This window comes from Helianthus annuus, chromosome 2, assembly GCF_002127325.2.
Source record: "Helianthus annuus cultivar XRQ/B chromosome 2, HanXRQr2.0-SUNRISE, whole genome shotgun sequence".
In the NCBI taxonomy this organism is placed as follows: domain Eukaryota; kingdom Viridiplantae; phylum Streptophyta; class Magnoliopsida; order Asterales; family Asteraceae; genus Helianthus; species Helianthus annuus.
In genome coordinates this window covers 53,816,710-53,888,798 of record NC_035434.2, presented here as the reverse complement: position 1 = coordinate 53,888,798, position 72,089 = coordinate 53,816,710, and the positions used below count along the sequence as shown (strand labels likewise).

The 72,089-nt window shown below is 38.3% G+C and overlaps 6 protein-coding genes across 6 annotated transcripts; 2 read left to right on the top strand and 4 right to left on the bottom strand.

Moving 5' to 3' along the window:
* The first annotated feature begins 24,038 nt into the window (after nucleotides 1-24,038).
* On the top strand, nucleotides 24,039-24,885 carry LOC110916980. Its single transcript, XM_022161617.2, has one exon. It carries the CDS (start codon nucleotides 24,212-24,214, stop codon nucleotides 24,710-24,712), a length of 501 nt encoding a protein of 166 aa, XP_022017309.1. The 5' UTR covers nucleotides 24,039-24,211; the 3' UTR covers nucleotides 24,713-24,885.
* A 1,332-nt stretch (nucleotides 24,886-26,217) lies between these two features.
* Nucleotides 26,218-29,061, bottom strand: LOC110891792. Its single transcript, XM_022139355.1, has 4 exons — nucleotides 28,992-29,061; nucleotides 27,436-27,700; nucleotides 26,581-27,328; nucleotides 26,218-26,223 (listed from the first exon to the last, which is right to left on the bottom strand). The coding sequence occupies exons 1-4, from the start codon at nucleotides 29,059-29,061 to the stop codon at nucleotides 26,218-26,220; spliced, it is 1,089 nt and encodes a 362-aa protein (XP_021995047.1).
* Nucleotides 29,062-29,523: 462 nt separating this feature from the next.
* Nucleotides 29,524-32,152, bottom strand: LOC110904066 (agglutinin). The gene is made up of 5 exons (XM_035981019.1): nucleotides 32,045-32,152; nucleotides 31,434-31,655; nucleotides 30,301-30,588; nucleotides 29,952-30,194; nucleotides 29,524-29,870 (listed from the first exon to the last, which is right to left on the bottom strand). Exons 1-5 carry the CDS (start codon nucleotides 32,150-32,152, stop codon nucleotides 29,613-29,615), a joined length of 1,119 nt encoding a protein of 372 aa, XP_035836912.1. The 3' UTR covers nucleotides 29,524-29,612.
* A 1,288-nt stretch (nucleotides 32,153-33,440) lies between these two features.
* LOC118484905 lies at nucleotides 33,441-42,005 on the top strand. The gene is made up of 4 exons (XM_035981015.1): nucleotides 33,441-34,033; nucleotides 35,662-36,292; nucleotides 36,379-36,967; nucleotides 41,925-42,005. Exons 1-4 carry the CDS (start codon nucleotides 33,460-33,462, stop codon nucleotides 42,003-42,005), a joined length of 1,875 nt encoding a protein of 624 aa, XP_035836908.1. The 5' UTR covers nucleotides 33,441-33,459.
* Nucleotides 42,006-43,703: 1,698 nt separating this feature from the next.
* LOC118489322 lies at nucleotides 43,704-44,815 on the bottom strand. Its single transcript, XM_035987150.1, has 2 exons — nucleotides 44,484-44,815; nucleotides 43,704-44,384 (listed from the first exon to the last, which is right to left on the bottom strand). The coding sequence occupies exons 1-2, from the start codon at nucleotides 44,526-44,528 to the stop codon at nucleotides 43,821-43,823; spliced, it is 609 nt and encodes a 202-aa protein (XP_035843043.1). The 5' UTR covers nucleotides 44,529-44,815; the 3' UTR covers nucleotides 43,704-43,820.
* A 943-nt stretch (nucleotides 44,816-45,758) lies between these two features.
* On the bottom strand, nucleotides 45,759-48,590 carry LOC110891817 (agglutinin). The gene is given in 6 exon segments (XM_035981012.1): nucleotides 45,759-46,016; nucleotides 46,107-46,323; nucleotides 46,422-46,702; nucleotides 46,792-47,016; nucleotides 47,117-47,165; nucleotides 48,499-48,590. Coding segments are annotated over 6 exon segments (1,122 nt in total).
* Nucleotides 48,591-72,089: the final 23,499 nt, after the last annotated feature.

The window sequence follows — 72,089 nt, the reverse complement described above, 5'->3', positions numbered from 1 at the left end:
GTCTAAACAGAAAATTGTCGAGTTGAACATGTTGGAACATGTTCTTACACTTATTACCAAGTTATATTAATGTTCAAACAGGTTACATGCAACCTACATTGCTAATTATGCATTAATTTGAAATTAGGCATCCTGTTGACTTTTTAAGGTTAGCTTTGACTCGACAATTGACATGCTTAGAGTGGGAATCTGGAAACACCCTTTTAAGGGTTTGTTACCCACTTAATTACCTTCCTAAAGGTACCTTTAATTCATGATTTGACAGAGCACATTATGATTAATCACGAAGTCAAACCTTAATTACGATGGTTTGACTTTTACTTAATTAACTAAGCTAGAATGGATTAAGGGAGGTTAAGGACACTTACAAGAGTCCTAAGAAGGATTAGGAACCTAATGAAAACTTGGTGATGTCCAGAGAAGCTCCAAGAGGTCTTGAACAAGGGTGCCAAGTGAGCAAGTGGAAATGGTTACAACACAAACTCCTTTTATAGTGAACCAAATGCCTTAGGATCTTGCCAAGCAACTCTAGGATAGTTACAAGATCATCCCAGATGTCCGTAAGGGTCTAAATACTGCATAGGAAGCCCATGGTTTCAAAATTTTACGTTTTAAGTCGGTTAAACGGGCTGGACAGGCAGCTGTCCATTTTCTGCTGCCAGCGACCTCCTTACGGACCGTAAGCACAAGGTCTTGCGGTCCGTATGCTCCTCTTACGGACCGTAAGCTTAAACCTTTACGGTCCGTAACCGACCTTGCTGAAACATATTCAGGTGCCGTCCTTACGGACCGTAAGCCTAAGGCTTTGCGGTCCGTAACCGATGGCCAGAGGACAAAAACTTGTGAACTTTTAAGTCTTTACCATGCAACTAACAATATCCGAAACATGCCATCACTTTTCAGTTTGTGGGACCATTTTGACCAGCCATTGCATGCCTAGCATGCTCTTACATGTCCCCTTTTTCATAGAGAATTCTTGTGGGAATTATTTGACGGAAAAACCAAAGAAGCTTTGTATTTGAACAAGATTAATCAATATCTCTCAAATGGATTAGGATTACAATTAGATTTTCTTGTAGTAACATTATCAATAGTCCACTTTCCATATAAAGATGGAAATTTTATTTATTCGGAAATCAACCGGTTAGAACATAAGATGTTTATCAAATGATTTATGGATCTTGGGATTTATAATTCGGGTCGTTCAGAGGTGTTTTAATAACATGTCGCCCTTGGGTCGTTCAGAGGTGTTTTAATAACATGTCGCCCTTTTTAAATTCCTACCATACATCTCTTTACTTGATCTGGGCTCCTGACACGCCTGTCTAACGTGACACGTGTCTTTATTTAAATGGACAGAAATTTTCAGGGTGTTACATCCTCACCCCCTTAAAAGAAATCTCGACCTCGAGATTTACTGAAATAATTGAGGGTACTTTTCTTTCATCATGGATTCTAATTCCCACGTATAATCAGGACCTCTACGGCCCTCCCATCTGACCTTGACAATGGGTACATGCTTCCTCCGAAGCTTCTTTACCTGTCGGTCCTCAATCGACATAGGTTTTTCTACAAACTTTAAGCTTTCGTCTATAAGCACATCTGTATGCGGTATGACTAGCGATTCATCACCTAGACATTTCTTCAGATTGCAGATGTGGAACACATTGTGAATACCACTAAGCTCCTCTGGTAAGTTCAACTTATAAGCCACTGGTCCTACACATTCGATGATCTCGAATGGTCCGATATATCTTGGACTTAACTTACCTTTCTTGCCAAATCTCATTACCCCTTTCCAAGGTGATACTTTGAGCAAAACTTTATCGCCAACCTCGAACTTGAGGGGCTTTCGCCTATCATTGGCATAGCTCTTCTGCCTATCACGGGCAGCTCTTAGGTGCTCAGTAATTTGGGTAATCTTGTCCGTTGTCTCTAGGACTAATTCTGGACCTGATACTTGAACTTCTCCTACCTCCGCCCAACAAATGGGTGTTCTGCACTTCCTACCGTATAGTGCCTCAAAAGGCGCAGCCTTAATGCTGGTGTGGTAGCTATTATTGTAGGAGAACTCAATCAGAGGTAGGTGTCTATCCCAACTTCTTCCTAGGTCAATCGCGCATGCGCGAAACATGTCCTCCAAGGTTTGGATAGTACGCTCACTTTGCCCATCCGTCTGAGGATGATAAGCTGTACTAAAATTCAGTTGCGTACCCAGAGACCTTTGGAAACTTCTCCAGAAATGAGACGTATATCTGGTATCCCTATCAGAGATGATAGATACTGGTACGCCATGCAGGGATACTATCTTATCCACGTACAGTTGGGCTAGCATGTCAGAACTGAAGGTCTCTCTAATGGGTAGGAAATGTGCTGACTTAGTCAGTCGGTCAACTATCACCCAAATAGTGTCATTTCCTTTCGGCGTCTTAGGCAACTTGGTGATAAAATCCATTGTTACCATTTCCCATTTCCCATTTCCAGGTGGGAATCTCAGGCTGCTGTAGCAAACCCGACGGTTTCTGATGCTCAGCTTTAACTTGAGCACACGTCAGACATTTAGCTACATGGGTGGCTATAGACTTTTTCAAGCCTATCCACCAGTAATTTGCCTTTACATCCTGGTACATCTTATCTGCTCCAGGATGGACGGAATATTTGGAACTGTGGGCTTCCTTAAGGATGACGTCACGAAGACCTCCAAAAATAGGAACCCATATTCTTCCATTTAATCTCAGGATTCCGTCTTTGCCATAGGATAACTGTTCTTCCGTTACTCCTAGCTTTTCATTAGGGTAGTTAGCTTCTAGCACTGCTTCCTTCTGTGCAGCTAACAACCTTTCATTTAGACTGTTCTTGACCTCAATGCTTTTGGCATTGATTCTGATTGGTTTTATCCTTTCTTTCTTGCTCAGGGCATCTGCGACTACATTGGCCTTGCCTGGATGGTATCTTATTTCACAATCATAATCATTTAGAGTTTCCATCCAACGTCGCTGCCTCATGTTTAACTCTTTCTGGTTGAACAGGTGTTGAAGGCTTTTATGGTCAGAATAGATCACACATTTAGTGCCATACAAATAGTGCCTCCACAACTTTAGTGCAAATACAACGGCACCCAATTCCAAATCATGAGTGGTGTAATTCTTCTCGTGCACCTTTAATTGTCGTGAAGCGTAGGCAATGACCATGCCTTTCTGCATTAACACACAACCCATCCCGGTGTGTGATGCATCACAATAGACTACAAATTCATCAATCCCATCAGGTAACGTCAACACGGGTGCGTTACTCAACTTCTGCTTCAAGATGTCGAATGAATCTTGTTGCTGAGGTCCCCAATTGAACTTGCTATTCTTGCGAGTCAACAAAGTCAGGGGTGCTGCAATTCTCGAGAAATTTTCGATGAATCTCCTGTAGTATCCTGCCAAACCTAGGAAACTGCGGATTTCCGTAGGTGTCTTTGGCTCCTGCCAATTCATGACAGCTTCAACTTTAGCGGGATCCACTTGAATACCACGCTCACTGACCACATGTCCAAGAAATTGGACTTCTCTCAACCAAAACTCACATTTGGAAAACTTTGCATATAGCTTTTCTTGATGAAGCAGTTTCAGAATACAACGGAGGTGTTTCTCGTGATCAGCTTGATTCTTGGAATAAATGAGAATGTCATCGATGAAGACGATGACAAATTTGTCCAAATAAGGCTTGCAAACGCGATTCATGAGATCCATGAATGCGGCAGATGCGTTTGTGAGCCCGAAAGGCATCACTAGGAACTCGTAGTGACCATAACGAGTCCTAAACGCAGTTTTGTGCACATCTTCATCCTTAACCTTCAACTTATGATATCCCGACCGCAGGTCGATCTTGGAGAAGTAGCTTGCCCCTTGAAGTTGATCGAAAAGATCGTCGATCCTGGGTAGAGGATACCTATTCTTAATGGTAACCTTGTTAAGCTCTCGGTAATCGATACACAAACGCATCGAACCATCTTTCTTCTTGACAAATAAAATCGGTGCTCCCCAAGGAGACGAACTAGGTCTAATGAAACCCTTGGCTAGCAAATCGTCAAGCTGCGTTCTCAATTCCTTCATTTCCGTTGGTGCTAGTCTATAAGGCGCTCTAGCAATAGGTGCAGCTCCAGGAACGATATCGATCCTGAATTCCACTTGCCTGTCTGGTGGTAAACCAGGCAGTTCTTCTGGAAAAACTTTAGGGTAATCCGATATAACGGGAATGTCCTCAATCTTGGGCTTCTGTTCATCAATGGTTACCTGTGCCATATAGATGACACAACCATTCTTCAAACATTGGGATGCCTTGAGCATAGACACCTGCTTAGGCAATCCATGACGCGTATCTCCCTAAATGGTGAGAGACTCACCAGATGGAGTCTTGATTACTACTTGCCTCCTATTGCATATAATCTGGGCTTGGTTATGCGATAACCAATCCATGCCCAATACTACATCGAAACCAGCTAACTTAAAGGGTAGCAGGGATAGAGGAAAAGAGTGGTTACTAATGGATATAGCACATCCATCTAACACAGTCAAGACGGTTTCTAAGGTACCATCTGCTAACTCTACCTCATACTTTGCACTTAGGGCTTTAACAGGCAATCCTAACAGTTCACAGAATTTACTATCCACAAAAGATTTATCTGCTCCATAATCGAACAATACTCTTGCGTAAACGTTATTGATGAGAAACGTACCAGTTATGACGTTATCGTTTTGGATGGCCTCTTGAACATTCATTTGAAAGACCCTGGCATTGGTCTTCTTCCCGTCCTCAGTCTTCTTGACATTCTTTGGGCAATTGGTCTTGATGTGCCCCTTTTCGTTGCAACTGTAGCAAGTTGCATCTTTCAACTTCTTGCACTCAAGAGTTCTGTGCTCAGATGACTTGCATATCCCACACATCTTGGGCTGAGATTTCTGTTCGAATCTGCACCTCCCAAAATGGTGCTTTCTACAAACCTTACACTTGGGCCTATCGCCCGACTGATGCTCGTTCCTCCTGGCTTCAAACCCTTTCTTACCATCACGGTTTCCCCTATGTTTCTTGCTCGATCGACGTGAATTATCATCTTCACGTTTCCTCTTGTCAGAATCCGCATTTCTTAAAGCTCTCTGTCTCGCTGCATCTTGAGTGAGAGACAAGGATAGATCGGTGACAGATCTGAATGTGATAGGTCGCGAGGCCTTCATGCTGGCCTTGATTTCTGGGGCCAAACCCCCAATAAAGCGCGCGATTCTCTTGGGTTCAGGGGTTACCAGGTAAGGAACCAATCTGGATAAAGTGTTGAAACTGGTGAGGTACGCCTGGCAGTCTAGGTTCTTCATAACCAGAGATAGGAAATCGGATTCTATTCGCTCAACCTCATGCTGAGGACAGTAGTTTTCTTTGACAAGAGCAACAAACTGCTCCCATGACATACTGTACAAGGCAACCTTCCTAGAAGCCTGGATCAACGCTCCCCACCAAGCTAGAGCCTCACCCTTAAAGGACTGGGATGCAAACTTAACCACATCCCTTTCGGCACAACCACTGATGTCTACAACCGTCTCAATCTCATCAAGCCATGTCATACAGTCTACCGCCCCTTTTTCCCCAGTAAACTCCCGAGGTTTACAAGACACGAAATATTTATACGTGCAACCCTTAGCACGTGGGGCTTCATCAAACACAACCTTCTTGGGGTGAATGCTGTTTTCATTTGAGGAATGTCGGTCATCATCTTTCTTAGGTTTGAGAGGAGTAGGTGGCGGTTTGTTGTGAGCCTCAGAATGATTCTTTGGTTTAGCATGCGGCGTAGATAGGGTTCTACTGCGGGTCTCACTGCACTCACTGTATTGCCGCTCTAAGGCTTTCGCAACCGCATCATTCACAATCGCTTTTAACTCGGCACTAGTTACAAGAAATTTAGCATCATCACGGTTCCCTACCGGATAGCTATTGGCTTCTTCTGATCCAGCCATGTAGCTTCAAACGCTACATATAAATGGTGGACAAAGTTTTCACTTAAAGGTTCTTATAGTATTTTATGTTTTATTAACCAAGGTTTTAAATTGCCATTTTAGGTTAATTTATTAGAACATTAGGATGTTATCATTATCCTATGATACTTTATTACTAGCACATAAGGCCTAGTCACAAGGACGGTTAAAATATTTAATAAACCAAGATTTTATAGTATCTAGGTGTTTTAGGTTGAATCATAGTTCTTTACCATTTATTAACAGGGAGTCATAAGCTACCACTGTCCTTAGTCACGGAGGACATCTAATTATTGCCCACAGGCACTTCACTTCAAAGAAGTGGTTAAATAATTTAAGGGAATTTAAAATTTACCCTTTATGAGTGATGACCCGTGTGACTTTACTGATTCACAGTTTGCCATGTTCGTTAACATATTAACAAATGTTAACAATAAGTGGAATCTATTACGTGGGTTATACCGTCTTGGCCAGGTTTGCGATGACACAAAGGCTAGGTTTTACCTCCAAGATTCTTTAATAATCAACGCAGAATAGTCCTAAATTGAGATGTTAATTATGGATCTTAACCTAATTATGGAACTACCATCTTGGCCTTGTTTTATAAATTATAAGGCTAGGTCTTGGTTCACTTTAGATTTTACCAATTAATTATAATGGCAGATCCTTTAAATTTTCATTTATTTTCATAATTTATGCATGCAATTAATAAAATGAAAACTTAACTAAAACATCCCATAAATTGTTTTAAACAAGTACAACAATTGCCCAAACGGGACTTCTACTAAAATAAATGCCCACGCAGGGGCGGGAAACAAGAACAAACCCACGCAGGGGTTAACTAACCAACATGCTCACGCAGGAGCAGAGTACAAAAGACAAGCTCACGCAGGAGCTGAATACTGAAACAGCAAGTCCACGCAGGGACTGAATTACAACATAAATAAAAATAAAATAACAAGGGTTTTCAATGACCCCTCCTTTTGGACTTCCCCTTTAGCAAATCTGACAGGCCTTTGAAGAAGCCTTGCCGCTCTCTGCGGTCTTCACGAACCTCCTGTTCAACTTGGTTCAGCCTTTCAAGAACCTCCTGCTGAAGCTGTGGCTGTGGCGGTTGATACACCGGTGGAGGAGGTGGCTGATGCTGGTACCCACAAGTCGGGTATCCAGTAGTCCATGGCCCTCCGTATGGTCCTTCAGGGTGAAGAGCATTATAATCCCGAGCTACTTGATACGGATCTACCTCCGCATAACCGTAGTTGTAGTTGTAGTGGGTATGCGTTGGCTGCTCGAAGGGGTTGTATGCCGCTGATCCAGCATACGCAGGAATCGGGTTATCGAAACCCAATGGTGGTATCACAGGTACTGAGTTGACGTCTGGAATTGGGCTTGATGGACCACCCATCTGTGGGTCCTCTTCTTCCTGAAGTGGCGGGTAATGGCTGCCACTTGAAGGCTGTGGAGTACTGATCCGAACTCCACCTCGCACGGACATTCGTGCATTTGACCTTCTCCGCCTTGGTGGCTCCGGAGGCGGTTGCTGCTCTACTGGCGGTGGTGGCGGCGTGACTGCCACAAATTGTTGACCCTCCGAAGGATCCTGTTGTTGCTGATGATGCGAGTGTTCAGACGGGGTGAAGTACCAGTCATACTGGTTGAACCTCTCCTGAAAACTGTCCGGTCCGCGATATGGCGATCCATGGAACGATGACCCATCTGAGATCTCAATGGGGTGGTTCGGCGTTCCTGGTGCAGGCTCCATGGGGTCAGTATCCTCGTCCATGTCATTTTCCCCAGAGAAGTGGTCTTCCGGTCCGAGTGGGTTAAAACCTCCAGGTTCTGGAAAAATGTTGGCCGGGTTGAATCGGCTTTGGAAAACTGGGGTTGGGTCACCAAAAGAGTGATGAGAGTTGGATCTCTGTAAAGGTATGAAAGAGGATGGTTGCTGGTTGGGCTCATTTTCTGAGTGGGGTCCAAAGGAGTGTTGGTAAGAAGGTGAAGAGCTAAGGGAAACAGATCGCCTTCCAGGTTCAATATAGAGCCTCCATGGCTCTTGCGGGCTCGTGCTCATAGTAATGGATGGAGTACGCCGATGTGAAGGCCCGACTTCGTGATCATGACCCGTCACGGGTCCCTTGCCTCGACCGCGAAGGAATCTGGGTGGCATGTCGACCTGCATACAATATTTAGATAACAACAACAATATAATAATGAAAGACTCAAAATAAAACAAAACAGAGTTTGTCCTATGTTCGATGTCTAGACATGGAACTCGAAGAATGTGCAATTTGTGCACTGAGATTAAACACAAAAGGCTAGTGTTTAATTCACTCAGTGTTGGCTCTGATACCAACCTGTCACACCCCTAATTTTCACGTGTCACCGGTGGGCCCGGTGGGGGAGTATCGTGACGTAGTTGATATCATCATTTGTCAAACAACACAAATTATAATGCACAGCGGAAGCAAAAGAAAATAGATTTATTTCAACCATTAAGTGTAATATCAAGTAACACAAATAGTCGAAATAGATCCACAGGCGGATCGAAAATGAAAGAAAGCAATTGTTCAACAGATAAATGCATCCCAAAGCTTGCGAGACTCTATGATGCTAAGGAGAGGCCAGCCTATTTCGTATAGCACCTGCACTTAATCTTTTTGGAGAAAATACGTCAGTTTGCACTGGTAAATACAATTTAACTGACTCATTTTGAAAACATTTGAAAATTTATTTTAAATGCACAAAGCACAAAACATTTTATAACTTGGGAATAATTAATCAAAGTTAAACTTGTAAAAGATTTACATGTTTGTTGTGCGTTCAGTCGCCCGAGTCGTGTCGGGTTTAAGGTTAATTGACACACCACTTAGTATAAGTCCGCGGCAGGAAGCCAACGTTTATACCTTAATAATGGACATAATACCGGGTGTACGCCTACACCCGGGTGTCAAGGTCGTGGCCAAAAATGATGCCAAGGATATCCGGGACATGGTCAATAAGCTCCCAAAGGCGTAAAAACAAACAAAACCAAGTTTTCAAACGGGTCACATTGATAGTACCCAACTACTAATGAGTTGGGGTCAATTGCCCGACCAAGCGGTATTTTATATACCGTACCCCCAAGCCCGTATAGGGAAAATAAGTTAAAAGTATTTACCTGAGCAAGTATAACCACAAAAGCAAAAATGCACGTGTCTTTTACTGGGCTCCTATTCTGGAACGAAGGTTATAATAACCTATTAGAAACCTAACGGGTCTTTAATATAGCCTAAGCCTAGACCGGTTAGTTTCAAAGAGTAAATATGGTTTAATCGCGAGGAATGCGAAAACCGGGAAGGAATGTGACTTAGACCCTACAAGCTTGGATACTTGTATAATATGGGTAAACTAAACACATTCTGAATTTAGAGACTAAGATGATATGGTTTGACCCGTTCCGGCTAATATGCGTGAACTAGTCACATAAGCTGATCCGAACACGAAAGTGCGTAACGAGTAACCATATAAGTCATATGCAAGTTTCCTGAGATTATATGCACCAATTATGTTGTAATATCAGTAAGGTATGTCCAATTATGCCCCAAATGATTTTAAACGCCAATTACGCCTCATAAGGGCATTTTGGTAATTTTACATAGGCTAAAAAGGTAAAAACGGAAAATCTGAGTTTCCAACTTTAGTTTACTATTATAACATAAATTTTTATTAAATATATCAGTAGGTATTAGACCTTTTATATAAAAACTAGTTTTGACATATACTATGTCGTAAAAATGCCTAAAAAGGCGATTTGGAGCCATTTCCGGGTTTTAAAGGAAAAGCTGATATTTTTATATTTCCAGAAGGCTCAAAATATTATATTTAACATAATAAATCAGTAGAAAAAGGTTTGGGGTCAAAAGGTTTTGTAAAACTCATTTTACGGCCGAAAAGGGCAAAACCGGCATAAGCCGAATTAAACTTAAAACCTCAAGTTATGCTCAACCTAAAAATAAATAAAAATCTTTAAAATTCCCAAAATATTATTATATAAAAGTGGGTATAAAGTTTTGATTAAAAATTTAGGTTTAGATAGGCTATGCGTTAAATACGCTAATTATTTACTAAGAAAGCTTCTAATTACGCTAATGAACATAACTTTTAATCTAGACCTCAAACTGATGTCAAATTTTGGGGACAAGTCTATATTTCAGTAACTAAGATGTCTACCTTTTTATATTTTCAAAAATTATGATTTTTAGACATTTGGGCATAATGGTCAACATATGGGCATTTAACGGAAACATGCATACGAACAAGATATCTAATGAACCACGTTGTATAATCACAGGAGGATATACTAACATGTTATTAAGTCCAAAAGAAGCTCTAAGGTAATCTTAACCTTGACTAAAACGGGTCAGAACTGAAAGTCAAAGCGAAAGTCAAACTATGCGACTTTCGGTTTCGAACCGGGTCTAAACAGAAAATTGTCGAGTTGAACATGTTGGAACATGTTCTTACACTTATTACCAAGTTATATTAATGTTCAAACAGGTTACATGCAACCTACATTGCTAATTATGCATTAATTTGAAATTAGGCATCCTGTTGACTTTTTAAGGTTAGCTTTGACTCGACAATTGACATGCTTAGAGTGGGAATCTGGAAACACCCTTTTAAGGGTTTATTACCCACTTAATTACCTTCCTAAAGGTACCTTTAATTCGTGATTTGACAGAGCACATTATGATTAATCACGAAGTCAAACCTTAATTACGATGGTTTGACTTTTACTTAATTAACTAAGCTAGAATGGATTAAGGGAGGTTAAGGACACTTACAAGAGTCCTAAGAAGGATTAGGAACCTAATGAAAACTTGGTGATGTCCAGAGAAGCTCCAAGAGGTCTTGAACAAGGGTGCCAAGTGAGCAAGTGGAAATGGTTACAACACAAGCTCCTTTTTATAGTGAACCAAATGCCTTAGGATCTTGCCAAGCAACTCTAGGATAGTTACAAGATCATCCCAGATGTCCCTAAGGGTCTAAATACTGCCTAGGAAGCCCATGGTTTCAAAATTTTACGTTTTAAGTCGGTTAAACGGGCTGGACAGGCAGCTGTCCATTTTCTGCTGCCAGCAACCTCCTTACGGACCGTAAGCACAAGGTCTTGCGGTCCGTATGCTCCTCTTACGGACCGTAAGCTTAAACCTTTACGGCCCGTAACCGACCTTGCTGAAACATATTCAGGTGCCGTCCTTACGGACCGTAAGCCTAAGGCTTTGCGGTCCGTAACCGATGGTCAGAGGACAAAAACTTGTGAACTTTTAAGTCTTTACCATGCAACCAACAATATCCGAAACATGCCATCACTTTTCAGTTTGTGGGACCATTTTGACCAGCCATTGCATGCCTAGCATGCTCTTACATGTCCCCTTTCTCATAGAGAATTCTTGTGGGAATTATTTGACGGAAAAACCAAAGAAGCTTTGTATTTGAACAAGATTAATCAATATCTCTCAAATGGATTAGGATTACAATCAGATTTTCTTGTAGTAACATTATCAATAGTCCACTTTCCATATAAAGATGGAAATTTTATTTATTCGGAAATCAACCGGTTAGAACATAAGATGTTTATCAAATGATTTATGGATCTTGGGATTTATAATTCGGGTCGTTCAGAGGTGTTTTAATAACATGTCGCCCTTGGGTCGTTCAGAGGTGTTTTAATAACATGTCGCCCTTTTTAAAATCCTACCATACATCTCTTTACTTGATCCAGGCTCCTGACACGTCTGTCTAACGTGACACGTGTCTTTATTTAAATGGACAGAAATTTTCGAGGTGTTACAGGCATTGACAACCACTGTCGAAATGTAACCCTTGGAGCTGGGTTGTTGTCATCGGAGAGCATTAAATCCTATAGATGGCTTCTGAATTCATTCGTAAAGTCATTTGGTCGGCAGCCAAAGGTTGTAGTGACGGACCAAGACCCTGCTATGAAACAGGTTATTGAGGAGGTTTTTTCTACCAGCAGACACAGATTGTGCATGTGGCACATAATGAAAAAAGTGGCAAATAAGGTATAACATGCACATAATGAAAAAAGTGGCACATAATGAAACATGTTATTGAGGAGGTTTTTTAAAATATTATCCTACCATTAAAATATTATCTCGTTTAAATATTATTTAACATTTTGAAAATTATATTGTTTTCGTATTATATTCTCAACATTTATTACTAAATATCAATTTAAGACAAACAATCATTAAGTAACCGAATGACTAACTGAAATCAACTTAAATATGACATATATAAGATAAGTTTGTACACCCATAACAAAAATAAAAACTACAACTGAACACTAAATACCAAAATATGTCTATGCAGCTGGTCTATGCCTCCGAGAACGAGTCCGAGTCCGAATCTAGATCTGGCTGCTGCGGTTACTGCTGCTGATGATGTGGTGCTCGAGGTGGTGGGAGCGGTATGGGGGTAACCCCTCGTCCAACCTTTGTGGTACTTGCTTTGTTGTTGGTCGGCCATGAGTATTTTGTTGGACAACCGGTGGTTTCTTGGTAGATTTTGTTGGAGTTTACACCGCTATAATCTTTGACAACAAGCTTTTTTTCTGAGCAGGGGGTGCGACTCTAATTGTTGTCTAAGAATATTGAGCTCTTCGACCACGTCAACGTCATCATCTATCAATTTATAGGGTTGGAAGTTAAGCTTCCGCCAGAACACGTCTATGTCTTCGAGTTGAATCAGATGCTCTGCACGGTTAAAAAATATTGTTTATGCCAACGAACATATATTACACAAGTGTTGTATGTTTAACAATTATTATTACCTGCACGTAGGTACTTTTCCAGCCTACAAGCACACGACAACCCACAACTGTACCACATTTGGCAACCACATGATGAATGATAGTGCTGCAAGACGTCTAGCTTTCTAAGTAGCTTTCCACTCAATAAGTTAAGGGCTGTATGGGAAACGTTTCCACGTAGGTGGTCAAACAACAGGTTTCTGTGGTGGTTCATTATTTTTTCGATGCTTTCTCGAAAACTCCTCATTTCACTGTATTGTGTTTCAACTATATCCTGGACACAACCAACTATACAGTCCAGCGAGCTCCTATCTAGGACGTATCTCTTTAAGTTGGTGTGTACACTCTAACTCTGTTTGTGGTACAATTACCAAAGTTGCGACTCTTATCAGTCCACGCAAAGACGGACATTTCCTTATAATCTTTCAGCCAGTTATTATACACGTACTTGAAGACCCCTAAAAAGTAAAAATAATTTATTAAATGTACATAGGTGAGTCATATGATGTTATTAAAAAACATACTTGAATGTTTGCACTCCACGAGTCTCTTTTGCAGGTTGCGTAAGTGGTACTCATATATGGGTAGAGACTCACAAAATGACCCCTATAATGACAGAAATTTTTGCCAATCTTCTTTTATGAAGGCACTTTTGCAGTGTTTCATAATATATAACTGATGAGTTTATATTATAATAAGTGGGCCCAAAATTTTTGTTTCGCCCGAGGCCTAATTTTTTTTATCGTTCTCGGAGACGACCCTTCCCACTACCAATAGATAATGTCTTCACTTAACCAACTGTGACATTTTAAATACGGAGTTGTTCCAAATAGACTAAATTCCACCAGACATCCTCCCTTTCGAATTCACTGCAACCCATTCAAAACAAAAATTACCCTAGAATCTTTGTACATTTATGGGCGTCAGGTCAGAAACTTGTGACTCTTGAATAGCCAAAAATGTAATGATGTGCTTTTTCTTTAAATCTTGAACCCACCTTGCTTTGTATTGTTTTTTAACCCCCGGTATGTTCAACAATAAACAATTCATTTATTTTTCGACACTACACCTAATTCTTCCACAACTAATCTTTTAACTTGTAAGCCGAAATTACCTGCTTGAATACCAACTTTATCACCCAGAATTGTTGTCGAGATGTTCTCTTTTTCATTATCTTTTGCCTCTAGGTTAGCTGACAGAGTTTCCATGAAGTAATTAATTAATGACTATACACATTTTCATGTACAGATGACAGAGTCTATCAAAGGTTACATGATAGAAGCAAAATGGGTAAAGGATGTTATCTTGGCATGGGTGACATAATCACAAATGAGGCGATCAAATGGGTTGTTACTGGACCTACTCTTTTCAAAGCTTCTTCTGCCATTGGTAGACTCCTAAATGATATTGCTGGCTACAAGGTATGTCATCTTCGAATATTATAGAACTAGCGGTAAAACCCGTGTGCAAACACAGGTGGTTTTTAGAAAACCATGCATAACACATTTTGATAGAAAGTATAGATAGGTATAAAGATATTGTATCAAAACGTGTTATCTATTATAGCTAAAAGACAACTATAAACATAGATCATCGGTTAATATATCAGTTACATATGATTATTTCCATTCTCCTATCCAAAAAAGGGAGTATCCATCCATTGACAATGTAAACTGTTTACCCAAAAAGACAATGTAAATTGTTTATAGACATAAGTACATATAAAAGATGTGAATACAATTTAAGTTTCAAAAAAACATTAACAACCAACACACAATCACCTGCCTCAACAACTTTAACCAAAACTAAATCAAGGTTGATCAGCCTTTAACTTCCAGGAGTTCTTTGACTTCAACAGATGATAGGTCCATCAAAAGACTTTAGACTTCAGCAGATTTTTGTGTATAACAACCTTTATAAATCAGCAGACTTTAGAAATTAGCATATCTTTATTCTCTCATCAACCTTTCCCGGATTTGCTCTTTGAATTGGAGCTCAAAATCCAAGGAATCAGTATCATCTTCATCCCTATCAAGCTGAAGGTTGAAAAGATATTGGAGGTCAACTGGATTCAGACCAAGTGCATTCTCCCTTGATATCTTTTCAACACTACCATCAGACTTGATCAAAGTCAATACATGGGTCTGTTTGTTAGACTTCCACTTTAATATTTTTGGGTCTGATGGGTTTCTTGGGAGGAGTTTTATTTGAGAGGAGTTTGGCGATTGAGGCCTGCTTGCCAACATTTGAAGTGTTTGAGCAACTTGAGCTTGTAGTTGCAACGAAGCATCATCCAATCCATATCGTAACTGATTTCTGATAGCCTCTTTTCTGATTTCAGCTTCTCTCTTTTCATCTTCCTCCTCAATCACCTGTTGTCTTTTTCTTTGCTTCAAGACAGCGATGGATACATCTGCTGATGAGAACAGCTTTTTAGAGTGAAGGGTCTGCCGAGGTCTAACAGTAGTTTCATCTTTGTATACCGGCTTTTTAGGAGGGGATGGATCTGTCTTTCTTCGCTCTTCTAGCTTATTGTAAGCTTGATCAATATACTGCCTAGACCATTTTCCAATAGCTCTAGCAGTCCCATACTTAGCTGCTACAAGTTCTGCCCTCATTCTCTTGTACTTCAATGCTTCATCCACTTCAACCTTCTTGTATTGTTTTCAGTTGGGAGCAGTTTTTTGCATTTGAGGATCTTTACTCATCATTTCAATTCTATTAATTTCCTCTTTAAGAACTTCAAGGGGTCAGTCATTGAAATCAGACTTGTAGGCTTCGTAGGGCTTGGTGTCCATGATAATGTTCAAGAAATCATCCCTTAATGTCTTTTGTAGCTCAGTATTTGGTGATAGATTTGACATTTATATCATTCATTTTTACATACTCAAACTTGTCAATCGTTTTATATGCTTAAATTCGTTGTATTCAACTCATACCATACACTCAATCGTCATCATTTATGCCTATACTTATATTCATACTTATGCACATATTCATATTCATATTCATACTCATACGTTTTATGTTTATACTTATGCTCATCTTTCATATTGATAATCATACATATCATGCTTATACTTATACTCATACGTATATTCATGCTCATACTATTACTTATACTTATATGCATACTTTCGATCATACCCATAATTCATACTCATATTCATACATTCATACCTATACGTGAGCGTAACCCGAGGGGTTCATTTACGTTGGTCTCATGCATACTTAAACATAAACATGCTTATATACTACATCTTTATACGCACACATTCATATTTTCAATATTTATGTGTACCCTGATTCATACACAACTAGTACAAGCTATGCGGATTATGCGACGATCAAAATAATCGCGGGTGCACATGGGATTATAGTGATAGGCGCATGAGAACCATAGAGTGTACTACTGTGTATGGTAAGACACGGAACGTAACATGACACCGAATGCGAAACAGACGTAGCATGGTTAAAACATGGTGGATATGTAACTGGTACTTTGATAGTACAGGAAACATCGAGTTTGACGGAGTTTTGGTCCTGATATGATTGGTTCGGTGATAAGAAATGAGCAGAAGATGGAAACGACACCGAACAATCACTTATATTCTGGTTTCTATTGATATTCCAACGTTACAACACCATGAAATCAGTTGGACATCATTTCCCCTTAGGGACCAAAGCTTATCCAACACAAGACCCAATCCCCATATATATAGGCCTCATGGATTCGTACGAATCTGCACAAGGTGCCTTCATACGAATCCACCTGGCCTTGCATCACAATTACGAACCCACTATGTCGCCCGTTCGTATGAAGGGAATCCCTTCGTACGAATGGGCTTATACATCACAAAACCTTGATTCGTAACGACTTTCACTCTAATCTATACAATATTCAACACACGCTCTATCTAGTTGTTCGCATAGTGGCAGACATACAAAATATGCACCAACAGATTCCCCTTAGCTGTCATTGTCGAATCGTCACGTTGAAAACCTTGAGTTGTGTTTGAATATTTTGCAATTTCTCATATTCTGCAACTTCAATCAGTCATCTTGAAATCTTCTTTAGATTCCCCCTTGATTGATGATCCGGGTTTGCTTTTGACAGTGTCTGAACAAATTCCCCCTGAAATGAATCTTCAGGTCTTTGTTGCACTATTCACGACTCCTCCTCTGATTTGCTAAACTGCAACCTTCACGAACAATCACCAAATTGAAACTAATCAATGAAGCAATCTCTGTTTCAGCTTTAGGCACATCCAAGTTCAATTTTTGATATGACATTTAAGCACCACGATCTTGCATTCCGCTTGCTCGATCTAAGTATTGTACAAAAACTCAACAGACAATTGATAGAAACTTCAAACACCCCACTCGTTAACTTCAAATCCGTGATTCCTCCTGAAATCCTGTTTTCGTGATCACTTTTAAGCACCTTCAAGAATGATAGATCCGTTTAAACGATAATCTCCACAATCAGCAAATCTTCATCGGATAATGAATCATCTGGTAACGTATACTGATCTTCAAAGCATTTGTCCACAATCAGATTCACCCTCTCGTACAATCTAGATCTTGGAAGCTATCATACATAATTAGATTCACATTCCCGAACAATTCTGAAGTCAGAACCACCCGAATACTGTTGCAATGTCACGAATTTCAAAAATGTCAGAATTTCAACATATGACATTGAAATTTTTATTCCCCCTCATTTATGCAAATTCTGACGTCTTCTCACTAAATTCCCCCTCAAATCGAGCAATTCAGTCTTTTGTCATCTCTGAAAAACTTGACTATACTGATAATATGACAATTTCTGTCCCGATCGTCAGTTTTTCATCTATGCGGATTTAACAGTTTTGGCCCATAAATAGTCAGAGACCCCGAATGATAAACATTAGGCACCAGTTTCATGACTACTCCACTAATCTTCACAATCTGTGATCATCTGTATGCTAAAGACCAGGAAGAATTGACAATGATATATCAAGTGTCCCCTTCGTATGAAGCTACAAACGCTCCCTTCGTACGAAGCCGTGATAATATGATAGTTAAGCTCCATAGCCACAGTCGTACGAACCCATGAAAAAATTGACACTTATGCACCTATGCCTCTTCGTACGAATCCAGATGTGCCCCTTCGTACGAATCCAGGAGTGGATTCGTACCAGGATATATGACAGTTCATTACCTCCCTTCGTACGAAGCTGTGCATTCGTACGAAGCTAAGCTGATGTCATCAAGAACACTTTCGAACACAAATTTCGCTCCAGAATCTTTAATACTTTGAATTTGGTGATGAAACTTCATAGGATTGTGTGAAAATCAATTTCAAACAGAACGATGTCTTCAATTTCGAATTTCATCCGTGAATTGACTTTCAGTTTGATGTTTTTCTGATATTTTACGCCAAAACTCACTACGCAACCAAAATCTATGAGCGTAGGGGATTCAACCAATTGTTAGATCGATTGAATCGGTACCGTAGCTCTGATACCACTTGATAGTCCAGGAAACGTCGAGTTTGACAGAGCTTTGGTCCCGATATGATCGGTTCGGTGATAAGAAATGAGTAGAAGATAGAAACGACACCGAACAATCACTTATAATCTAGTTTCTATTGATATTCCAACGTTACGCACCACGAGACCAGTTGGACAACATTTCCCCTTAGGGACCAAAAGATTGTCCAGCACAAGACCCAAGCCCTAGATATATAGGCCTCATGGCTTCGTACGAATCTGCACAAGGTGCCTTCGTACGAATCGGCCTGGTCTTGCATAACAATTACGAACCCACTATGTCGCCCGTTCGTATGAAGGGGCTCCCTTCGTACGAATGGGCTTATACATCACAAAACCTTGATTCATAACGATTTTCACTCTAATCTATACAATATTCAACACACGCTCTATCTAGCTATTTGTACAATGGCAGACATACAAAATATGCACAAACATACTTCCTATATATTAGTATTTTCACCATGTTACCAAACTTTCGTAAAACGTGCCATGAGAAATTCGGTGTTCTGCAAACTATATTTAGACCTAATATACAAACTTTAACAACTCACAAACACATTGCTAGCACACAATATCCGATTATCCGTGAGAGACCACCATTCTTAACGCTTCGTATTCGTTTGTAGCCAATACACATAACATTCCTATCCTTGCATTCCTTTACTAGATCGTTCGTCCACTCTCATACCTCCATTATTCTCCTTTATTCTTTGTCTTATATACAAACCTCGTTTACAAACAACCGGTTTAAACATCCAACCCATAAATACCTCTTTTAAAACTATTTTCCATCCTTTATTTATGTGCAAATATACTTGATTATCCATTACCTCCAAACCCATTTTATTTAAAATACCTAACTTCCTCGTTCCTCATAGATAAACAATTTCCTACAAACATGTGATTTATTAATTCTTTGAAACCAATGAAACTTTCCTCACCACCTACAGTGCGGCCACACTTTTCACCAAAATACATACCGTGTTATATGAGAGTTCTTAGGTATCATATATTAAAATACCTCTTCGTTAAGTTATTCAAACTTGTTTAAACTCACGTGTCTATATGCATGTTTTACTTATGCTTACTGCCTCAACTCATTTTAGTCAAACAAACTACTTTTACAAAACCTATCCTTTCATCCTTCAAAATTATATACTTTTCAAAACGTTTCAAAACATCCAAGTCTCGATTTTAGACAATCATTCCTTTAGCCAAAATGCCTTTCAAAGTCTTCCTCTTGAATAAATTTCAGGACGAAATTTCCTAAAGGAGGGGGAGACTGTAATGCCCTGCTTTTCCGTACCTTCCTTGATTAGAAAGATTTTCTTGTATTTCTATTTTTGGAAATCTTTTATTCCTTGTAATCGTATTTCCGTTGTATCATTGTAAAATCCGAGACTTTGATCATAATTTCATACAAATCATACTTTACTTACTCATACATGATTATACGTTGGAATTCATTATACATGTGACACCTTATTCGTAGTTCTTGTAAACGTGTGTTAAACTTTCGAATACATATCATACATAAACCACTTGTACATTTTCACTCATGATTACGCGTCATTAATCATTTACGATACTTATCCATGCTTCATATACTTATATGTATGCTTGAAGTTATGTTTATATACTTAGAATTATATTATAACATACCTTGCACCATTAAAACATGCCAAACATAAACTATAGGGACAAAAGTTGCCAAAAAATCAACAAAATCCTTCAGCCAAAGTGGCTCGGGCCCGCGACCGACCCACCTCTAGGCTGTCACGCCCCGCCAGAGAGTGGAATCTGCAGTTTGTTGCTGGCAGCTCGTGTATTGGCCAATTTTGTGTTAGTTTAAGTTGTGTTTCTTGCATTTAAAACACCCAAACTAATCCTAATCCTCCCCAATAAAACCCAACTCATTCCCACACTTTTCCACTTTGCAAACACATCAAACTCACTCTCAAAACACTTTAAACCAGCTGGAAATTCAGATTCAAGGCAGAAACATCTAAGTTGCAAAAGTGAGTTCATACTCACATTTCTTCTATCATTCTTCACTTCTTCTTCCTCAACAAAGTATGGAACACCTCTAAGAGTGTTTCCACAGGTTCTCCATGGAAAACCAAGGTGGAACATCACCATTTTTGAGGTCCCACTTTCTGTTTTGGAAGAAAACTTTATAAAACATTCTTTAAACTTGTGTTTTTCTTCAATAAACCTATGTTCTTATGCTTCTAATCAAGCCTATGATTAGTGAGCTTAAACAAGGTTGTTTCATACAAAATTGGAGATGTTTTATCACTCCAAACTTTCTGTTTTATAAGGGTTTTAACCCACAAGTGTTGTATCCACCAAGTTTGTTCTTGAAACAAGACTTGTGTTGGATGTGTCTGATTATTTGGAAGCCTTGGCTTCCTACCTTCAATCCACCACCTCACTTGATGATTTGTCCCTTGAGTAATTAGTTCATTTAATTTTCATTTTTATTGTATTCATGACCATCCTTGTTGTTCTTGTAACAACTTGTGCATTGGTGAATCTACGAAAGAGGTCTTAAAAGAAGGATTATCCTCCTACCTCCATGCATTATATGAAATCCTTGAAATACTTATTGGACTATAATTATACAATCCACTATATAGAATATATAAAACATATATAATATATATAATAACCGAACCCTTGATAATCAAATGATTATTCGTCAAGGTAGTAAGTTACATCATCTAAATACTTAGTTTCTCGTTACAATTCTAATTGTCATTTAAACCCATGAAATCATTCTAACCCATACGAGGTTTATAGTGTCCAAAACGAGTATTAGGTACTAGATGATTATTTTCTTGTATACTTACTTTCGTATATTTAAATTCCGAATCCTAATCCTCCGTTATTATCCGAATACGCACACACCTATGTTTCCTCGTGTAGAAGGACTCGGTGTTCCCCCTGCAAACCAACAACTCTTCATGGATTAACAAGTGGAAGCTTGCAAAACTGTGAGTACACTCGACCCGTTTACTTTTAAAACATTTTGGGTAGTAACATGTTAATATACAACACTCACAAATACACACTTAAACATGCTTTTATGCTCAATATGTATACATGCTACTTGTCATACTTAGTTTCATGCTAGATTCATACCTTGCTTCATGTCATTAACTTAGCTAGCCCGAACCTAACATATATATCGCTATAGGAGTAACACATCGCCTGTCGGGGTCTTGTTAAGTCTTTTATTCATAAACTAGTCTCGTTACTTTTGTGGCGAGGGACACTTAATTCTTGTGGACACTTGGGTTTGACATTTAGTATCGCATGCTAGTTTACCTTGTATACAACTACCATGTGGATTTGAGAAAATGCTTTTATACTTATACTATATTATTACAAACTTGTGTACTCGCCAATGCTTTTGTATTGAACCTTTGTTTTAAATATGTTACAGGTTGATGTTGATGCCATGATGAATCTAGTAGGGATGACCAGAAACATGCTCAAGATACTAGATTTGAATATGTTTTGTTATGTTATTGTTGTTGTATTTTGTCGTTTCCATGTTGTACTTGTACTTCTATCGTTGTATTGACAATTTATGTTTATTAATGAAAATCGGTTTTGAATTAATTATTGTCGCAAAATAGTGTTATGTTTGATAAGCAATCTATTTCGTCTCTCTCTGATGATTCCGCCATCGGTTGGGGTGTGACAGGGGGTATTGGATGTGATTAAAATACAACATATAAAGTATATCAAATACAACGTAAAAGCAACCATTTTTAGTACTAATGTTGGAAAAAGCTTGTGTTTTCGTTCCTTTCTAATTTTCAGGGTTAAAAGAGCATAAATGTGCAAAAGGAGCAAAAAAGACAACAAAAACCAACATAATTGCAAAGAAGGAGGAATTGTCGTAACTATTCAAGCCCCGATTCACGTCCAAACCACAAAATAGCACAAGCAGAAGACTTGACACTGGGCTGTGTCCACCAGACACGGGCCGTGTCCGAAGATGGATGTTGTGCAGAGGAAAAGACAATTGCAAAACACAAAACTGGCAGCCAACACGGGGTCGTGCTAAGCTAACACGGGGCGTGGTCAACTCAAAGATTTTCAGAATCTGCGATAGTACAGCAAGTATTTTTGCCACAGGTCGTGCCGTTGACACACAGGGTCATGTTAGTACAAGACCTGACAAGCAGTTAATAAGGAGAGATAGAGAGATGGCCACGGGGCCGTGTCAGGCAGGCACGGGCCATTGTGGAGCTTCTGATTTCAGCTATAAAAGAAATGCTTGGTTTCATTTCAAACAATCCCTTGGTAAACCACTTCTCTCTCACATGCCACCACTCCACCACCACTACAACACCATCATCCACCACCATCATCAATTTTCCATCTTTTAGAGTGTGTGTGTAGTCTCGGGATCCAAGATTGATAGTAAGAATCTTCGTCAAACAAAGGCCATGCTTGGCTAAATTCTTACATCACTTGGTGAAGACATATCTTTTCTGTATTTCTTTTATGATTTCCAATCTTTGGCAACTTTTTAATTGGGTGTGTATTAATGACTTTAATAATTAGTTTTTTATATTGAAGGCGAATTTATTCAACCATTCTTCATATGTCGTTTACTCACATATTCATGTTTTTACGGTCTATATAAAACATGTTAACTACTTGGAAGGGGGTTAGAAAGGTGGTTGGGTAATTCTATGTCTCGTTCAGTGTATAGATCATGCGAGAACCTGGTTCAAGTTTAATACCACTCCATGGATTGGCCGGGAATGACTAGCCCGACTAAGAATAAGAAACCGCTTGAACCCTTATTCATAAACTACTATTAAAACTTTAAACCAAGCCCACGAGTACTGTATCCCTGCTGACTCAGACCAACGGGTACATGAAAAATAAGTCGGATCCAAGTGATTCTTTGTTGTCTATCTGTTTTTATTTTATTTTATTTTCTGTTTTTATTAGTTTAAAAATCTTTTCTCAAAATTTGGTTCGATTGGACGTTGACGACAAGCCGCACTAAAAGCTCTTGTGTCATTGGACGACCTCGGTATCTTGCTATCACTATACTACGTCCGCGATGGGTGCAGTTGCCCTAGCGTGTGTGTAGAGTGATAGTAGAATATGGTGTTTTATAAATATAAAACTTGAAATAATCGTGTAAAAAGAGCTAAAAATATAACTAAAAATACACCCGCACGCACGTCAATACCGCAACGCCATCCCTGAATATTCCGCCACAACACGCGTTACATGAACTCGTTTATTACAAAATGTTTTTGTTTGGTGCTATGCAGTGAGATGAACATCCCTTTTGCGTGCTAATATTTTTCACCAACAGCTGGTTCGAATTCTGATTATGCTTACAAATCAATAAAATTTTAAAAAGTATATGTAATTAAAAAATGTATTCAAAATTTTCGAAAATTTTAAATATATTCATGCTCAAAGTAACATTTATCATCCTAAACATAATTCAACTTCAAAAATCAATCGACCCAACATGAAATAATCTTTAAAAATTTTCGTGAGAGCTGTGAGACAACACAATCACAGTCACACACACAAGGGCCACACTATAAAGGGTCAAAATGAAAATTCTCACTTTCGTATTCCAACTTGCATGCCCGATCCATAATCCTGACCGTTGATTTCGATTCATCTCAATCTCTTTGTCCCAACTTTTCAATAATATCCAACATGTTAAAAAGTCTCTTTTATGAAACTGTCAAGGAAACTCCCATGAGCCCTCATAGAAACTACAACCCTATCACCATTATAAATACAACCCTTAAACATAGAAAGGAAACACCAAGATTTCACCAAAACATACACACACAATGGAAAACAAGAAACGACTAACCACAAAGCGAAAGAGCTGCATGAAACACCCGAAACACGAGCAATCTCCTGGTGTTTGCTCGTTGTGCTTACGAGAAAGATTATCAAAGATATCGGGTTCTTCATCACAGACTGTCTCGAATGTTTGTTCGTCATCTTCATCGTCTTCTATCTCTTCCGTAACTTCTGTTTCTTCGTCTCGATGCTCGTCTAATGCCCCGTCTTGTGCAGCATCTCCCACGCATACTTATCGAAATCGAATGCATGATGTTGAAGGGAAAGGGTATCTTTCTTTATTGAGAAAGAGTAGATCAATGGCTTTTGTTAGCGAAAAGATTGTGGAAATTGATGGGGAGAAGAAGAAGAAGAAAGGAGATGGATTTTGGTCAAAATTGATGGGGTTAAAGAGAAGTAATATGCAGAAGAGATCAATGGAAGAGGGTTCTTCAAGACTCATGCATTCAAGAACTATGAGAGAAATGTTGACTACAAGAATTTGATTTGACTTCCTATATATTATTCTTTTAGTGGACAGAAAGAAACCTTTTAGGGTTATATTATTCTTTGATTTTATGTGTACATAAATATATTTGTTTACTTGAAGAAAATACGTTGGAAAAAAGAGTCAAAAATGTACAACTAAAAAGAAAGAAAAAATGACAATTTTCTAATATATCTTAATGTTTGGGCACACGTGTATTAATGTATGTATATGTGGCGGACTTAAGATTTTTTCTTGATGGTGTGAAAATTTTTTAAAGATTTCAAACCCCTAGCTATATAAAAAAAATCTGTTCATAGCAGGTCAGATCAGGTTAAGTCATATAAAACAAGTAAACACAAACAAAAAAATTTCATAGTGGGTCGAATCAGATCGGATCGGGTCCATTTCAATTTTCAAACAATCAAAACCTAATTCCTGACTTATTATCACATTAACAAACAAAAAAACATCAAAGTTCAAACCATCACTACTTCTATTTCTCTTAATCATTAAATAAAAGAACAAAAAAACTTATCTAAAACATACATTGGTCTTTAATTAGAAGAATTCAGCGAAAAAAAGTGGTTCAACCCCTTTCCTCTTGAGAAATCTCGGCATAACTTCTCTACTCATTGTTCCTTCCTAATCCTATCACATACAAAATAAACAATGATCTTCAAGTGTTCAAGCATAGCACATGTTCCTTAAAACATCAATAAAACATCAAAACAAATCGAATTACCTATTTAAGTTCAGTTTTTGAATTTCATCTTTTCAAACCCTATACTAGAATTATATAATCAATAAGAGATTAAGAAACAACAAACCCATCCTATAAAGACTAGAATAACTCAAAATTACCTCAAAACACATAAAAGTTTAAACTTTTTTAACCCATCCTAAAATCCTATTATCTCATGACTCTTGAACAAAATTGCATAAACATCAAAATAACAAAAAAAAAAAAAAAAAAAAAAAACAAAACAAACAAACAAAACATGTACCTGTCAGAGGCGGCCTGAATTAACCAGTTTACAGTCGGAATTTTGCAGTCGCCGGCCGGAATTATAATGTCGCCGGGCGCTGAAGTGAGGCAGATGGAGGGCGGGAGTCGCTGACAAGTGGCAGCGATTTGGGTTTTTTTTATTTTGTGGGCTGATTTTGTTTAATAAAATTAGTAGTTGGGTTGGCTTGAATGGGTATTAAGTTATTGGTCTTGATGGATTGAATTTAAGTTTTATTAAAGGGGTTAGTGGGCTAACTTGTTTACATAATTTGATCGGGTTTCAATCCGTGTTCACAATTTTTTTATATAAATTCCTGACATTTTTTCTAAGGGGTGCGGACGAAAATTTCTAAAGGGTGCCGTCGGAATTTTCCAAGAGGTGCGGACGAAAATTTCCAATTGGTGCGGTTGGCATTTTTCGCGAAAAATACCGCTATTTTTTTTTCAAGGGGTACGGCCGCTCACCCATCCCATAAGGTGGGTCCGCCCCTGGTATGTATATAAACAGGTAGGATTCACTCCTACACAAATAGGTATCAACTATGGAGTTTTACTAAGAAAAAAAAGATTAACTATTGATTCGCTACAAACATATATTCTGCTATGGTTTAGCTATGGATTTTCCATTGCAAAAAATATCAGCAAAATGCATAGAAATTTTTTGCTACGAACATATTTGTGACGATTTTCGTTGAAAAAAGATTTGTAGCAAGGTTCGTTGCAAAATTAAAAAAATAAATAATTAAAAAACAATTTAATAAAATTCGTAGCAAAATAATGCTATGGGCATATATTATAAGATAAAAAAATATATTACAATAATAAGAAAATAATGATTATTATAATAATGTAAAGAATCTATGAATTTTATTACTTACTTGCTTTATGCTTAACTGGTTGGTTGCTAATAAATCATTAGTGGCTTGTTTAAGAGTTGTAGAAGTCGTGTCTTTCACATGAACAATTCCGATTAAACTCTCTCTAACAGTCCCAAGTTTATCAACAAATCTAACAACTACAGCCATTTGCTCCTTCAAAGAAACATCACTATATTCATCTACCAACAACCCAAACACATCATCTTTAATTTCTGCACAAATGCTTTTTGTTATTTCCTTTGAAAAGCAATTAATAATCTCCTTTTGTATCTTTGGCGATGTCAATTTATTGTTCTTTTTTGCATTCTCTAATGTGTACTTTCCAATTTCCGGGTAGTTAGTACTAATCAAGTCTAACACCGAAAGAAACATACCTTGAGAATTAGATTCTTCCGACTCATCATGGCCACGAAAGGGTAAAGAGTTTTCTAAACAGAATCTAGCACTCATAACAGAACCAAGTAATCGATAATAATTTGCAATCATTTCTTCTTTAGTCAACTTCTTCATATTCTCATCCATAGATTGCTTTTGATTCATGAGATTGTGACATTTTTGTGCTGCCTTTAAATGATGACTATCAACATTCCCAACATGTTCCTTTAATGACCCCTTTTTACTCCAATCACAAAAGCCTTTAGAACTAGAAGACCATGTATCTCTTCCGCCTTGATTACCAACATCTTCTTTAAACAAGTAACAATATAAACAATATACTTTGTCTACTTTGATGTTATACTCTAACCAACTACAGTCATTAAACCAACTAACAACAAAACGTCTTTTTTTCCATAAAAGTCTCTAACGGAAAACTTATGACTATGAGGTTGAAATGCCCCTTTAACAAGATATGACCTTCTTAAGTCATCTATTTGATTTGGGTGATAACTAGCAATAGGTGGCCTATCATGTGGATCCGAAGGAAGATCATTCAAATCAATAATACCGCGTGTTGTTGGAATTGAAGTTGTAGGATTATCATTATCAACATTCGGACTTGCATCAACGTCATCATTTGCTTGGATATCATTATCAACATTCGGACTTGCATCAATGTCATCATTTGCTTGGATATCATTATCAACATTCGGACTTGAATCAACGTCAATATTCGGATGAGCTTTTTCATTCGGAATTGTATCATTATCATTAATTTCTTCGTATTTTCTTTTGAAAAAATTCCCAATTAAAGCTTGTTATTTTGGATTTTGGTTTCGTCATCACTTCAAAGAATTCAAACAATCAAACTAACAACCAATAATCAGCCAATAACAACAAGTAACAAGAATAAAACTAATAAAACTAACCAATAATCAGCTAATCTTCTGTTCGATATGATCATCTATTCGTCTGTGACTCTGTTCGATGACTCGATGTGCGGCTGCCAATTATCAATCAAAATCAAACTAACAAGTAACAACAGCATGTTCTATCAATGAAACTAACAAGTAATAGCAGCATGTTCGAACAATTATCAACCAAAATATATAAAAAAAAAATCAATCAATTATCAAACAAATAACAATGAAATAACAATCAAACCTGTATTATGTTTCTGTTGCTGCTGCCAAATGAAAATTCCGTATTTATTTCACTATTTCTGTTCGATTTCGATGAGTAGTACAACCCTGTTCAAACGTTGTGCTGCTGCTGCCAATCAAAACAATAAAACAGTCTTCGAAATCGAACCTGTTCGGCTGTTCTGTTCGTTCTTTGCTGTGTTCGACGTCTGACTATAGTAGTCAACGTTTGATATCCCTTAGTCTGATTAAACTGCCACACATTTGATTCAATCTTGGGCTATTATTTACTTATTTGGGCTTACCTAATGTGCTATTATTTAGTTAATTAGGCTTATTATCTAGTTTCTTATTGGATTTATTATTGGGTTGTATTCATCATCACCAACTAGGCTTATTATTAGTTTGTAAAAAAAATTTGAGGGGTCTTCGTACTTGTTCAGGGGTGTCCTATGTATAAAATCGAAAAAAAAATTACACTACTGGTAAAAGCTTGAGCCGTAGCCCGTGCTACGCCCGACACGAGGCCTGGTCTGCCCCTGTTCAGAGCTATGCAATTCAGTGGAAAGATAAAAAGGGTTACACCATTGGCTCTTGGAGCACCTCCAACAAGAGGTCCGGTGACTTGGTCCGCTCAACAAACCACCACCCAAGTAAACCTCCTTGTTGGCGGTGGTGGTCTAGTGAACAAACTGGTTTGGTTTGGAAGGAGTGGGAACCACCCACTTACAATAGTTTTTTTTAGTGTAAAAAGTGGGTAAAAGGGGGGGGGTGTGAGGTGGAGGTTTGGAATGATTTATTCTTGGATGAAAAAATAGGGTTCGGAGTGTTATTTGTTTGGAATGATGGGGCATGCTGACTAGGCGGTCTGTTGGATGGACCAGATTTAACCATTGTAAATGCTCTTAGTCCTTCCGTAGTCGAGCGTTTTCCGAAGCCATAACCCACCATAACGCCCCATGGCTTCGAATTATTCTTGCTCGTGATGGACATAATGCTTGGAACACATTTACCTCTCTCACACACACATATATACATACATCTATAACCCCACATTTTCATAAACCCCCACTACACACCTATGTAATATAACCCCCATATATCACTTTTTTGCCATTTATCACATAAGTCATAACCCCTCAAAATGGATTATGTGATGTTATCACTACACATGACCTTAGAAACATGACCCTAGAAGTATTTACATGTTTACAAAAATATACATGTAATTGGCCGATAATTACATGAAAACGTTTAAACCTTTAACAAACACCGGTTGCCTCACGAATGTCAAGCAATCACTTCATTTCAGTAATCTCGTTTAAATCAAAACCATTTGGGTAAATTACTGAAAGATAATCAATTTCTTAACGTTTGAAAAGAAAACCCTGCGTAACAACAAAGCCAATCAAAACTCGTACAACTCCATAAAATTAAACCCAACATATTCCCAAAGTTTAAAACATACAAACCAGACAAAAATATAGAACATAGCCTTTTCAGTCACTAACTTCAGAAATATTCCATATGAACACCGATTGCACTTAAGAAACCATTATCCCTTCCATGGAAACCAGCTACTTTCCCGGGAGATGCGGTTGAACTATAGTAATTGTACCCACAACCCTTGTCTTCTCCATACGGCCCGTGGATCCTCTTGTTTGTGTGAAAACTTATCGATGCTATCGCTTCCAATCCGTTATACCCTTTAACAGTCCCATAAAATCCAGAGATACCAGTCAAGTACTCATCTTTATGATCCAGATTAACCTGAAGTTATCACTTGTTTTCAGATTAGATGAATCAAGAAGTTAGCAAAACAAACAAAAAATGCGTTTAGTTTGTACATACCACTTGTGTTTTACAACCACCTTTTCCTCCATGAACTTGAGACAAAATAGATTTGCCATCTTTTTTCAGATATTCAAACTGAATCGAGTAAATCGCGTTCAGCTCTCCTTCATGAACGTGTATGCGTTTGATAGCGGAGAAAAGTCCGTCATCCCAGGGTTTACCTCCACATGCTCCCCACGGGCCTGCATCTCTTGGCATTGTCATTTGAGACATGCTAGAGCATAACTGTAGAAATAAACATTAATCAGAAAGACACCAATGAACACTTCAACTTGACAAAAAGAAAAAAACTATTGGTAACAATCCCCTTAGCAATGACATGACTTTTAGAGACTATAAAATGAACCTCAGGCATGAGTTTGTCTCCATATTCAGAATTTGGGCCAAATGCAAGTGACTCAGGCATCATATAAACACCAATCGCATTGAGGTATTTGTCAGCATGCCCATGAAAACCTACTATCACGCCGCCTTTGCCATCATACGAGAAAACAGTGCCACTATCGGTACCGAACGGGCCATAACAGTTCTGGTTAGTATTAAAACATACTGACATCACTACATTAGATCCATGATAGTTCTCTGTTGTCCCACTTATGGACTTGAGATATTCATTTGGATAGTCAATGCTAATCTGCAAAATTGAAACCATATATTTATTATTGAAAAGCATATCAGATTAAGGTTTCTAGTATTGAGCAATAGTGATAGAATCTGAAATTCAGATTTGATTGAAACAAGAACAAACAAGATAGATAATCCAATTCGAAAAGGATTAGGTCTCCAAATACAAGGTTTAAGAACCCTAATTTTTATATAATAAACATCGACCCCAAGAAAGATGACCTAATCTCCCTATTTAACATAAAAGGAACAGCAGTTAATTAAGTGCTAGAAAACCACTTTGAAAACTGTTCCCGCAATTTTGTTTAAATTAATTGAATATGCAGCTGGTCTGGTTGTGGGCTTGGATTTGGGTCGGGTTCTGGGCTGTTTGGTACTGGGTATGTATCATATAGGTTTATTGGGTTTCCTTGTAATGTATACAAATTGTATGGTAACTCATTATTCAGTAAGACCACCCGTAGTGGGGTTTTTTGGCGTTTTCCCCAAAAAAAACGCCAAAACACACCTCAGAACCGCCCCCGGAGCGTTTTTTTTTTCAAATGGTGAGGCTTCCTTTTTAAACACCTTCACCTGTTTCTTTGGCCAATAGAATTTTTTTGATGTTTTTTTTATTTTTTTATTTAATTCTATTAGAATATCTAATCATTGCAAGATTTCAAGCTCCACTACAACCCTTTTAACATAATGCCCCATAATGCTCACATGCTAACTGGACCGTCACATGGCGCAAAATGCCCGACGGTCTTCCCCATCACTACACATAGTGTAAGCTCTAAGGAAAATAGAATTGTAATGTAGATGCAAAATCTATGACATCAAACAGTAGACAGAGTCTCAAACAATATAAGTTACCGTGTCTGTTCGGTTGCCACCCTTGCCACCAAACGAGGAGCTTAGGGTTTCACCAGTTGTGAAGCAGGTTTGGAAGTTAATGGAGTCAATAACTTCTCCATATCTAACACTAATCTTTATTTTTCTAGTAAAACCTTGATGAGGCATATAAACCCATTCTCCACCGAATGAACCACCCCACGGTCCATGGACTATACAACCATCCAACATGCTTGAACCTCCCTGCAAAACAAAGTAAAAATAACACTTGTATAGTCTATATGTACAACAAAAAAAGGATATTAATATAGGGTGTACATATTCAGACACCTTATTCCCTAAATCCACACCCTTCTAGACGCCTCGTATAGCCCTATACGAGGCGTATAGGTTTGCTTTTCCCGACCAGCTTCTGCACCTCGTACAACGTCACATCAGTCAACTTATACGGGGAGTCTAGACCTGTACGAAGGGTCAATACGAAGGTACTTAGACGCCTCGTATAGGTGTATACGAGGCGTCTTGGACTGACCGATTTGACTATGATGAGACTATGCCCGACATGACTTAAAGGCATACGGGGAGTAAAGACCTATACGAGGCGTCTTTAGCTCACATAAAATGCAACCTACAGTGCGTTCTTGGTCCACATCCGAGCATTCAACAAACAAACACTCACATTCTGTTTCTTCTTTTATTTGTCTTTGCGTTATTATCATCCCGGAGTGTTGAAATGTCATCATATTGGGACGACAACTATATCTTCGGGCAGTATTCTAGCGAAAAGTGGGGGCACGAAAGCGTTCCGGTAACAGTTATTAGCGTAAATGTTTTAATTACTTGTTGTTTTAGTTTATTATTTACTAATGATGATACGGTTGTCTATTTTGGAGGAGTCTGGCGTTCCCGATTCTAATGAGCAAGAGGAGGTTGTGTCTAGTATACAAGGAAAACAAAACAGCCCGTTTCTAGATTTGAACAAGCATCCTCCTGTTGATGAAACAGCCCCTGTAGATGACTCATACCATGCTAGTGGATACGGAGGAGACGGTGGATACGGAGGAGACAGTGGATACGGAGGAGACGGTGGATACGGAGGAGACGGTGGATACGGAGGACACGGTGGATACGGAGGACACGGTGGATACGGAGGAGACGGTGGATACGGAGGAGACCGTGGATACGGAGGAGACCGTGGATACGGAGGAGACCGTGGATACGGAGGAGACAGTGGATATGGTGGATACGGTGGATACGGGGGATACGGTGGATACGGAGGAGACGGTGATCATCAGCAATTCATTTCCCCGGGCACTCCTTACGTTCATCAAAACAATTCGGACGTTGGAGGATATGGTGGTTATGGTGGATATGGTAGATATGGTGGTGAAGCACCTCCCATTCTGGACAGTCTGTACTTAAAAAAGACGGTATAAATTACTATTTTATTATTAATATTTTTATTATTTTTATTATTATTATTATTATTATATTATTATTATTATTATTATTATTATTATTATTATTATTATTATTATTATTATTATTATTGTCGATGTTACAGGTTTTCAACTCCTTAGATGAACTAAAGAAACGGATACAAGAAATAGCAAATGCGGATGGTTTCGTTATTGTCACCCGTCGATCAAAGAAAATCGGGGGAAGAACCGGGAGGGTATGGCTTGAATGTGATCGTGGTGGTGAGCACCAGAGTACAGCAACACTTAGAAAAGCTGGAAGCAAAAAAACCGGTTGCCCGTTTTACCTGCTGGCTGTCCGAAACCACCCGTATGAAACCTGGGAGATAAAAGACGGAACAATTGAACATAACCACGAACTTTGTGAGGACCTGTCGGCCCACGCGTTTGTGCGAAGGTTTACTCCAAGCGAAATGAAACTGATCGAGCAGCTGACAGCTCAAAACATGGAGCCGCGCAAAATATTTCAAACGATAAGGAAGCAGGACCCCGACAGGTTTCATGTTCAGAAAGACGTTCAAAACGTTGTAGCGAAGATTAGAGACGAACAAAGACAAGGATTGACTCCCATGCAGTCACTAGAAAATGTGCTGATAAACAACGACTTTATTTACGAGACACGGGAAGAACCCGGAACAGAGATCGTAACAGAGATCTTCTTTCTTCATCAGGACTCGAGAGTCATGTGGCGTGCATTCCCCCACGTCATGATGATCGATGCAACGTACAAGACAAACATATACAATATGCCCTTTATCCAGATTGTTGGTATGACGCCTACCAACAAATCGTTTATTATCGCGCATGCCGTTGTTAGTAAAGAACGGGGTGATAACTTTGTGTGGGTGCTTGAGAGGGTTAAGTCAATGTTGGATGAATGTATGGAGCCACGTGTGATTTTAACGGATAGAGACCTAGCCCTTATGGGCGCGTGTGCTAAAGTATTTCCAGACGCCTCCAGGCTTCTTTGCAGGTGGCACATACAACAGAATGTTATGAAGCACTGCAAGGGTGCCTTCACAGACGACGACTGGAAGAAATTTATGTCATTCTGGGGGACATTGATTGAGTCTCCATCCATACCCATCTACGACTACCACTTGCGCAACATGCGAAAGCGACTTGTGGAGTGCAAACGTTCTAGTAAGTTTTTCTAATAACATACGACTCACCTATGCAAATTTTATTAAATTATTTTTACTTTTTAGGAGTCTTCAAATACGTGTACGATAACTGGCTAAAAGACTATAAGGAGATGTTTGTCTTTGCGTGGACTGATAAGAGGCGCAACTTTGGTAATCGTACTACAAACAGAGTTGAGAGCCAACATGCCAACTTAAAGAGATACGTCGAAGATAGGAGCTCGCTGGACCGTGTAGTTGGTTGTGTCCGGGATATAGTTGAGACACAGTTCGGTGAAATAAGGAAGACTTTTCGAGAAAGCATCGAAAAAACAATGAAACACCACAAACACCCGATGTTTCAACACCTACTTGGAAAAGTATCCCACAAAGCCCTTGACTTGTTGCATGGAGAGGCAATTAGGAAGCTAGATGTCTTGGAGCGCTTTAATTCATCATGTGGTTGCCAAATGTGGCACAGCTGTGGGTTGCCCTGTGCTTGTAGGATAGAAAAGTACATGCGTGAAGGTAATAATTGTTGAACGTACAACACTTGTGTGATATATTTCCTTTTTTCATTTTACTTAAACAATATTGTTTTTAACCGTGCAGAGCGTCCGATTCAACTCGAAGACATAGACGTCTTCTGGCGGAAACTTAACTTCCAAAGTTGTAAATTGATAGACGACTCCCTTGACGTGGTCGAAGAGCTAGATGTTGTTAGACAACAATTACAGTCGCACCCCCCAGCTCAGCAAAAAAGCCTGCTTTCAAAGATTAAAGCGGTGTTGACTCCAACGAAATCTACCAAGAAACCACCGGAGGGCTATACAGGGGCAAAATGGTCATTTAACAAAAAGCATAGACGTCTCGTATAGATCTATACGAGGCGTCTAGGCTTCGTATAACTCTGGGGGGGGGGGGGGGGCTAGACGACACAGATCACACACCCAAACAAAACACACACACATACGCTGAAGACTGATCCATACGCAACGTACGTATTTTCAACCGTATTTTTGAAGATTTGAAGCATCACCGGTACGTATTTCATCCCGTAGTTAAGTATTTTTGTCTCGTTTATGCCTTTAGACCGTAGGTTTGCCCTAAAATTTGAATTTTGTTGGGTTTTGGGGGTTTGAGTATGAGGATGATGATGAACATGTAGAACAGGACGCCGAGTATAGCCCTATACGAGGGCTATACGAGGCTCTGAATTTTTTTTTTGTTATTATTATTATTGTTATTATTGTTTATTGTTATTATTATTATTATTAATTATTATTATTGTTATTATTATTATTATTATTATTATTTATTAATTATATTATTAAATATTATTATTATTATTTATTAATTATTATATTATTAATATTATTATTATTATTATTATTAATTATTGTTATTGTTATTATTATTGTTATTAAATATTATTATTATTATTATTATTATTAATTATTGTTAATATTATTATTATTTATTAATTATTATTATTAAAAACATTATTATTATTGTTATTTATTATTTATTAATTATTATTATTATTTATTAATTATTATTATATTATTATTATATTATTATTATTATTATTATTTAATTATTTATTTATTTATTATTGTTTTATTTATTATTGTTTGTATACGTATACAGTATTTATTATGGAGGACGATCTGATGCCGGGCGATGACATTCACTTAGAGCCGGTTCAGCAGGGTCCACGACGGAGACAGCGACCGCCTGTGGATACGCTGCAGGGGCATCCATATCTAGAGTTTCCCGACGGCACCGACGCCGCCCGTCATTGCCAGAAGCTTAGGAGGATGCACGTTGGATCGCATCCATCGATCGACTGGGATGCGATGGATGAGATTGCTGAGACGCCGAGAGTGCGTCGGTTTATACCTATCGATTCGCCGTGGCATCGTCTTTTTGATTTGGCGCACACGCCGACCTACAGGGAGCTGCTGGTCGAGTTCCTTTCGTCATTCACATTTCACCCTCCTGGGGAGCCAGTGCCGCTTCCGTACCCAGGTGCTCCCCATCCGCCTGAGGTTTCTTTCAGGCTTGCTGGCGTTATGCGTTCGATGACGCTAGCAGAGTTTGCGGTGCATTGTGGTTTATACATGCAGGAGGAGATCGAGACTGAGATTTACACAGCGGGGCTAGTGGTGGTTGAAAAACCCACTCTTGTAGGGTTTTGGCAGGTGATTGCGGGGGCGGATCATTGGGAGCACGAAAAGTCGAAGGGGAGGGTGTCGTTTGTTAGGGACCCACTATACAGGTATGTACGTTTATTATTGCAATTATTGTGATTATATGCACTGTTTATTAATCTCTGTTTTTGTATTTCGCTAACACTATCTGCAGGTATCTGCACCATTTGCTCGCCACTTCTATTTCAGCGCGCGGCTACAGCCGTGGGTGGTGTACGACCACAGATCTTTTTTTCCTTTATTGTTTGTTGTATAGGAGGCCGTGCGCGCTAGCACACGGTCTAGCCCAGTACTTCGCCTCCGGCTATCACCGGCAGGAGCGCGGATTTTTGTATGGCGGGGCGTACGTGACCGTCATTGCCCGTTCATTGGGCCTCGTACCACACCAGGACCCACATCTACGGACGCCGGCAATCATGCCGACGCGGATGGGCATGCAGTCGCTATGGGGGATGAGGGTTATCAAGAGGTTCCCCGTTGGCCCGCGGTTTAAAAACCGCGACGGGGGCGTATGGAGAGAGGAGGCCCTACCAGAGCATTTCGAGCCCGTTCATCCTCCTGCAGATCCTGCTGATGTAGTGCCCGTGGAGGACCCTCCGGAGGATCTAGACGGTGCAGCTCCGCCACAGCCACCGCTACCTGCCGGGGCACCTCAGTTTCCACGTCACGTTATTCGAGGTCATGCCCCAGGAGCTGCGCTACATCCGGATGTACGAGCCGAGCTTGACAGGCTCAACGATTTGGTAGGTTGGCTGGTACGGGCGGAGCAGGATAGACGAGAGAGAGAGGGATTACCCCCGATACCGCTTCCACCGGTTCGAGCACCACATCAGCAGCACCAGCCGCAGCAGCAGCATCAGGATTCAGATTCGGATTTGGATGCATAGACCTGTTGTTGTTTTTATTGTTATTATGGATGTACAAACTTATCTTATATATTTTTGTTATGGATGTAAAAAGTTATCTTATATATGTCATATTTATGTTTGTTTTCAGTTATTCGGTTACTTAATGATTGTTGTCTTAAATTTAGATAATACGGAAACAATATAACCCCTGAATATAATACGGAAACAATATTTGAAAGAAATAAAATTTTAATCGAAAGAATAATATTTAAAAAAGTAAAATGTTAAAAACAATATAATATTTAATCGATATAATATATTTAAAGAGCCGATTTTTAAAATAGTTGATTTAATCGATATAAAACAAAAACTTTTTATAGTGTAAAAAACAAAAAAAAAAAAAAACAAAACTTTTTTAAAAACCAAAAAAAGAACGATTTTTAAAATAGTTGATTTTTAAAAAACAAAAACTTTTTATAGTGTAAAAAAGAAAAAAAACTTTTTTTAAAACCAAAAAAAATTTCAACAAAAAAACACATCTTCAAAAACTATCCAAAAAACCATACCAAAACCCACCAAAACACCCCTCATTTCAGCCAAAAAAAAAAAAAAACCAAACATGGACGTCTCGTATAGGGCTATACCCTTCGTATAGGGTTCCTTAAACATCGTGCCTGACACCCTCTGAGACCCCATCGAATTCAGTGCATGTACGTCTCGTATAGAGCTATACGAGGCGTCTAGGTTTCAAAAAGTGTGAAAATAGGCGGACAAGGTGTCCGGATAGTCTGAGCCTTAATATATGCTAAAAAGAATAAAAGAACAGAAGATAAGAAACTTGACACTCTACCATCTCAACTTGGATCGTTGCCTAACTTCCAACAATATCGACTACCTGCAACAATTTTTCTGCTTCCAAATGCACAAATATTGTTTGTATAATGAATACAAATAATTAAAAACCCTAATAAACTTTCTCAAATGAATGCTCTGAAAAGAGACTACCGAAATTGCTGAATAAAGATGAGAAGAAACTGTGGGGGAGGTGTTGCAATAAATAATAAATTGAGAAGCGCTTAATGTGCAGACTGGAAAACGAAGAGACAAGTTGTAGAACCACACGCCACTGCAGTGTCTCGTGAGATGACCAGCCATTGAACGGGTGGGATGAACTTTTTATCTATTTATTATAACACCATGTGTACTATGAAACAAAATAATGCCCCGTCATGGGGCACTATTCGACATGTGACAGTTCAGTCGTATTATTTCAAAAGTGGCGTAGTGAGGCATTATTCCAATAACGACCATGCAATCATTTCACAATTATTTTTTTTAATATAAAACATAAAAATTTTCATTATTTTAAAATAAAAATTACACTACTTGAAAAAAGTTAAAAAAAAAAGATGATCTAGAGTCCATATTTTTCTCGAATTTTTTGGCGACGCATTTGCGCAAGGATCGCGTCGCTTGGAGGTGGTCGATCGGTTTGGACAAAACTCAATGTCCTTTTCCATTTGCCTCGCCTCTTGCATCTCGTTAAACTTTTTGGTTTCGACCACTCGTTCTTTCATAATCTCATAACGTTGGTGGCCGAGGTTGCGAATGTCTTGGAGACGACGGTTCATCTCCTCGAAGTCTTCCTTTAACTCGAGATCGGAAGACGACTCGACCGTTTTTTTTCCCGGTTCGCTTATCCTTTCTTCTACCGGGCGGTCGGGTCAACTCTTCTTCAAGTTCCTCGTCAACGTCCATCACCTCATTTAGATCGACATTGCGGGCATCCGATGTCGGTGTTTCAGGGTCAACGGAGGATGTTGTTTTTGACCGTTTAGCTCGACGTCTACTACTAGACGTCATGGTATCTACTCGCGCCCACTTTGGACTTTTTCGTAGTAGATCCCAACACATATAGTACGCGAAAGGGCATTTCGTTTTCTCGAACTCGTCCAAAGTCCTCGTTAAAACCCCGACGTCACCTTCACCGCTCGGGAGATTATCGAAGTTACGTTGGTACACTTCTTGGAACGCATGACACTTGTTGTTGATGTTGGTCCATTTGCTAGAAATGGAATCTTTGTTCCGATGTTCGCCTTGACCCCACGTGCTATAAAAGAGTGCACGAACCCTATCCCAAAAAACGGGGCCCGTTTGAAAGTTTGCTACAAATTTAAAAAATAAAAGTAAAAATATAAGTAAAAATAAGTAAAAAATATATATAAAAGTTACCGGTTTCGTGGTCCTCCGAAATGTCGAGCCACGCCCGAGTCAACGCGAATTCCTCATCCTTCGTCCATTTAAGGTGAGTTTTTGAATGTCGAGGTTCGTCCTTTTCCTTCTTCTTATGCGACATTCTGCCGCATTTCGATTTCTCTTGCACCGGTTCGGGTTGCGTCTCCGGCACGACATCGACATCGGGTTCGGGTTCGGCTTGTTCTTGTGACGGTTGCGACCCGCCGGCTTGACCATATCCGAAGGTGGGAGGCACGAACGAAGTGGCGCCAGTCAAGTAAGCCGTGTACGTTAACATGCTCGGGTCCATTTCTTGAAGGTTAAACGTGTGTTGCGGTGGGGTTGTGTTCGGGTTCATGGGTCTTGCGGGGACACCAAAAGGGGATCGGAATGGATGCATGATTGTATAAAATATAAAAGAAGTAGGAGAGAAAGTAAGAGTTATTTTATAAAAAATAGGAGAAAGTGGGTGATATATATATAGTGGGTAAATTTTTGAATTAAAAAATAAATAAATAAACAATTGACCGTTGCCAACGGTCATGTGTCAACTCCAATGCAAAATCAACGTTTTAAATAAAACGCCAACAACATTTTTTTCAAAAAAAACGCCCAATAACGCCTAGTGTAATGGGGGGGCGTTTTGGGGCGTTTTTTTTCAATTTTTTTTTTAAATATCGCCCCACTACGGGTGGTCTAAGAGGGGTGGGGGTGGTTATCACTCATCACTCACAACACCCAATTAAGTTACGCTATGTAATCAATCATTTTTCCATCACTCACAACCTTTCTTAGTAGCAATGGTCATCAGTCACAACACCCACAATAAACCCTCACACCTTCTCACATGTTCCATTACTCACAATTCCATAACGCGTGGAAAATATCACGGACATAAACCATCACTCGTTGAAAACTTGAGTGGCGGTGGTCTTGTGCAGTTCATCACGCGTGGAACATGTTTATCACGAAACAATTTTCCCCACCCCGCCTCCCCTAAAATGTATAATGAACTATACAACAAAGAAATACATTAAGTATAAAGATCAGAAAATAACTATATTAATAAAATTATTTATTTATAATACATTGTAAAGCATTGTAAGATTACAAAATAACTATATTAATACAATTATTTATTTATAATATATTAAAAGCATTTTAGATTAGGGAATAAGTTAAAATAAAAAGTTTATTTTTCTTAAGTAGGATAAAAAAAATCTTAACCATTCATTTTTCAAATCAATGGTTAAGATGAAAGTGTAGGAGAAAGTAGTAGTTAAAAAGTATCTTGGAAAAATTATATTTATTGACTTTCTCTCTCCACATGCAAGACACATGCATATTCCACCTTATTTTTTAAACGTTAATAACTTTTTTATACGACATTATTTTTTCATAAAAATTTCACCGTAAGAGCATATTTTTATTTTTAATTTAAGTACCATATTGCTATATAAAATATAAAGACTAAAAACTCACTAAAATTTGTTGTATTTCTATGTTATATAACATCTTTTGTGCTGATTTTTTTTTTGTATTAATTTTTTTTTACAATTTTTTGTGCTAGATTTTTTTACTACATTTTTTTCCTGAATTTTTCCGTGTTATATTTTTATTACTAGATTTTTTTTGTACTAGATTTTTTGGGCTATATTTTTTTTACTATTTTTTTGTGCTATATTTTTTTTGTACTAGATTTTTTTTGTTGTATTTTTTAAAAAATTAAAGGGGTGCCGCATGTCATTTTCACTCCTATTTATAAGGATCAATATGTCTTTCATTCCTACTTATTAGGAGTGTCACATGTCATCATTACAATCTTTCTTAGACCATGCGTAGTGGGCATGATTCACCCTTAGGCGTTTTGCGTCATGTGTCAGCCCAGTCAGCAATGAGACATTATTGGACGTTTTCAAAAACGGGTGTAGTGGGGATGTAGACATTGTGGGGCATTATGTTTATAATAAAATTAAATAAGAAAACATCAAAAAAATTTGATTGGTTTTACAAAAATGGAAATGAATCTGATTGGTCGAAACCTTGCCCCTATAGCTTTATTTAAAAACACGCCAGACCAAAAAAATTGGCCAAACACGCCCACGGGGGCGGAGGTGACGGCGTTTTCGGGCGGGATTCGGGGCAAAAACGCCCACTACGTTCGGTGTTAGATTAGTAACAATGTAATTTTGCTATTGTTCATGTTTTTGTTTCATCCCAACCATAGTTATTAAAGGCCCGAAGCGCACTCTAGGCGCATTGGCTCCGATTAGGGCCTAGGCGATAGGCGCAAAAAAAGCGTGGGCCCGAGAAAAAAAAGCGCACTTAAATAAAAAAATTAAAAAGTTCATTATGGGAATAAAGTACTCAAAACCAAAACAATAATGTTCATACTAGCACTTAAAAAGTCACAGATAACAAAATACTTAAAACCAAAATATTCATAGCACTTAAAAAGTATGAGATAACAAAATACTTAACACCAAAATGCTCAAACTCAAAAACAAAAGGTTCAATAATGTAATAATAAGTAAAACTTGAAAGCCAAAAGAACTGAATAATCTTGATAACACGAACTGAATAATCTTGAGTAAAAGTCTTTCGTGTGGTGTTGTAGGTTACAAGTTGGTGTTTTACATTTTGCAACGCGCGGGTTAACGTCAACTCGTTAGATAGAACTAATAATAAAACCAATTAGTCAAGATTAAAACCCAACATTCTCCCCTTTAATCTTGACCCGTTTCTTCATCAAAGCAATGTCGGTTCTTCCTTCTCGATCAAATTTGCTTCTTGCTCTTCATCCTTCCATTTAGTGCACTCGTAACCAAAATGCCCAAATGCTCCACAATTAAAACACCGAAACCTGCTTTTATCACCACCTCGACCCGTACCTCTTCCTCGACCTCTCTCACCTCTACCATAGCCTCTTCCGCGGCCTCTTCCTCGTCCGCTACTTTCACCGTACTTTTGTTCGGCCATCAAAAGTTGGCTTTGTTCTTCTTCCTTTTCACCACGACTTTTTCTTCTTTCTTCATACGACTTCAGCCTTCCTACCACTTCATCAAAGAGCATTGAATCCAAATCAAAACATTGCTCAATCGAAGTTACAACTTGAAGATAGGAGTTTGGCATTGCATCAAGTAACCTTCTCACCATTTCTTCTTCTTCAATTTCGTGCCCGAGACCCCTCAACTTTGAAACCAATCCACTCACCTTAGAAGCACCATCATCAACGAGTTCTCCTTCCTTCAACCGCAAACCTTCAAGCTCTCTTCTCGACGTTGCAATTCGAGCCGCCCTAACTCGATCTACACCCAAGTATCGTGTTTTTAAGCCATCCCATACTTTCTTCGGGTCCGTGTAACTCGACATTTGCAACACCATCTCCTCGGGTATAGCTTGAAACAAGAACGCAAGCGCTTGTTTCGACTTTTTCTGATCTAGTTCTTCTCCTAAATTCCTTGTTTCGACGGTCTCCCATAAGCCGTGAGCATCCATGATCGCCTTGACTTTTACCGCCCATGTCGGATAGTTCGTAGGGGTCAAAGTCGGGACTTGAAATGACAACGAACCTTCATCCTTTTTTGCTTGTATCATCTCCATTCTTCACTTTCTTTTTTTCCCGTTCGAATCGACGAACCTTTCTTTCTTTCTTGTCGATTTCTTCTTTCTCGGTCTCTTTCTTCCTGATTTTTTTTCTTCCTGAGTTGCACCTGCGTTTTTTTTTTCTTTCTCACGGCACCGAACTTTCTTCTTTCTCTTTCTCATGGCACCTCTCTTTCTTCTTTCTCACGCAGGTTGCACTATCTTTCTTCTTTCTTTGCTGATCTGAATCAGCTTCTTTCTTTCTTCTTTCTTGCGAGAATCTTACATAAACTCGCTTATGTTTCTGTTACTATCCTCCAAGGATCGAGCCCTATGGGCTGTGATACCAATTGTTGGATATCAGACTAAACTAAAATAAGAACTCACAAAATGAAAAGAAAACTTGCAGAAAATATATGAAAAGTGATTTGCAGTAACAAAACAAAATGGAAATGGAAAGCTTGCTGGTGCCTTTATTCATTCATAGCTAGGCTATATATAGCCTTACAAAGAAACATGGGAACCATAAAAAATGGCAATAAACTACTAATTCACCTAGAGAACCGGTACAACCCATGACCCACTTTTCAACGTTCATCTCCATAAGGGTGTAAGGGGTGCTCACCTCTTAGGTGAGTCCCCCCTCTTACACACAACCAACCACAAAGTGCCATGTCAACTCCCCTCTAACACTCCGCTAATACCCATTTTTGATGGCGGCACTCCCCTATTAGGTGAGTTCAAAATTATTATTATTTATTTTTTTTTTGTAAAATTATGGATGTTTATAAATTAAATAAAAGACATTTCATTAAATTTAAAAAAAATACATTCAAAGTAGAAAATAAAAAACACCTTCAAAGTAGAAAATAAAAAACACATTCAAAGTAGAAAATAAAAATTACATTAAAACTAGAAAATTAAAATTTTAGAAATCGCATGGCCACCCGTACTTGTTAGCGATTTCTCGCTTTCGGGCGAGGATGATCGGCAACATACTTGGCGGAACATCGTCGTGCGGCTTAAGGAATTTTTTCATATCTCGATCGTAATTGTAGTTTTTCATCGTCTCGAGTTGTGCCGATATGAGCTCGCGAGCCTCCGACTCTCTTTTTTTCCTCAATTCGATCGCCTCCAATTCTACCGCTTGCTTCGCTTCTTTCATGGCGGTGTACACTTTGAATTGTGCCGCCAACTCGGCCGAGCTTCCCTCGGACGATGTAGCTTGACGCTTGTCTCGCCGTTGTGCTCTTTGTGGCGAGGGATCTTCGTTCATATCCGGTATCGAAAGGTCCACGTCAACGGGCTTTCTTTTATGTGCCGAACCTTCACCTTCCTCACCCATCAATGGCACTTGGGCCCATTTCTCGTGTCTTCGAACGACCTCCCACGCCTCGATGTGTTGAAAACCGCTTGGAAATCTTTCTTTAAATTCTTTTAACGCGACTTTCATCACGTCGAGATCCTTACATCCGCTTCCTCGTGTGCGATCCTACATGTTATAAAATAAAAAAAATTAAAAAGTGTTATAAAAGTATGAACTTAGAAAAAAAATAAAAAATATACAATGGTAAAAAAATATAAATTTTACCGCTTGTTGGTATAGGCCGTTGAAAAAGTTTATTTTCGCCATCATCGGGTTCCATTTAGACCGTACTTGATGAACGGTCCGGTTACTTCCACCGATAGTTTTGTTAAAATGCTCTAAAATTTTACCCCAAAAACTTTCGCGGTTTTGTTGATTGCCCTTTTTTTTGTTGGTAGAACAATGTACCCACGCCTTCGCCAACGCCTCTTCTTGTTCTTTTGTCCATTTTTCGCTCACCGTTTTCCCTTTTTTTCCCGAGCCTCATCTTCTTCGTTGCCCGCGTCTTCGTCCACATTATATTCATCTTCCTCGTCGTCGTCGCCCAAATTTTGAGTTTCGGGCACTACCTCCTTGTCCTCGTCGTCGTAAATAGGTAGAGGACGTTCGACATTTCCTCGTGTAGAAGGACTTGTGGAGAACGAAAAGCATATGGGTCGAAGGCGGGGGATTGAGGAGGAGCGTCCATTGATAACAAATTTTGAAAATAGCCGAAATTGAGTTGTTGGGTGTTGTAAAACGAGGGGTGTGTTGTAGGTTGTTGGAAAAAAAACGGGGGTTGTGAAGTGTATCCGAAAGGGGGTTGTGGTTGAGCATTTGCACCGCTCGAACCATCTCGAGACGGTTTCGAGACCCGTCCCTTAGTTTTTTTCTTGGCCTCGCGGGGTCGGTTATTCATTGCTCGGTGTATAAAAAATAAAAAGTGAAGGGGGTTTGGTTGGAGAGTATAAAAAATAAAAAGTGAAGTGGGTGTGGTTGGAGAGTTTAAAAAATGTGTGAGAATGAGATGGTTTGAGTATAAAAAAATGGTGAGAATGAAATGGTTATTTATATTAGTTTAAAAAAAGTGAATTTTTTTTTATAAAATCCGACCGTTAAAATCAGACCGTTCCTCAAATGTCGTGCCTTTTCACTCGGTGAACCCACACCCAAAACCCACCCCGAATCGGGACCCCGCGGTGATGGCGGCGGTGTTCCCGATCGGGGAAACCCCTCACCGAATCACCTCCCCGAGAACGCCCCGTACACCCTAAGATCCGGTCAAATGAGCATATTCCAGTTTTGACTTACAAGCATAAAATAAAATACCAAATAAATGCTTTTGGTCTTCATGCAACATCACGTGAACTGAATCCCAAGCTTATTCCATGCAATTAATAAAACTAATAATAAAACCAATAAGCCAAGATTAAAACCCAACATTAAAACCAAATTCAATGTAAAATACAAGCCATGTATGCATCTTAGAGAAACATTTATGTCACCTTTCAGTCACCATCTTCAGAAGTACTCCATATGAACACCAATTGCACTTAAAAAACCATTACTCCTGCCATGAAAACCAACTACTTTCCCTGGACAAGTGGTTGAACTATAACAAGTATACCCTCCGCCCCTTTCGTCTCCGAAAGGCCCATGAGTCTTCTTGTTCGTGTGAAAACTAATCGACGCTATAGCTTCCAGCCCATCAGACCCTTTAACAGGTCCATAAAATCCGGATATGCCAATTAGATACTCATCCTTATCATCCAAATTAACCTGCCAAAAAATCATGGTCTTGTTTCAAACTTAGATGAATCAAGAGGGTTAGTGAAACAACAAAAATAATGTGTTTTTGCACATACTTACCAGTTGTATGTTTTTAACTCCATTTGTTCCTCCATGGATATGTGACACAGTGTTACCATTCTTTTTAAGATATTCAAACTAAAGCGCGTAAATTACATTCAGCTCTCCTTCATGAACGCGTATTTGTTTGATAGTGGAGAAAATTCCATCATCCCAAGGTTTACCCCCACCCGCTCCCCATGGGCCTGCGTCCCTTGGCATTGTGATTCTAGACATACTAGAGCATGGCTGTAGAGAAGAGAATAATATAAAAAACATATAAAAACAAAATAAATGTTACAAATAGAAAATAAACACTAAAAAAAGCAGAATAACCAACAAAAGTATTTTAGAGACTAGAGAATGAATCTCAAGCATGACTTCATCACATAAACTCCAATAGCATTAAGGTATGTGCTAGCATACCCATGAAATCCTACAATCATCCCTCTTATGTGATCACTCGCGTAAACACTACCGTATTTAGTTTTACCAAACGGACCATAACAGTTCTGGTTTGTAGTAAAACATATTGACTGCACTACATACGTTCCATCATGATGACATATTGTCACACGTACTGACTTTAGATATTCATCAGGGTAGTCAATGCAAATCTGCGAAATTAACAAATGAACTTTATAAGATACAAACGCTATCACGTGTGTGCAGTGACATCAAGTGGTAGTCCGAAAAGATCAGTTACCGTGTCGGTTCGATTTCCACCCTTGCTTACAGTTTCACCTGTTGTTAGGTAAGTTTGAAAGTTAATGGAGTGAACAACACATTTATGTCGAACACTAATCTTTATCTTTTTAGTAAAGCCTTTTGGCCTGTAAACCCAAGATTTATATCCATAATAATCACCACCACCCCCTAGTCTATGAGTAATACATCCTTCAATATCGCTTGTAGCTTCCAGCAAATTAAACTAACGAATAGTAGCTTTATAGTTCTATACCATACAAAAAATGGGGACTCGTATGTTAAGAATAAGAACAGCACAGAAGATATCAAAAATGAAACTCTACCATTGAGTCAGTTTGAATCGTTGTCTTAACTCTTAAAATTATAAACTCTCTGGAATAATCAGCACAAAAAAAAAAAAAAAACAAAAAAAAAAATAGTGAATATACATGTAGTTTTCATTCAATATATTCCCACAATCTAACACTAAAAAAATAGTTATTAATCTTTATCTCATAGTATCAAAAAATTTAGTGATACATCCGACCCTAAAAGGTTAACATTAATGCATTGTTCAGTTTTGGTGGGTACTAACATAAGACGATCGGATTTAAGTACTCTCTTTCTAGAGAAAAGAAAGGGCAAACAGTAGTTCCAGGAAATTTAAGCTAAAAGTATAACTTACTTTCTAGCTTCAAATGCATATATAATTATAATGTTAAAAAATAAACAATGGCAATTCCGGTGGTATCATATTATTACAATTTTAAAGACGCTTGGATTACTACGATTTCTGAATGGAAACATATCACCAGCAGCATGTACTTATGAACACACTCTTAGAATAATTATGATGATTATGTGATAGCATTCAATCTCTCTCCTTCTCTGTTTCATCTACCACAAAGCGTAAGTATCAAGCTATATAACCAACTCACATGCATACAAGCTGCTGTATATACACTTGTAAACCCTAATAACCTTTTTCAATTAAATTATGAACCGGGTATGACATTCAACCTTAACTTAAGCTTTGAGAATGGGAAGTGCGTCTTTTATTCGACCCATGTGAAAGTGAAAAACAGATTTTCTTGAGGGCAAGCAAAAGACAAGTGTAGAGATGTGATACGTGGTTGGAAACCGGTGTCTTATTGTGTTTAAGATTATCTTTTTACATATCTTTTAGTTTCGAATGGTTTACTTCTGATTAGAAGTGTGTTTTGTAGGTCTAACGAAGTTTAAGGAGCTATTTGGAAGCTTTACAGAGCATCGGGAGCAAACGGGATCAACCGGAGATGTGAAATGAACAAAACAGGAAAACGGCACCTTACAGGGGCCGTCAGTGACTCACCCGCGTCGACGGAAAGTGCGTAGGCAGCAGGATAATGCGTCAGCAGAAAAATGTAGTTTCAAGGGGGCGTCGGCGACTCCCTGCAGAAAGGGCTAACGCTGGATCTTTGTTGTTTTGCGTGTTTGAATGAGATAAAACCCAATTTTTGGGTATTTTGAAGGGGGGTTACACATTTTTTTGAGTAGGGAACATCATCTCCAGGGGCGGATATATAGTAGAAGAAGGGGCGGTCTCCGTTGCTCCTTGGCGCTCCGACGGTAGTGTAAATTTTGAAAAAATGTAACATATTTTCGATTTCGTTACCCCTTTTATTTGAAACGTTGCCCCTATAATAATTTTTTAGATCCGCCACTGATCATCTCCTTCACCTTTAACCTTCCTCTAACCTCTCTAACCCTGACTGAACCTCCATCATCTCTAAGCCTCTCCCATTCCACCATCATCATTCCAACATCATCATCCACCATCATCTTCATCCATTCACACTCACCATTAAAACCCTAATCTAACCTTCATCATTCCTCCAAAACTCAAGGTCATGGCTCGGTGTACTTGTTCATCATCCGGTGATCGCGTTCCTTCAACCTTGAGCGGCTAGTCTCCTCGGGTTCACCCCGGTGTAGATTGTTGTAAGATTTTCTAGGGTTTATACATTTGTGTTTAGTTTGATTTTGTGACAAGTTGTTTAGTATGTGAAACCTTTGATAATTGTCTTGCATTTGTTTTGAATTCGTAAATTGTCAAGTGATGATAAAAATTGACTTTGCGAAATATGTGCAATTATGCCTTATCTTAGCTTAGGATTTACATGTTCTTGGTAAAGAAGTGTATTGCGGTCCGTTGTCTATGACCGTTGATAGCTTTTGGCACCTAAGCCACGTGATACTAAATTCGTTAATCACTATATGCAACTGAATCAAGTTAAAACATGTAGGAACCCTAGGTCTTACAATTATCGAACCGGGGTGTGAAACTTGTTTCTAAATTATTGTTTTCAACCACTTGGTTAAGTTTTGCTATCTTAGTTAATAAACCATTGTTTTAGATAATAGCAATTTGTCGGTTCACTCCGACTTCTTTTTAAATCAAACAAACAAAGAAAAATAGTAAGCTTTATAATTACTTTGTACATTTTTGTAAATAGTCTAACTACTCAAACAACTCGTTCAATACTGATCACATGCTCTTCGTGGATACGATACTCAACTTACCCTAGCTACCTTGGTTAATTGGGTTTTTAACTGATCGGGACGACACAGTCTGTTAAAAACGGCGCCGTTGCCGGAGAGCTAGTGTGCTTAGTATTGTAATACTAGTTTGGGTTGTTTATATTTAGCAGTTAAAAAATCCAACAATATTTTAATTTATTTTTTTAGTTTTCTTTCTTGTATTTATTTGAATATACTTTGGGTAGTCGAGTTTGTTTGTGCTGGTACATGTTGTGCAGGCACCGTCTTTCATTATGAATTGGGTAGATGATGACCCATATGAGTGTTGTGGGAGCCAAGACCATCTATCATAGGAATGCTCTGTGCTATATGAGAAGGTTCAAGTATACAAGGATCAGGAAGACTCACTCATTGGAAGGTTCGGACATGGAAGGGCGGATTATGAAGATCTTAAAGGACCATCCTCACATTATCCATACGTTAAACCAGCACCACCACCACCACCAAATTATCAAGAATACTACTATTCAGAGATGGGTTACCATTAAGAGCAAGAACAGGATTACAAAAACTATGAACCCGAATTACCACATTTCTCAAGTTACCAAAAGGAGTATGATGATTATTATCATAACTACCCTCAGCCGACATACATGGAGCCACAAGATTCAGTAACCTCTAAGCTTGATGCAACCATGTTTATTTCTTTTACTGATGGGTTTATCATATATTTGTTTTGATTTATTTAGATTAAAAATATTTATTTATTTCTTTTACTGGTTGAGTTCGCTCTCTGTTTCTTCGGTTTTAATGTTAACTTCTTAGTTGAGCCAAAGTGTAGCTGGGTTAACATATATATAGTCATTGTATGCTGAAAGAATTAGGCCGTTTGAAATCTGAATTTGATCGACCCACTTTTTTCTTTTGTTGATCGACTTGGTATGCTGATATGCATTCTAAGATTGTATACATCGTGTTATGTTTTCTGCTTTTAATATGTGACTCTTATGTTTTTTTTTTGTTAAAGTGCGTGATGTGTATTTTTTTGAACGGCAAGGAACGACGTGTCAACCACCGTAACACCGGGCGCTGTGGCCAAGGTCGACTACTCAACCACCGCTAGCCCCTTGGCTCTCCCAGATGTGCGGAAACCCGACCTCGACCCGTCCGAAGGCACGACAGTGGAATAATCGGTAAAACCTCGCCTCTCATCCAAGACGAACCGGCGCCACCCATATTCGACCTTCACCTGGATGCTGCAAAAAATAATGGGGAGAGTGGGAGCAGGGATGAGCAAATACCGATCCCGTCCCGATACCGATAATCCGATCCCGAAATTTCATGAATACTTGATACCGATACCGATACCGAAACATGTCGGTTCGGTATCGGTATTTTGAGGGTAAAAGTCGGTATTTTACCGGTACCGTACCGATACCGAAACATGTCGGGATCGAGATTGTCGGTATCGGGATCGGGATGGGATCGGTATTTTATACCATTTGCTCATGCCTAAGTGGGAGTCAAACCTGCGGCACAAGGAACACCAAGTCTTTCCACAATCACTCCACCACTACCTCATTGTCTTTCCCCAACCATTCCACCACTACCTCATTGACGCGTGACATGTATTAGTTGTTTGGCGTTTCAAAGAATTCGATTGATCTGTTTTAAAATTGAATTTAGTTGACCCATTTTTAAGTTTTGCAGATCTGCTTGGTAAATTAAATGCAGTTTATTGTAGTCTAAATATATTATGTTTAGTAATTTTTCCGCTGTGGTCGTTAGGATGACATCTTAAATCGGTGATGATAAATGGTGAGTTATGCATCAAATTGGTAATTTGTAATATTGATATATGCTTAGGAATGTAACAAAATTTACCATTTATCAGCTCTAGAGGAACCTACATGTGATATTAAGGTGATGTTTGTTTTTTCAGAGGTAAAACGTCTGTAGTCTGCGTACCACATCTGCAGACATCTGCAGCTGAAGATAGGGATGAGCTCGGTGCCGGTACCGAAAATCCTTAAAAGTGGGTACCGGTACCGGTACCGAATATACCCGGTTCGGTACGGTTCGGTACCGGTATTTGAGGGTAAAAACCGGTAAATACCGGTACCGAACCGGTACCGTACCGGACTGGTACCGAAAAGGTACCGAAAAAGTCAAAAGTCGGTACCGAAAAAGTACCCGGTTCGGTAAGTTAGGTCCCGGTACCGGTACCGGGTCTGATTTGCTCATCCCTAGCTGAAGAGGTGGACCAAACCTCTGCAGTCTGCAAGAAGCAGAATGTTTGTTTCTCAACTTCTGCAAGCTGTTGAATAAACTGAAATATCAATCATCTAAATACTTCCCCCAAATCATGAAACTGTGATAAATAACAAATAAAATAACATCGTTCATCTCTGGGTTTAAATTGTTTAGCTGTCTGTTTAAAACATACTCCCCCTATTATGAATTGATGACATAAATTGAAGCATGTTACTCAAAACATCGTTCATATGTGGGTTCAAAACATACTCCCCCATTATGAATTGTGATAAATAACAAATAAAAATCAAAACCCTAATTCCAAATGTAACAAGTTCAATCATCGGAGAGTTAAGAACATAGCCTGTGTGGTGTCGGCTGGGAGGCAGAGAAGCAGCGACGGTGTCGGTTGTATGGTGTCGACGGAGGTGGGGGTGCGGAGGTGGTGACGGTGAGGTGGAGGTGCGGCTGTAGAGGTGGAGGTACGACTGTAGAGTGGGCTGCGGAGGTGGTGACGGTGAGGTCGAGAAGATGGGCGGCGGCGGCAGATTGAACAGGACGACGGAGCAGATGGAGCAGGACGATGAGGTCGGCGACAGAAGATGGATGAGAACGGCGGAGAAGATGGGCGATGGCGGTTGAGATGGTGGGGGAGGAGCTTGGTCGGCTGGGAGTAAACTAGGGTTTGAGTTATTTTGATGGAGAAGTGTTTTTAAGAGGGCAGAAGACATAAGGCCACCTCTGCCCCAAAAAGAGGTGAGGAAGATGTTTTTTTATGACAAGTCTTCTAAAAAACAAACAAGCTGCAGACCCTTATGTCTGCGCGTGGTCTGCGTGGAAAAGATAAAAGAGGTTCCGAAGTGATTTTTACAAAAAAAAAAAAAAAAAAACAAACACCCCCTAAGTGTACACCAAATGTATGGAAACTTTGAAACCTTTACATACTAACTCATGGGTTGTCAAGGAAAAGTAATAAGCGAAATCAAGTGGGTAGTTGGGTTCGCGGTTAAAGAACGTGAATATGCGTTAGTATATTTAACACCGAATTCACTCGCGCAACGCCTTTAGCCTGTTTGCTTCTATGCGGGCTTTTATTTCTTCTGACATTTTTATAGTGTTGACACCTGTTGTCTGACCTAGCACTCGGTGCAGTGGCAGATCCAGCCCTATTTTGTGGGTTCACTGTGGAAAAATCAGTAAGAATCTTGCATGGTTTGAAAAAATTCGGTGAGAGTCTACCAAAACGAGCCCACCAACAAAAGTTTCTTGATCCGCCATTACACCACTTGTACCCTCCTAATTCAATGGCCCACAGGGTTCCTATCCACAGTCATAAATCATTAATTATTTATTTTTTTAAGAAAAAAAATAAAGAAAAACGGTTAGGTTCTCAACTTTAGGGTCTGTTTGGTATGGCGTAATGGAATAGACGGGTGAATGGAATGTACGAGGTAATGGAATGGACAATGTAATGGAATGGATCATTACCATTCCATGTCTTATTTGGTTACCATGTGATAATGAAATGAATCATTACTTTGTGTTGTTTGATAGGAAAGAATAGACGAAATAATAAAATCGGTGATGAGTGACGGTAGTCGGTGGTGATAGGTGGCAATGGTAGCGATGGTCGGAGGTGGTGGCAGTGGGTGGCGGCGGTGGGTGTTGGGTGGTGGCGAGTGACGGCGGGGGCGGAGGTGTGGATGGTGGGTGACGGTTGGTAGCGGCGGAGGTGGGTGACGACTGGGGTTGAGGTGGGTGGTGGCGGTAAACAGCTGGGGTGGAGGTGGGTGGTGGCGGCGGCGGCGGAAGTGGGTGACGGTGACGATGGTAGTCACGGCGACAGCTATGGCAGTAGTGGTGTCGCCCGTGAGTGAGTTATTAAAATCAATAAGAATAATAATAATAATGGTAAAAAATATAATAATAATAATAATAATAATAATAATAATAATAATAATAATAATAATAATAATAATAATAATAATAATAATAATAATAATAATATATCTTTCCATTCCTTGAAGGAATGAAAAAAAAACACCACCTTACCAAGGAATGAAAATTATTATATTTGGAAGGTTTACATTCCTTGTGGAATGCTCCATTGCATTACCACTTGACAACCAAACATATTTTTTTCATTCCAATAGAATGATCCATTCCATTCCGCCTTCTATTCCTTCATACCAAACGCTACCTTAGTATTATGTGTTGACTTCAAATTACCCATCGAAGTTGTTGTATTACTCCACACCCCATGTCTTTCTTGTGTCCACAACCCCCCCCACCCCCCCAACCCCAACCAAGGAAGACGTACCTCTTTTTTCTCCACAAATTGGATGCTTCGTTTTTGCAGATCACTTTGGATCGTTTGTTCCCTTTAGACTAGAAGGTATGGTTTGGATGGGCTTGGAGGGGATGAGCCGCCACATAGGCGCCACGTAGGAGTGGCTTGGAGGGGATGGATTTAGGGGGGTGGGGGATGAACCCCTTTATGTATATATATGTATGTATGTATAGGTTATGTGAGAGGAGGAAGGAGGGGATGGCCCGGCACACCCGGCTGGAGGTTGCCGGTTGTGATGCTTGCCGGAAGAGGGGGGCGGTGTGGGGGTCCGGCGCCGGGCCAAGCCGGCCCCCATACCTTCTAGTCTTACACGCCTTTATGTTTTTGTGTCAGGGAAAGATGAATCAAGAAAAGAGAGGATTTTGTTCTTATATGTATTTTTTTCTCTCACCAAAATGTGTTACAGGGGAAAGCAAAATATTTTCTGAGATTTTGTTTTTATGGGGATGTGTGACAATGGAGATTGATGATGTACAGAGAGAGTGAGTGAGTGTGTGAAAAATTGAGCTTTAATGATGTATAATGTTAAGACTATTGGGTAAGGGGCTTGGGTTGGGGGAAAATGTTCAAGCTATCATCCTGTGTGGGTTAGGGTTGGGACGTGGCCTAAAGAGTGGGGGTTTGAAAACAGGCGTGGGGTGGGTCTGGCAAGATGACATGACGGACTGTTATTGACCAATTCAAACTAGCCGTTGGGGGCCTTTTTAAAAAAAAAGAAATTCCTTTATATATATATCTTACCATATTTAACATTTTTCTCACATATAAAACACAATCTTGTCATGAGTTCTTCAAGTTCAAGTGTATTGTCATCATCATCTGACGATGGTGCGGAAATCTTTCTAAAAACGATCGCGGCGGTGGTGAAAGCTATCGTGGAAGACGAAGACGATGAGGAAGAGACTCCGCAACCTAGACGGAGGAGAAGGTACGTCGCTCGTGAACGACACACCGCTAACAATTTGTTGGTAAGCGATTACTTCTCAGCGGAACCTAAGTATGATGAAAAAATGTTTAGGCGTCGTTTTGGTATGAGTAGAAACTTATTTTTAAGGATATCTAGATATCTTGAGGAGAAGTATGTTTATTTCCAACAAAAACCGGATGTAACCGGGCAATTGGGATTTAGTACGTGGATGACTATTTAAAAATGTCTGCACGTGTAGCTAGAGAAAGTCTTCACAACTTTTGTTCGTGTATTCTAGAACTTTATAGGAAAAAGATATTTGAGAAAGCCCTCGTTTAGTGACATGCAACAAATATTGGAACATCACGTAGATTATCATGGGCTACTCGGGATGCTAGGTAGTTTAGATTGTATGAAATGGCCTTGAGAACTTTGTCCTACCCTTGGCAAGGCGCTCACATGAGTGGATTTCACGGGATGCCAGCCATCATGCTTGAAGTGGTTTCGTCCCAAGATCTTTAGATATGAGTCATATGACATGCGTTCTTCGGTACGCCAGGCTCACATAATGATATTACGATCATAAACCACTCGCCCCTTTTCAATGATCGGGTAAATGATATAGGACCCAAAGGAACTTTTTTTTGTAAACGGGGTTTAGTACGTGTACGGGTACTACCTAGTTGATGGGATTTACCCAGAGTGGGGTTTTTTTTTGTAAAATCGTTCACAAAACACGGTACCATAGATCCAAAGAGATTAAAGTTTAACAGGGTCCAAATGGCTGCACGTAAAGACGTCGAGCGAGAATTCGGTATTTTGAAGAAAGGTGGCGAATATTGTGTCACGGCCCCCGGCCCGGTTTGACCCGTTCCAGGAGCCGCGGGACAGAAATCTCGTGGTATTTAATTTAGGCGACAGCGGAAGTCTTTTAAAAACAGGATCTTTCAATATTTAAAACTGCACGTTTCCATAATTTATGGATAAAACCCTGTAATTTACATTAAGGTGATTTCACTGGGAAATCTTTATTTTTCAAAACATGTTTCTTTATTTATTTACACTGAGCCACTTCTCTAAGCTGGTAGTGCTCCACGGCACTTTTCTTAGCTCACAACAGATCACCTGAAACATGTTTGAAAAAGGTTTTGTCAGCGGGAAATACTGAGTGAGTTCATTCTGGTTTTATAAAATGACCCTTAGTTATAAATTACAGCATAAGAGCGATTACAATGGTTCATATCTTATTTTTATCTGGCACTATGTCACAATGGTGACATGTCACAATGGTGACGATGGTCATACCACTATTAGGTCAATGAACCCAAATAGTGATGATTATCCCTAGTAGGTCAATGAACCTAACTGGGAGAAAATTAGTAATGTGCACAATACCCCAATAGCCAGTGATTCAAGATATCCATGACTTAGTCCATGTAATTATAACTTTTGAAAATAATTTTGGAGTATTGTAAAACAATTGATAAAAAGAGAATGACTCACATTGCAGATTTAACGAGCAGTGTATAAACCTACTGATTAGCCTTAATTATCCTAATTTAAATAATAATGCACACACACAAACGGGTTAGTAACTAATATAGCAGTTACGACAATTCACGAGATTAAACCCTCACAACGATTAATAAGGTGCAATACTTAACAATTCAACGGATTCACAACGAATAACAGAGTATAGTCCGAATTCGAACACCACTCAAATATTCAAGTTGAAATCACGACGAATAACAAAGTAGAAGCTCAATTTGAGCAGCACTCAAACAATCGTTGGATAGTTACAATCGATCGGACGTTGAATCGTAATAGCGATCGAGTTATTACCCTGATTGCGGCAGCACCTCGTGAGTCGTGTGTGTTAATTGTGGTAAACAGAACAGAATTCGGTGTATATAACGAATTCCTTCGTCGTTTTTGTGCACAGATTCAAGTGCCAATGTCTGCTATTTATACCCGAAATTAGACATGCTTACGGACCGTAAGCCTTATCCCTTACGGTCCGTAAGGGACACCTATGGTCATAGGGTTGCCACGCGTGGGACTAGGCCTGCTGAGTCACTGAATTCGATAAATTCTTAACTGACAACGAGAATTAAAGATAATTGTCCACTAGGTTTTACCCCCCCTGGGTTTTAGGGGCCCTGATCCTGATTCCTATTGTTCTGGAAATTTCAGGGTTTATGCAGAATCACTTGGGTGTCTTAATTAGGGTTTCCTTATTGGATAATTATCATCCTAATTACTAATTTTAGTGAGAGTTGTTACATCCTCCCCACCTTAAGAAAAATCTCGTCCTTGAGATTTACTGGAATAGATGAGGATATTTTTGCTCCATTTCTAAGTTCAGCTCCCAAGTGTATTCTAGTCCTCTCTTTGAGTTCCATTTGACTTTCACCAACACTAGTCGTTTGTGCTTGAGGAATTTGACTTTTCTATCTTCGATCTGTAGTGTTTTTTCCTACGAATTTCAGTTTTTTCGTTTACCTCTACATCTTGAAGTGGTACTACCAGGGATTCGTCTGATAAACATATCTTGAGATTGGATGTATGAAATACATCATGTACTCCAGCTAACTCTTCTGGTAGTTGTAAACGATAAGCAACTGGTCTTATATGTTTGATTATTGAAAATGGTCCTACGTACCTTGGTCTTAGTTTCCCTTTCTTACCGAATCTAACAACTCTTTTCCAAGGAGATATTTTCAATAGCATTTTGTCTCCAACTTAAAATTCCAACGGCTTTCGTCTATTATCTGTATAACTCTTCTGGCAATCTTTTAGCCGTTTTCAGTTTATCTTTCGTGATACTAAATATCACAGTCGTAGTCACTTAGGATTTTCATCCCTCTCTTTTATCTCATGTTTAATTATTTTTTCTCAAAAATATATATCTTAAATTCTTATGATCCGTATAGACAGTAAACTTACTTCCATACAGATAATGTTTCTAACTCTTAAGGGCAAAATTATGGCTCCTAATTCTAAGTCATGAGTGGTATAGTTTTCTTTGTCCTTTTTCAGTTACCTTGATGCATACGCAATTACCTTTTTGCGTTGCATTAACACACATCCAAATCCTAGCTTTGAAGCATCACCCTATACTTTAAAATCTTCTGTTCCTTCTGGTAAGGCTAGAATTGAGGGCATTTGTTAATTTACGCTTTAAGATCTAAAAGTTTCTTCTTGTTTAGGTTCTCATTCAAACTTAACTGTTTTACAGGTTAGCTTAGTTAATGATATAGCTATCTTGGAAAAATTCTTAATAATTCGTCTTATAGTATCTGGCTAAACCTACAAAACTCCTAATTTCCATTGCGGATTGCGGAATCTTCTATTTGTTAATTGCTGCAATTTTATCATGATTTATGTGAATACCTTTATGATTCACCATATGATCCAGAAATTGTACTTCTGGCAGCCAAAATTTCACACATCGAAAATTGGGCGTAAAGTTTCTCCCTTCTTAACAACGTTAAGAGTGCATGTAGGTGCTTGCAATGTTTCTCCTGACTTTTGGAACAAATAAGTATATTGTTGATGAAAACGATTACCAAGTTATCCAAGTATGGTTTTCAGATCCTATTCATCTTACGAATGTTGCAAGTGCATTCGTTAATCCGTAGAGCATAACTAAAAACTTGTAATGACTATACCTAGTTCTGAAAGCAGTCTTAGGTATGTCTTTTTCTTGTACTTGAACGTAAGTATATCTTAGAAAAATATCTAGCTCCTTGAGGTTGAAAAGATCATCAATCCTAGGTAATGGTATCTATTCTTAATTGTAACCTTATTCCATTCCCTATAATTAATATACATTCTCATCGAACCATTCTTTTTCTTAATAAACAACACTGGTAATTTCCTAAGGGAATGAACTTAGATTGTATGAAACCTTTACTTAGTAATCCATCTAATTAAGTTTTCAGTTCTAACATTCTTGTGAGTGCTAACCTATAAGGTATCTTAACTATTGGTATAGTTTCTGGAATTAAGTACATCCTAAATTTTATCTCCCTCTCTGGTGGTAATCCTGATAACTTTTCTGAGAATACATCTGGGTATTCTGAAACTACAGGAATTTCCTTAAGTTCTTTACTCTTAGTACTAATGATTTACTGAATTCATACATACTATTCCTTGCTTTCGTTCATAACTAGCAACTTTCATTATTGATATGAACTTCGTGACCTTATGTGGTTTATTTCCTGTAATCATAATTACTTCTTCGGCGGTTGCCTGAATTTCCATAAAGTTCTTATCACAGAGAATTCGAGCATAGTTGGCTACTAACCAATCCATTCCTAACATATTTAGCTAGTTTCATAGGTAATAGATTTGCAAAGAATTTATGACCTGAGAGTTCTATATTTTCCTTTTTGCAAAACTTTATCTATGCTATCAGGTTTTCCGTTTGCTGTTTTGACTGTAAAGATTTGCCTAATTTTGGTTAATGGTAAGTTAAGAGCTTGACGGAATGAAGTAGTTATAAAACTTTGGTTTATACCAGACTCAAATAATACTTTTGTGTAGACGTTGTAAACTAAGAACGTACCAGCTATCACATCTAGAATGAGCTCTGCTTCCTGAGCAGTTAGTTGGAAGGCTCTTACATTCCTTTTTGCTTCTTCTGCAGGTTTGGCTTTATTGTTAAATAGTTTGTTCAGTTTTGGATAATCTGGCCTAAGATGTCCAGCTTCTCCACAATTGTAGCAGACTGAAAATCTCTTTCTCCTGCAGTCTTCTTCTTGATGCCCCGGAATTTTGCAAAAATTGCAATATCCTTTGCATCTTCCAAAATGCTTTCTTTTACAATAATCGCAAAATGGGCTAGTGGAAGATTGCCCATTTCCTCCTTTCTTGAAATTATTATGGCTACCTGGACGGAATCCAGGGTAATCTTTTGGGCTACTTCCTTCCTTCTATTTTCCTCTCTTATCCGTACTAGTTCGTCAGTCAAAGTATTGGCTAAATCTACCGCATCATCAATCGTGCGAGGTTTCGCAGCCTTGACGATATTACGGATTTCAGCAATCAATCCCCAAATATAACGGGAAATAAGTACCGGCTCTGGCGAAGCCAGGGTTGGTACTACTCGAGCATACTCGAAGAATGTCGAAGTATACTTTCGACAATCTACATCCACTATCCGGTGGGTTAAAAACTTATTTGCCATTTGTTCCTTTTCATATTCGGGACATAATTTTCTTTCTACAAGGTTCTTAAATTCTTCCCAGTTCATAGCATACGCCATCCTTCTTCCTTTTGCTTGTAACACCGTATTCCACCATTCTAGCGTCCCTTCTTTGAAAAGGTTTGACGCGTACATGACCTGATCATCCTGAGCACATTTACTTATGGCAATTACTGCCTCGGTTTTCTCTAACCAACACAGTGCTGCAGTTGCTCCTTCATTGCCAGCAAACTCAGTGGGTTTACAAGCAAGAAATTCCTTATAAGTGCAACCAGACGTTGCAGCTTTCATTTTCTTAGGGAGCGGAGCTTGTCGTAGTTCTTCGTCATGATTAACATGATTATTGCCTCCGTTTACACTATTACTGAAGTTATCTTCAGAAATACGTTTGCTAAGAATGATTTGTTGTGGTTCTATTGGATTTTTAACAGCAGCAACGATTGCTGGAATAGCGTTAGCTATCCCTTGAGCAATAATTGTTGGAATAGTGTTGGCTATCTCTTGAGCAACGATATTTTCTATATCCTGCCTAGTCATATATTGATCCCCCGGTTGTTGCTCAGATTGATTAACCTCATTAACTGGTTCATTATTCGCATTTTCCATCTGATAATTAATATATATATATATATATATATATAATTTATTAGTATCAAATAAATAGTATTTATACACAAAATCATCATACAAATTTCACAATACACATATAGCCAAAACTATCGATTTCTCGATTCCTATTTTTATATTTTATAATAGGCATTTTATCTTACAAAATTTTATTTGTAGTTATTTTACAGACTGATACTATTACATAACCACAATTCTATAAATCCCCTATCCTTTGTTAGATGATATTCTAGTAACGGTGTTCCCTCTCATTGTATTTCCAGGAGATCTGTCCCCCAATCTCTTGGATTCTATTCCCAGCATTCATTAGTTCTTGGTCAAAGTGGTGGAGTTCAGCCATATTCTTGTTACTCATTGATGGATTTGGTATAGGTTCTGGATCGAACTGAGGAAAAAGCTTATAGGGATTGTTTTGTAATTGTATTTCATTATTCAACCATTCGTCTATTCCGAAAGGTTGCGAGTGGATTGAAGGGTTTGGAATAGCTGATTCTAAGTTAATTGGTAGTTGTGTTTCAAGAGAGTAAATAAAAACATTTTCATTAACAGGCTTAATAGTATTATAGCTTGCTAATATAGAATCTAACTCTTCTTGGGATGGTAACTTTTCAGTTTGCCTAGAACTTTCCCGAATTTCCATTTTCTTAGGCATTGGTTTCTCGAGAGGTAAATCGTTGAATTCTATAGATTTTTCTATATCTGGTATATACCTATAGAAATCTCTGGAGACCTCTATTCTTACTGGATAAAGATTTAAATTCTGAAGGGCGTCAGACAAGTCACTCATGCTGTTTAGCAAAATACACACAATTACTAAGTTAAAATTTATAACAAAATTGATAGAAAACTTTTAAATATTATTTCATACTGGGTAACTATCAAAATAACTGAAATTTAAAACACCCTAGGTTTTATTTATAAGGCTTGTAGACTGTAGATAAATAAAGGTGCTAAAACTTGGGTCAAATTATTTAAGAATTTGCATTAATCGCTATATTGGCTAGCATATAATGATCTGCCCATACTGTTCACAATTAGTCAGATAATAAAACACATAATCACAGAATAGCAATTAATAAAAATTAGGTATTTTCTAAATACTTAATTGGCTTAAATCAGTGGCTCGATCAGTGGCTCTGATACCACCTTTTTCTGTCACGGCCTGTAGGATCGTGTCTCGACCTAATTGAGTCGTTCAGAGAAGTTTTCGCCAATTACAAGTGCGGAAAACAAGTAATCAACATAGGAATAGCATGCAAATCACTTTAAACACTTCTTGTATTGATATATAACAGATTACAGCTCAATCTCGATCCAGCAGCACTTCGGTACGAGTTTCAGTCCACCGTTACAAATGATTCGCTCAAGAGACCTATATATAGGGTTGTAGGTTCGCTCCAAAGGACAAGACCACATAAGCGGACCAACCTTGGTCATATAAGCGAACCCCACAAATGACATAAAAGCGAACCTGCTAAGTCCCTATAAGCGATCCTACTCCTAAACATATATACAACATCCTATTTTCTCGTAATTCGTGCCCTGATCTAACACTTTAAGACTATGACTCGATCCAAGACGAAGTCAACAGATGAAATGCACCAACAGACTCCCCCTCAGATGTTGACGGAGTGCCATCGAGTCTCCACACTGTTGTGTCTTCACATCTTCAGTCTTGATCAGTCACTGGGCTTCTCTCTCTCTATCTTCATCTCTTTCTCTTTTATCATCAACAGACTCCCCCTCACTTTGAAATTTGACATCATTTGAGATTATCGTATCCAACTTGAACTCCCCCCTCAAATGTTACATATTCTCCCTCAGATGTTGATTTTTCCTGCATAAACTCTACCACAAACGTAAATTTTATGACAAACATTTAAGCACATAATCATCATCAATCACAAACTAAACATTCAAACAGATACTGATGAACCACTTGGAATTGTGACGATTTTCTTATCAAAATAAACACAAATTCCCAAATCAACTGTTCATCATGTTTAGCACTGCGAATTTTGAAAATCAGCTTTTCAATATCAGTCGTCAAAAAACTTTTTTGTATTTTCAAAAATTTATGCTATAACACACTAAAATATTTTTGAATTTTTCTGAAAGAAAATAAAATGCAGAAATAAAATATTTACAGACGATATTTTTGTGAGTTTGTGCCAGAGGATCATATCAGTATATGAAACATATCACCAACACCATTAAGCTTGATTTCATTTTAAGTTCTAAACAATTTACCTAGATTGTCAGTATGTTTGTCCACTTAAATTTTCACACAGATTTCAATGGATTCGAGATACGATATTAATGTTTTATAAACTTAAACTTAATTGTGTATCACTCCACTCGAATATACTCCCGTATCCAGATCCCAAATATTCAGTCTTACAGGTGAGTATACCACATATGATATCTGTAAAGGGGTAGATGCGAAACCGTGAGAGCTCAGGTCAGAACTTCCGTTCAGCAGAGAGATGACGGCTCGACTTTTGGTGGGTCCCCTTTAGAGGATATTTTTTACAACAGCAATGCCTATCAATTTTATTGTTTCATCAATTTGCTGAGGGCGGTGCTTTTTCAAGCATTTGTAGAAAGCATTATCCGGGGACTAGGTCAGAACTTCCATTCAGCAGAAGTCCCAGGATAATACCCCAGATATCACTGAGTATAAAGACCTAGTATCTCAGAATATGGGACCTTTCAAACAAGATTTCGGGGGTTACCCATATATTCAAGAATAGTTACCCACGAATCAAGCAAGTTTGATTTAGGTTTATATCTCGTTTCAATTTACTAAATGTGCGAAAACTTACTGACACATCCACAGTAAGATTGTTTATCACATTTAAACTTTACATTTCTTTAGCATGCTGTGATAGTCCACTGATGTACTATCATTTCCTCTTTTTCGCAACAAAAACTCATTTTTGATTTTATCATGTTTTTTAATTTTTCAAATTTTCTAATGTTTTTGGATTTTTCAAATTTTCTAATGTTTTTGGATTTTCTGAAATTTTCTACTCCCCCTAAAATGCAAACGCATTAAAGAAAATTGAAAACAAACTATACACAAACATGACAACTGATATCGAATTACATCAATTCGCCATTCACAAGGCATAAACAATCAGAACTCCCCCTATCAACAAACTATTTTCCCATTTAGATTTCAAAACACTTAAGTTCGTTTTAATCAAAATGGTTTTTCCGGAAAATAAGTTTGATTGATTTATGCCTTGTACCAATTTGCAGTCCAGAAACCTCTGTACCAATTGTAAAACATCATCTAATACCACTTGTAAGAAACAAACCTTTTTACCGTTTGTATGATTGACGTTACCGAATAAAATTCAAGAAAGATGCCGATTCATGCTCCACGCTTACCAACCTGGGAGCTCCGGCAAGTCCTGAGACTTACTGTTCATAATATGTACCATCCCAGTCACAAACCAGGGATGGTTCAACCTTTTCCTTCTTTGTTTTCTTCTCATAAAATTCTTTAACCCCTTTGACTTTTCGATCAATCATCTTGCCAAAGATGTGTTTTACCTTGGGGTTAAAGACCTTCTCAGCATCAAATTCCTGTTCATCATTGTAAAATTGGTTAGAAATCTCAATTTTACCAATTTTCTTTTTGTAATTCTCAGCCCGAAGTGATGGAAATTCTTCATCATTCATAATCGGAACTGATTTTTCATCTTTTATATCAGCTTCACATTTTGAAAAAACTTGTGGCTCAACTGACTTTGTGGAATCAGTTTCATCGCCTGAAGATAGCTCCTCTGATTTTGATCCATCAGAATCATCGCTAGAGCTTTCACCAACCTTCTTAACAACCCATTTCTGGTTGTCAGATTTGGCTCTCTTCTTGTAAAATTTGTTCGAACTTTCACCGATTTCAAAAACAGAATCTTTAAACAGTTTTGTTCTATCAAGTGGTGATTCGAACGCAAACACTTTCTCTTTGATTTTACGAAATACTCCCTGTTTTGATTGTATTGCATTAGAACAATCTTTTGCAATATGTCCAATAGTGTTGCATCTGAAACAGCTTCTTGTATCTCTCTTCTGTTCGTCTTGCTTCTTTGCAAGGAACTCACTATTTGATTCCATCCAGAAACTTGTCTTTTCTTCTACATCAGTTGATGTACCTGAAACAAATGACATTTTAGATTTAAAATCACGAACATATTTTTCATTTTTCTGTTTTTCAGTAGGAGTAAAACCTAATCCTTTCTTTTTGAAATTACCGTTATGATTTGATCTCTTTTGGAAATCTAAACCAGAACCGTAATTCTTTTTCTTGTTTAATCTTTGTTGAACTCTTGAGGTGTAAGGTTTAGGTTTTTCATTAAGACATAAGTCTTTTATTTCAGAAATATTGATTTCTGTGAGTTTGAAAACCTTGTTTATCAATTCAGTTTTGACACCTCTTATTGGAAATTCCTAATCAGAATATAATTTGTCCGAATTATTCAAAGTATAAGCAACTTTAAACAATCCATCATCCAAATTAAATTTTGATAACAGAAATTTTCTATCATAGACTATTTTTCCCTGTTTTTCTGTTTGACCCGGAATGCTCGACTCAGATTTAGACTCTGACGCGGACTCCGACTTTGACTCTTCACAATCATCACTCTCTAACACATGATCCATGACTTTCTTCATCAATTGAGACTGTTGATCAGTGTCAGATGATGTAAACACAACATCAATACTATCTGGTAGATTTACTGACGACTCAGACTCCCACTGTAAATTTGTGGCCTTTTTGACTCTTTCATCGTTAGGATGTCTAGGCAAATAACCATTCTCCAACGGGGGTGGACACTTGTTATAACTGACACCTTTCTTCTTACCAGATGCAATCTTTTCAGTGTCTTTTTTCTTGTCACTCTTTTTCTTGTCAGCAATCTTTTCTTTAACACTAACTTCAGCTGCTTTCTCTTCAGTTACTTCATCGTCTTCCCATACCTTCATGCTCTCAACCGTCGGATAAATCCTGTCAATAACATAGGAAGTACATGAGTAACTTTTTAACAAACGATTAACTCTTTCTATTTCAATTCTTTGCAGCTCAAGCTTTTGTTCTAAAGCAGCACATTTCTCAAAATAATTGTTTACAACTTTTTGCTTTGTCATGAAAGCTCCCTGAAGAGTCTTCATTGCTACAGCTTGTTCTTCACTTGTTTGATTGTACTGATTCATTGTCTTATTCAGCACATCATAAGACTCCTTCAGACTGTTTAAGTTGTAAATCAAAGTGCTGTTCTGTTTCTTTACAATCTCATAACTCTCACACTTTACCGGAATCTTTTTCGCATCAACTTCTTCATCAACTTTGAATTTTGGAACTTCTTTCACCTTTTGACTTCTCACCACCGGCATCTCTTCATCATCACTGCTCACCGGTGTCTTGATCTTCTTCTTTTTCTTCTTGACTTTTTCATCTTCGCTATCACTCTCAGCAAGCAGCTTCATGTCTTCTTTATGTTTTCTTGCCCAATATTCCGTATCATCATCACTATCATCTTCAATCTTTGCTGTAAAAGCAGTGTAAGCTATAGTTTGATCAGGAATATAATCATCCCAAGTGAAATTTGTCCAGCTAAAACCCTCTGGTAGTCTCTCATCTTCTTGATCAATCAAACAAGCTTTCCTATTATCTGGAATATATTTATCCCAGTTAAACGACTGCTTCTGATCTTGATTAACCACACACGCTCTCTTTCCAGTGTCTTCAATCACATCTCTTCCATGTGCAGTTTGAGCTTGATGTTTTTGTTGTTGAGATGATTGACCAACTTGATGGTAGATGGCTTTTCGATAGTAATCATTGTTGTTGTTGAACGGATTTTGAGCTCCACTTGCTTCACGGTTAGTGCACTCCCTCTTGAAGTGTCCTTTTTCCCTGCACCGAAAACAAGTGACTTTAGATTTGTCAAAACCTAAAGTAGAAACATTCGCATCACGAAGATCATCTCTCCCCGTGATTTGTTTGAATTTCTCAGCTCTCCGTAACACGCTAGCCAGACACCATTTTATGTCCATCAGCTCCATCTCTTCAGCATCTATCTGGTCGTAGTCTTCTTTTGTTAACATTGGATTGCCGATACGACCTGCAACAAAACAAGTATAAGATTCCAAAACCATTCCTAATAAAGACATTTGATTTTTGGCAACTTCATCAGAATAATCTTGATCATTTTCAAGATTCAATACAATGTTGCACTGTAATTTTCTCCCATTCTTAGTTGCAGAGATGTTTGGATCGAAAGATGGAAATGAAGTGAAACTGGTTTTGCTGTTGGACCCAGATGATGAACTTCCAGAAGAATTCTTGGCACTGTAGGCAATCTCAACCTTTGGAGATAGATTTGAAGATTTCTTATCATTTACCCCTGCCTTATAATACAGTCCGATGTCCTGTTCTCCATCGAAATCTTTCATTCTGATCACTTTACGTTGTTCCATTTCCTGAGCCTCTATCTTTTCAATGAACTTACTTAGCGTCAGATTGCTAAAACCTTTCTTGTTTCTGAGCATCATCAAGTATGTGCCCCAAGTCTCATATGGCAACGCATCAGCAAGTTTCTCAATCAACTCATCAGCACTTTTCTCAATACTCAACCTTTTCATGTTTACAAGCAGATTACAATAACGTTCAATAATCTCTCGTGTACTCTCATTCTTTAAACCACGGAAAAGATCAAACTCTTTCTTTAAAAGCGACTTTTTGCTTTTAACCATCTCTTTACTTCCTTTAAACTTTGACCGCAAAGCTCTCCAAATCGAATATGATGTTCCATTGTGTTGCAAAAGAACCATGATATCCTCTTTCACTGCCTGTTGAAGAAAACTTAGCATCATTTTCTCATCTTTGTACTTCTTCCTAGCATCACCAGTTAGACTTTTTATCGGAATGGGTTCTTCATCATCATCCAAAGGTCGAACATACTTTGTCTCCACGCATTCCCAAGCATCTAAATAGTTAGCTTGTACCCAATTCTCAAACCGACCTTCCCAACCTTTAAATTCTTCGATGTTCATTAGTTTGGGAGGCTTTTGCATCGTCCCTGTTTCATTTTCTAGCATTGTGGTTTGAACAGCAGTGATTTAGGTACTCGGAGTAGCAAATGCGTTGTAGAAATCCTCGTCCATTTTCAAAAATCTTCAAAATTTTCACAACAGACTTAAAAGCGAACCAGATAATGATATGATCACAAAAGCGAAACTCTTTACTGATAAATGAGCGAACCAGACACTGTTCACTTGAGCGAACCTGTCTGTGTACAGATGAGCGAATCTGTGTTGTAAACACAAGCGGATCTACTAAGCGTTTATGAGCGAACCACTAAAATAACTATACAAGCGAACCAGCCAGTCTGTATGAGCAAACCAGAATGCTAAACGGACACAAAAGCGGACCAGTTGAAATCTTTGGAGCGGACCAGATCAACTACTCATGAGCGGACCAAATCAACTACTCATGAGCGAACCAGTAACTTCCTTTTGAGCGAACCAGGTAGAATTTTTGAGCGAATCTCCTGATATTTTGTAACAAAGAGCGAATCTATTGTGAGCTTTGGAGTGGACCTATGAACTGTTCGAAAAAGCGGACCTATCTCGCACACACTTTTGACCCATTTAAACTTCGAATTTTTACACCAAACTTTCCAGGGTTTGTCACTGTACTATCGTGCATAATTCTTGAAACTTTGAGCCGTTTTTGACCGTTGAAAATGTCTGAAATGAAGAAAGAAGGTGTAGATGAAAGAAAAATAGATGAAATTCAGCTATATCCTGCAGAATTCCTCCTCCTGAAGCTCTGATACTAATTGTAGGATCGTGTCTTGACCTAATTGAGTTGTTCAGAGAAGTTTTCGCCAATTACAGGTGCGGAAAACAAGTAATCAACGTAGGAATAGCATGCAAATCACTTTAAACACTTCTTGTATTGATATATAACATATTACAGCTCAATCTCGATCCGGCAGCACTTCTGTACGAGTTTCAGTCCACCGTTACAAATGATTCGCTCAAGAGACCTATATATAGGGTTGTAGGTTCGCTCCAAAGGACAAGACCACATAAGCGGACCAACCTTGGTCATATAAGCGAACCCCACAAATGACATAAAAGCGAACCTGCTAAGTCCCTATAAGCGAACCTACTCCTAAACATACATACAACATCCTATTTTCTCGTAATTCGTGCCCTGATCTAACACTTTAAGACTATGACTCGATCCAAGACGAAGTCAACAGATGAAATGCACCAACACGGCCCCCGGCCCGGTTTGACCCGTTCCAGGAGCCGCGGGACAGAAATCCAGTGGTATTTAATTTAGGCGACAGCGGAAGTCTTTTAAAAACAGGATCTTTCAATGTTTAAAACTGCACGTTTCCATAATTTAGGGATAAAACCCTGTAATTTACATTAAGGTGATTTCACTGGGAAATCTTTATTTTTCAAAACATGTTTCTTTATTTATTTACACTGATCCACTTCTCTAAGCTGGTAGTGCTCCACGGCACTTTTCTTAGCTCACAACAGATCACCTGAAACATGTTTGAAAAAGGTTTTGTCAGCGGGAAATACTGAGTGAGTTCATTCAGGTTTTATAAAATGACCCTTAGTTATAAATTACAGCATAAGAGCGATTACAATGGTTCATATCTTATTTTTATCTGGCACTATGTCACAATGGTGACATGTCACAATGGTGACGATGGTCATACCACTATTAGGTCAATGAACCCAAATAGTGATGATTATCCCTAGTAGGTCAATGAACCTAACTGGGAGAAAATTAGTAATGTGCACAATACCCCAATAGCCAGTGATTCAAGATATCCATGACTTAGTCCCTGTAATTATAACTTTTGAAAATAATTTTGGAGTATTGTAAAACAATTAATAAAAAGAGAATGACTCAAATTGCAGATTTAACGAGCAGTGTATAAGCCTACTGATTAGCCTTGATTATCCTAATTTAAATAATAATGCACACACACAAACGGGTTAGTAACTAATACAGCAGTTACGACAATTCACGAGATTAAACCCTCACAACGATTAATAAGGTGCAATACTTAACAATTCAACGGATTCACAACGAATAACAGAGTATAGTCCGAATTCGAACAACACTCAAATACTCAAGTTGAAATCACGACGAATAACAAAGTATAAGCTCAATTTGAGCAGCACTCAAATAATCGTTGGATAGTTACAATCGATCGGACGTTGAATCGTAATAGCGATCGAGTTATTACCCTGATTACGGCAGCACCTCGTGAGTCGTGTGTGTTAATTGTGGTAAACAGAACAGAATTCGGTGTATATAACGAATTCCTTCGTCGTTTTTGTGCCCAGATTCAAGTGCCAATGTCTGCTATTTATACCCGAAATTGGACATGCTTACGAAGCGTAAGCCTTATCCCTTACGGTCCGTAAGGGACACCTATGGTCATAGGGTTGCCACGCGTGGGACTAGGCCCGCTGAGTCACTGAATTCGAGAAATTCTTAACTGACAACGAGAATTAAAGATAATTGTCCACTAGGGTTTACCCCCCCTGGGTTTTAGGGGCCCTGATCCTGATTCCTATTGTTCTGGAAATTTCAGGGTTTATGCAGAATCACTTGGGTGTCTTAATTAGGGTTTCCTTATTGGATAATTATCATCCTAATTACTAATTTTAGTGAGAGTTGTTACATATTGGCAATGCCTTGTCGACTATGGGACAAGGAACAGATTGGAACTGTGATGTATGCATGTATCATTCTTCACAATATGATTTTGGAGGATGAAGGTAGAGCGGTCGTTACCTACTATGATGACGATGACCCCCAACCAGGTAACGTAACAGCCGAAGATAAAGCGGCAAATGAATTTTTGATCAAGTCAAGGGATATACATCACAACCTTCGATCTGATTTGGTGGATCATGTTTCAACGATTCCTGGGTTCGAAACCGACGAAGACGACGAAGAATGATAGTTTTTTATTTTGATAATTATTTTGTATGTTTATGTAGTTTTTAATGGTTATATATATATATATATATATATATATATATATATATATATATATATATATTAAAAAACTGATGTGGCTTGGCCACGCCAGCCAAGCCATGCCCACCATACCCCATACAAAATGGGTTTGTGAATTGAGTTTTCAAAGTTACACGTGTCAACCCATGTCCCAAACCCCCGCCCCACCATACCCCATGGTCTAAAGTTTGAGTTTTCTTTTTTTAAAGAGCTTGATGGAAAAATATTTATCAAATTAGTGTTGTTAAAAAACTATTTATTAAAATAGTTTTCTTCAAAACTTGCTTTTCTCTCTTTAAATCTTATTGAATAACCTGTATATTCATTAAAAATATTTATCAAATTAATGTTTACAACTTTTTTTAGGTGTAAACGAGTCAGTTGCTCATGAGTAATTTGACATCGGCTCGCTAAAAGATCATACTAATTTGAGCTTCAACGAGCTTTTGCCAAAATTCGAATCTAAAATTAAAATAATGTTGTTTAATATATGAGCTTGAGTTCAAGTTGTTGCGTGAATCTAAACGAGCATGTTTTTTATATAGCTTTATTTAATTTGTTTTGTACATTTTATTCAATAATAATAATTTAAAAATAAAATGTTGGTGAGAAATGTATATTATTTTGTATATATAAATTATATATTTAAACTATACAATTATTAAAACTGTATATAAAGGAATTAATAAATAATATAGAATCAAGCTTAAGATTGAAAAACTACTCGCAAACCTATCTTGAACTTTAAAATTTGAGCTTCAAATGATTATACATTCATTTATATTTGTTTGATTACATGGACATAAACTTTAAAATTTGAGCTTCAAATGATTATACATTCATTTATATTCGTTTGATTACGTGGACATATTTCACATTGTTCATTTATATTTGTTTGCTTAGATTTGTTCGTTTACGTTCATTGTTCACGATTATAACTTTCGTTATTTCATTTAATGCATTCAAGTTCTAAAAAAATATACACCAAGACAAAAATAAAAGTAAAATTAAAAATCAAGTTCAATAAAAAAAAACATACGATGAGTTCATTGTAAACGATAAAATCTAAATTCAAAATAAACAAAACAAAAATAATTTTCCAAAGAATAGAAATATTACAGTTATAAATTTTATACTTTTTTTCTTTTCAAAATATGTTTCTTTTATTGAACTTATAAGTTCTCTAATCAGATTTGGAGAGGGACAAATTAGTTATAGATAAATACAATTTTAGTAAATAGTTTTTCAACAACACCAATTTGATAAATATTTTTCCACCCACACTCTTTTAAGAAAAAACTAAGGTAGAAGTCAGTCAACTAGATCTTACACAATGAGTCATTTTTGGTAGCCAACTTCTGAAAATATCCTTTGCC

Coding starts and splice junctions, on each gene's coding strand:
- LOC110916980 (XM_022161617.2), top strand. CDS start 24,212: ATGGAAAACAAGAAACGACTAACCACAAAGCGAAAGAGCTGCATGAAA.
- LOC110891792 (XM_022139355.1), bottom strand. CDS start 29,061: ATGGGGCGTTATGGTGGGTTATGGCTTCGGAAAACGCTCGACTACGGA. Junction 27,701..28,991: donor GACTAAGAGCATTTACAATG/GTTAAATCTGGT, acceptor CGAATGAAAAAG/CTCATCCGAATATTGACGTT. Junction 27,329..27,435: donor CAAATAGATGACTTAAGAAG/GTCATATCTTGT, acceptor TAATGACTGTAG/TTGGTTAGAGTATAACATCA.
- LOC110904066 (XM_035981019.1), bottom strand. CDS start 32,152: ATGACATTTCAACACTCCGGGATGATAATAACGCAAAGACAAATAAAA. Junction 30,589..31,433: donor GTGGCAACCGAACAGACACG/GTAACTTATATT, acceptor TCAATTTTGCAG/ATTAGCATTGACTATCCAAA. Junction 29,871..29,951: donor GTGGTTGTAAAACACAAGTG/GTATGTACAAAC, acceptor TGATAACTTCAG/GTTAATCTGGATCATAAAGA.
- LOC118484905 (XM_035981015.1), top strand. CDS start 33,460: ATGCAGTCACTAGAAAATGTGCTGATAAACAACGACTTTATTTACGAG. Junction 34,034..35,661: donor TGTGGAGTGCAAACGTTCTA/GTAAGTTTTTCT, acceptor ATACGTATACAG/TATTTATTATGGAGGACGAT. Junction 36,293..36,378: donor GTTAGGGACCCACTATACAG/GTATGTACGTTT, acceptor CACTATCTGCAG/GTATCTGCACCATTTGCTCG.
- LOC118489322 (XM_035987150.1), bottom strand. CDS start 44,528: ATGATGGCGAAAATAAACTTTTTCAACGGCCTATACCAACAAGCG. Junction 44,385..44,483: donor ACGGCCTATACCAACAAGCG/GTAAAATTTATA, acceptor TATAACATGTAG/GATCGCACACGAGGAAGCGG.